Here is a 71,461-nt window from a genome sequence, read left to right as displayed (position 1 = left end):
TTGTCGTCTATGCCATTATTTAGACTCACAGTTGCAGCGTTGGAAGATGGGAAGAGCTCACATTTGGTGGCTGGCTCTGATTTACCATGTCTGACTTCAGCATTGTCGGAAGTATAGGCCTCCGTGTCTGGACTGATGTGTTGATCCACCTGCTCGTCTTTGATCTGTGGTTTGACCTCCGGGACGGGAACCCGCTCCACCTTAATGTCACACTGCTGCAGCAGCAGCAGCTCTTTGACCTGCGGTTTGATCTCCGTTTGCTCCAGGACGGGAACCTGCTCCACCTTAATGCCAGACTGCTGCAGTGAGGGAGGCAGTTCTTCAGAGTCCAGCGTTGTGCCTGAAGAACAGAGAGGAAACCTGAAACCTCCAGTGCACACATACTGAAAATTCACTTTTTAGTGAGGTAGGAGACATTGTGTCAAATTTTGAAACTAAAGATATTTGTATTTGCATAGTTCCTGGATTTTTTTTTTTTTTTTTTTAATTATAATAAGGGAGAAGGAACAGATGTACTTTTAAGAATTTTTAACCAGTTAATTAAACTTTCTTTTGTAAAACCATATCAGACACATTTTATTATTCAAAGCAGAGTACTTTACGTCTTAAAAACAGGTCTAGAGGAGATCTAAGTAAATATGTTTCCTGTCTAGACTCTATATTTTTAACTGTCCAATTAAGGAAAAAATGCCAGAAACCAATCTTAAAAAAAAAAAAAAAAATTGCACTGTCTCCATCTCTCTGTCCTTGAGGTGAAAAAAAGCAGCCCCCACCTGTCATGTCTCACCTTCAGAGGAATGAGAATCCAATAATATATGCTTGGTCCTGACGTTTTCTAAATCCTGTTGAAAATAACTTCCTGTCAGTATTATAGAGTGTATGCAAGACAATATAAACACTTCATGAAAAAGGAGCACTTCACTGTTACAGATAATCCTATAAAATGTGGACCATATAGTTTAGGGCTTCAACTAACATTTACTTTAACTCTTGAATAAACTGCAGGTGATTTTCTTGGCTGAAAAAAAAAAAAAAAAAAAAATGCTCTTCAGATGCCTTGTTTTTTTTCCAAAGATCCTCAGTTTACTATCACATAATACAAAGGAAAGCAGCAAATTTTCACAATGTGGAAACTGGAGCTAGGTAATGTTTTCCTTTTTTTTGTCTTGAAAAATAACGTCAATGATTAGTCTCTGAGAAAGTTGCGGATTAGTTTTGTGTCGTCAGACTAACCGATGAATCGTTTTAGCTCTGACATACACACAGCGTCCGGTTTGTCACTAGGTACACACCTGGCTAAAAACTAACAGCTCTCTGTTTAATCCAATGTAATTCAACAGCACCACGAACTACAGCTTCCAAAATGACCACAAAGTTGAATCAACACTTCTCGAAACACCTTCACGAAGGGGGAGATTTATCGCATCGGTTTTAGTTAGGTGTAGCTCATGAACTGGCAACTGAGTGTAGTTTGCACAACAGTTAGCATTTGTCAACCACCTGTTTTCCAGTTCATGGTGGATTTTGAGGTCTGCCTTGGATCAGTGTCCTGCTGCAGAAATCAGCCTCTTTTCACTTTGTGTTTCCAGCTTCCGGTTACTGCTCTTCCTCGTCTTAAATGACAGTAAACTGAATATCTTCGGGTTTCGGACTGTTGCTGGTTAATGTTTTTCTATTTTTTCAAGAGAACGAGATCAAAAGTAGCTGTTCCTTGCCATTTCAAGAAAGGCTCAGTTTTAACGTCCGTTTGCTGCAGGGGTTATATTTACCTCTTTGCACTGTGAAATATGTTGTTTGCCCAGGTGTGCTCAAAGTCGATGTCACCTGGGCTCTGTCGGCTGTTTCCCATTGACACCAAAAGATTTTTTTTACTTGACAACAGAAGCTAGTTGATGTAGTTATATTTAGCTTTCACCTCGTCGTTGTTTTTATAATATAGTCTGTGTAGTGTGCATGCCTTTACAACGTGTATCGTTGTATGAGGGGTGCGTGAAAACTCCTAAATCCAGAATAGCAGGACTCCGAGCCAGCCAAGCCAAGCTGTGAAATCTTCCTTGTGTCGAGTTGGGTTGGGTTACCAAGTACCACTGACTCTGAGAGCTCAAATGATCAGTCGAATGAATCGATTCATCTATCGAAAGAAAAATAATCAGAATCTGTTGAGTTAATCGATTAATTGTTTAAGCCCATTTTTTTACGCTCCACTTTTTTCCCCCCATTCAAATGAAGCAGTAGACTGAATTGCTTCATGTTTTTGACTACTAATACTGCTTGAAGGCAGCACCTCGGGCTCGGTGGAAATTAGTTAAATTGCATGATTAATCGCTAAGTAAAACTTGCTTCTTTTTTTTTTGCACATGCTACAGTTACTGTTTATTTTATTTTTTTCCGCTTGAGGAAAAAAAAGGCTCATTTTTAATTTCTCTTTGGTGCCGTTTGCCCCCACACTCGTGCACACAACCGCATTTCAAATTGTTTTGAAAACCTTTTTTTTGTCGCTGACAACAAAGCTAGTTCACTGATAACGTTTAGCTATCCCCGTGTCATTGTCTTTGCGGTGCAATTTTGGCAATGTGTGAGGTTTCCCTACGAAATGAACGCGAGACAATAACGAAACACGAAGGATGTCATCGGTCACCTCCGTCACGCTCCGATCCGGCGCGCGGGAGGAAACGGCGACGGTCGGCACGGCCGTCGGCGTCAGGAAACGGTGCGTCGCTCCGGTCCTCGGCTGCCCGTTGGCTGTGTAGTCCTCCGGAGCAAAATGCTCCGAGCACACGATATATTTCTTCAGCTCCGGCTGCGGAGTATTTGTATCGATGTCCAGGGCAAACAGCCACAGTCTGAGCCGCTCGGGTTCCCTCACTGGAAGGCGGTGAAACGACAAACAGGAGCCGGTCCTCGCTTTATTTCCGCACGTCTTCACGGCGCAGGAGTGAGGCATTTTATAAGGAATCACCTCATCTAACTCAATGCTATATCTCTGCTAATGTTACTCTTCTAGCTTCGCGCTCCGACTTGGGCTTCTGCTTCTTCTCCTCCTCCTTCTGTTTCCTCCTCCTTCTTCTTCTTCTCCCTCTTGTTTTTTCCCTTTCTTCTTCTTCTCCCTCTTGTTTTTCCCCTTTCTTCTTCTTCTCCCTCTTGTTTTTCCCCTTTCTTCTTCTTCTTCTTCTCCTTCTTGGAGGTCTCGAAGCTGTTGGAATCATTCACGTTGCAATACCGCCCCCTACCGGAAAGGTTCAGTGGTTGATTATTCCCATTTTATGCAGCTACAGCTTCTACTCCATTACAATGACTCCACTACATTTGATGGCAGATACAGTTACTAGTTACTTTCTGGGTTATGATTTTTCAGTGTGGCATTACTACTTATATTCAAGTAAAGGATCTGAATACATCCTCCGCCACTGTTCCAGTTGCTCTAAAAAAAAACAAAAAAAACAAAAGCAAATACCTATTTGGACACTCGGTAAACTTTCTCTCTACTCCACTGTCTCTCTTTCATGGTCCTGATCACACTCACCTGTTGTCTGTAGTCGCTTTAGTGACTTTTAACGACGTTGACACGTCAAAATATCTTGGATGCTGCTTTCTTAACATTTTTTCCTGAGCCTGTCGTTCTCGCTCAGGCCTTGTGTGTCATCTCTCCTCATTTTCACGGATACTTTTAAAATGAGCAGAGACAAGAGCTGCTGCCACAGGCCTTATATTTCCATTTTTTTATGCCAAAAAAAAAAAAAAAAGGGCAAGGCATAATAAAAAACAAATCCTACATTTCTACCATGTTTGCGCCTGCGACACTTCGGTACAGTTACCTTTCAGAGGAGACCAGGGTTATGACTGTAACCAAAAGGGGTGAAGAACTAACCTTTTTTTGACCTTTTTTTGCACAGTAGCCCTGCCCCCCCCCCCGCACGAACCCTTCAGCTGTTTACTGCGTTAGCTCTATGAAATCTCAGCCGCTGACTTGCTGCAGACGCTGCGACGATACGGTTTCTCTCCCGCATGGATTCTCTCATGAACACACAGGTAGGCGCTGTGGCTGAGAGATTTGCCACGGACCGGACACACTTGTAAGGTTTCTCTCCAGGGCGGGCTCTCGGGTGAGCCACCGGGTAGTGTCTGCGCAGGAAGGCCGTGCCACGTTCACTGCAGTTAAATGGTTTCTCTCCAGTGTGACTCTCACCCAGGTGTCTTACCTGGTCAAGGTCCTTTTTAAAGCAGGCGCAGCAAATGTGACGGAACTCGACATCAGCGAGAGACTGTAAATGACCAGATAAACTGTCTTTGGCTTTGAATGCGTTTCCACGAATGCTGCAAGTACTGTCACCGTTCGGTCCCTGTGAGCTTGAGGAGCATCCGCTCTTCTTCCTCCTCCTCCTCCTCTTTCCTTCCGCACAGCAGCAGATGAAGGGACTTGACAGTTGGCAGTTCCGTCTGTCTCATTATGAAGTTGTCTCACACAGTCGGAGCGAGCGGCCTCCACCGACGCTGTGAACTCCATTTCTCCCTCTTTAATCTGACGGAATAATTGATCTTGGCTCTGAGGCTTCAGTGGCATCTGTTAAACATGAAAGAAGATTCACCGACTCTGAGATTTTGTGATTTAATTACACATTGGAATTAAACGTTGAATGCTGTGTTTTTCTTTAAGGTTTTGAAGATATGTCCAGTTTGAAGGACTTGGACTTGGACTTGTTATTTTCCCTCTCCTATCATCATATGAACTTGGTTGAAGTCATTTATGCTGCATGGCCCACTGCCCCTTTTTTTCTTTTTCTATTTTTCCAATTGTATTCTACTGATCCTGACATTGGTTGGTCTCATTTTAAGGTGTTTTTTTTTAATCCATGAATTGTCCTGTAACTGTCTCAGGTGTCTGCAATTTGGCTCTTTGCCCCTTTTGATTGCTGCGTGTGGTTCTAGTGTAAAGATGTTTTTTCTTATTGTGAATTTAAAGCCCGACGAAAAGGTCCATGACCTCGACTTTTTACCTCTAATAAACTCGGTGCTGACGCTCCGGGAATTCAGTTTTTTCTTTAGCACGATTTCATTTTCCTGATAAAAGTACAGTATTTCCCTTGGAAGTGTCGTGGAGTAGAAGCATAAAGTAGCAGAAAATAGAAATACTAAGTACTTCAAAATTAGTACAGTACTTGAGTAAATGTACTTAGTTATGTTCCACCACAGTGTTATAAAGTCACATTTAATAATTTGTAGCACGTTAAATGCATCAATGCTGATGCATCGCTGTCCCCCACAGGTCAAATATTAAAATAGACGATTAAATATGAAATAATTATCAGAAAGCATTTAAAACTATTCAGAATATACGCCTGAAATTAGGTAGGGATGTCTGTAATAGAATATATGCTGACATTTATAGACCCATCACTGGTTACAAAGACGACACAGGCTGTGGATAAAAATAGTGTACTTGTACTGAGTGATTTAACACTTCATAGTGTACGAATCTTTTATATATGCTAACTCTAAATATATTCAGAAATAAAATATGACGGGAGCAGCCGTCCACTTTTCCCCCCCACAGTGATTTCCTCTCCTGAGGAATAAACCTATCGAGTTAGTTCCATTAGTTAAGAACTTAGTTTAAAACCTTTCCCGTTTGTCCTCCGGGCAAACATTTTGTGTTGAGCATCTGAGCGTTTTTCCAGACAGGGACACCGAACACAAGCAAGTTTCCAAGATGAGAAGTTTAATGGTTTGCAAAGTAGCCGTTTTTCCAAAAGCACGAGGGAGGAAGGACAGAGAGACACATGGGGAGGGCCAACACAGTGGCAGAACGTGCTGTCTTCATCTAAACGGTGGTCCAGTGCACTCTCTCAATGAGACGCACAATTTACGCTCATCTAAGGTTTTTTTGGGAATTACAATCGCATCTTGTAAGTACAAGCACTCCTGTTTTTTTTTTTGTTTTTTTAAATGGTGGACAGGAAGCTGCTCGGCTGAAAAAACAAACAGCAGCAGTTGAAGCAGCCAACAGCGAGGGCCAACATGACGCTTGGTGGCACGGGAAGCCTTTCCGAAGATCGGGGATCGGAAGAAGCCGACACCCTGGCGATCCTCAGACTCGCTGGAAAACAACCATGTCAAAAATCACAGTCAACCTTGTTCGCTCCTGTGCTTGCTTCACACATTTCCTCGTGTCATACGGGAAAGTGGGAATGTAACATTTTGTACACGGCAGGGCCCAAAACACTTTCATCCTTATCACACAAAAAAAACGTTCAAGATGCCTTCATATAAAAAAAACAGACAAAATTAGCACGTTACCAATACATTAGGAATGACGTTACCACACACACACAACCGTCGCGGTTACACCGTAATAAACAGAAACGATCACATGATTGTACAACCACACAAAACATTAGCAACGGAGCAGCCTACTTCTACTCAGAGGACGCTTCATAGCCGGACGTCTGCGTGTAGCCGTTCTCGCTACAGCTACGTGGGTTTTCGCACTTCTTAGGAAGTCACTTTGTTGTTGTTGTTTCGTTTGTTAAAAACTCACGTGGGAAAAGTTCGATTCAGGTACCTCAGTCCACACTTGTGTCCTGATCGTTTATGCCAGCAGTGTTTAAATCCCATAAAGTTCGTTGTCATGGTGTCTTCGTAAATACTGCACTAGGCCGTAAAGAGGAGCAGGCCAAAGGGAAATCTGACCTTGAAACACGTGGTAGAGATGGTTAAGAAAAAAAAAAAGAAAACTAGCCAGGTACTAGCTTACATGCACGACAAAATGCTTCCTGCTCGCAACTCAGCTCGGTATTCGTCAGGTGAAACAGAAGCTCGTCAGGCCATGTTCACAAATGACCCATATTCCAAAGTCCAAAAGCAGGGCAGTACAGACCTGGGTCAGATAAACGGTTCCTCTCACATCAGTCGCCCTCGATCTTCAGCTGGGCACAGGGAGGGTGCGAGCATCTATTATATGAACCTCATTTCCACCTGGGTGTTTATCATCAGGTTACAAATCAGGAAGAGAATGACATTCTGCGTTTCTGTTGCAGGTTAAAACATGAGCCAAGAGTAAGAATTAATATTTCCCAAGATGGTTCTTCAAAAGATATGGGAACGTTAGGAGATCAGGGAACTGGGACCATTGAGGTTTTTCAAAACACATGTACCGAAAATGTTTGCTTTTTGTTTTTAAAACTGGAATAATAAGCAGTTGTGAGTCCCTTAAGGTGACAGCAATACGGTTTTTTTTTTTTTTTTGTAGTGCAACAGCACCAAACAAGCCAGCTCCAGTACCCTGCCAGCTTGTCACGTACCTGCAGCACACTCTGCTGTGCAGAGGGGGGGGGGCGCACACACACACTGTGCTCGTACACAGCTGGGAAACACACAACAGCCCGAAAAACAGTTCGCTGACGCAGAGTTAAACTGTGCTTTGTTGAGGGGAAGGAAGAAAAAAAAGCCCTTTAATTCAGGGAAATCTTGAACCGCTCATCTCCCTCCCCCATTATTCCCAGCAACAGCGCTGCAGCTGTTGGAAGTTAACTGCTGCCAGCTCAGCTCCATGTGACAACTGAGCAGCCAAAAAAAAAACAAACTAAAAAAACTAAAACAAAACCTGAACCTGAACCGCACTTAAACACACATCTCGTTTCTACATCCATGAAACGCGCTGCTGAGTTATGGCCCTATTCTTCACACGGTGTATATGTTCAACACAAACGAATGGTCACCAGTTAATAGAAGAACACACACTAAAAATAAAATAAAATAAAACAGTCTCCAAAAACACAGCCTGTCCCTGGAGGAAGGATGCGTCGCACCGACTCGCGCCCCCTCACGCTGAACTCCGCGGAGCTCGGGGAAGACCCGGTCTGACCCGGTCTGACCGAGCAGGCGAGAACAAGCTCCGCTCCGGGGCAGTCAGCGGCCTCGTTGCCACGCGAGGGGGAACCGACGGGATTGCTCTCCGCGTTCTGACGAGTGCCGCGCGCAGCCGCGTCCGACCGAGCTCGCTCGAGGTAACGGGATGGCAAACGGAGAGGCCCCCGCCCAGAAGTCCAAAAGGGGCGTCGTGACCCGTCGGTTGCCGAGGGCCCCGCGGTGAGGACGGGCCGACTCCTCCGCGCAGGTGTCACGGCGTGCTCCGCATGCACAGCAGCAAAGGGTGATGGGAAAATCCTCCATTAGCTGCGTTAAGCTCAGCGGTGAACACCGAGGCGTCCTCGCGGTACGCCCGCTCCTCGCCTCTTCGCGGCCTCGAGCTGCTCCACAGGTTCGAGCACAGTCCAGGCCACGGCGTCGGGAGCGCGCGGGAGCCGACGTCTCGGTTTGATGCGAACTCTTTACGTCTCGTCTCATCTCTCACGTGATTCAGGTCTTACTGTCACCCAATCCGAACCAGCAGAAACCAGTACCGCTTTCTCGTAAGTCAGCTTTTATTAAGGGAGTTTATGAGTTGGAAATAATTACTTTGTTAATGGCTCATAAATAACTTATGTTTTATAGATCATGTAGTTATAAGCCATTATTAAAAACACCCCAACCACTTTTTGGGTTGCCAGGTTGTGAAAAATCCCCTGGCCCATTCTCCTCATGCACCTGTCTTTGTAGCTCTAGGCCCAAATCCACTTATTAACCAATAACATCTCATAGTGTAACAAAACATTTACTATTTCAGCCTTGATGCGTTATTACGAACGTTACTTACGACTCACCAACACCTGTAACTGGAAAAACTGACGGTTTGCCAACATTAAGAACTACACTACCACCAAATGCAAGATAAACCCAAAAGGGATTTTTGCAACCTGGCAGCCCCGAGGTTTTTAATAAAAATCTTCTGACCGATCTATAAACCATTAGTGAATGATTTATTAATAAAGCCACGAGTTACATCTTATCAACACTTTATTAGAAAGTGGTATCCAGAAATCTACGCAGTGAAACTCCTACCTAGTTCAATGTGTTACACTTTACAGAGCATGGTGAATGTTGATGCTTCAAGACGTGTAAACTCAGCTCCTTAAGACATAATACTTTTAATTCTTATGAGCTCTGCTTTGCAGGTAACCTCTGCTTTCTTGTGTATTTATCATAACTTCCCTTCTGCCTCAGTGACGGAGGCAGGCGTCCTGCGTCCACGGTGACAGAGGCAAAACCCCGCGGTGCATAACGGACGCAACGGTGTTTGTACCTGCACCCGGCGAGGATGCAACTGCTTTATCGCATCCATCTGCTTCGGCGCGGACGAGGCGCTGGCGTGGAATGTTTCGGGGGAACGCTTGACAGAACAACGCCATAGAGCACGCGAGACGCACTTGTCAGCCTGAAAAATGGACCAGAACGGCACCAGCCATACCACCGAAAAAACCGTGACATTAAGTAATACATTTGCGCACCACTATATCTTCTATGCTACTATAGAAACATGACTACTGTACATTCAAAATACCACCAGGGTCGGAATCTGCTCCCAAGAACAACCAGCTGACCGTCGAATGTGAATGATGGGTTTCGGATTTTAGTTTGACCACCCGCGCGCTTTGACGGCACGGTCTCCTCTGAACGCGCGCGAGCGAGTGTACTTTCGTGAGAGTTAGGTTGCATATTGCATTAGTCTACAATTCAGGTGAGGTTTGGGTGAAAAAAAACAAAACAAAACAAAACAAAACAAAAAACAAGTTGTTCTATGAGTTCAACAGCAGAGAGCAGAGTTCAGTTTTCTAAATCATTTGAAAGCCATTTCTCCGCTCTCCTCGCCCACCAGAGTAAACACTAGTAGCTCTCCTTCCTGTTCACCACACAGGACCCCCACTCACCCACCCACCCACCCACAGGAGAACAGCTGCGGTGATCGCCAAAATGAGTGCAAACTACCCACAAACGCAGCGTGCAGCACGGGACGATTTCTGCTACGTCTCGATCGTGATATAATCCCCGTTTTCGGGTATGTAGGTCGGTGAGACTGCAGCGCGTTACCATGGCAACTGGAACAAACCCAAGGGAGTGCAGGGGAGAGCGCCTACGGGGTTGGAGATGCCTCAGCGCGGGGAGAGGGTGTTACGCTGCTCTCTGTTGTGATCAGAGAACTGACTGTTAGTAGATTACTGCCGCAGTTGATACACACCTAGCTGGGCCGAGTGAAGTCAAATCCGAAGGTGTCAGACAACCTGCCACATTTTGCTTTAAACCAGTTCGTTCTGATGTAAAAAAAAAATCATGTCTCTGCCCTTGTGGGATTTGGTCAAGGCTCAGACTAAACATCTAGAAACACTGCTCAGGTTCAGTACCGCAGAGATTTACAGCGCATCTGTCTCCGTTCTTGGTTGGAAAAGAAAGCTTGACCAACATTCATTTTCCAGTTTATCCACAAAATTTTGGAATCTTTTTCTTTTGGCGCCCACAGGTTGGAAAATTTCCCTCAATTTAAGTTAAAACATTCAATCAGTCAGGAAATTTGGAGATTTTCCACTCGTAGGCCAGGGTTTGCCTCCATCTTAGCTGCTAAGTTTCCAGATATATTTTCCTGAGTAACATGTTCCCTGTAACATCTGACCTATCCTTCCGTCCTTGGGAAAGTATTCCACACCTGCCTCTATATCTCAGTATCCCCAAAAGGTTTCAACGTAAAAAATGAATTCACTATTAATAAGCTGTGAGATCCCTGATCAGACAGAACCGAGGCTACAAAGAAAAAAAAAAAAAAAAAAAAGTACCTGAAAATGGAGCAAACACATTCACCCACAAAGCATCATCATATCGGATTCTCTTTGAATGGGAAGAGGTGAATGAAATTAAGCAGAGGATCTCTAACTTGTCACTGCCGGAGCCTTTTTCGAGTTGCTATGTTGCTGCAGTGTTGCATGACGGGTTACGGATGATGACATAACAGGCGCGCACGCGTGTGTGTGTGTTTGTGCATGTGTGTGTGTGTGTGTGCGTGTGTGGTCATCTGTGATCAAGTCCCTCCTTCACACATGACTCGCAGAGCAGGAAGGAGTGGGGTCAGTTAACCGAGCTTGGTGATCTGTAGATCTCCTTGTATCCGTACTGTGTCGATAGAGGGCAAAGATTTTACTTTGTGATAAAAGTCAAACAGCTGGTGTCCGTCCACGAATATCCGGAACCTCTGGTGCTCGCAGTGGATCTCAACCTGCAGGGTGGGGAGAGGCAAAAGACGGAGAGAAGGACGGCAGAGAGATAACACAGATCACTTACGTCGCACTTACAACTTGGAATCAGTTTTATAATACAGAAGCAACGACACTGTTATTGGGGCATCAAACTGCAATAAAAGGGCAATAAAGATAAGCACTAGTATAGAGCTTCAAGGAATAGTTGCACATTTTGGGAAATATGCTTACGTGCTTTCTTGTTGAGAGTTTAAAGAGAAGATACCGCTCTCGCGTCTGTATGGTAAATATGAAGCTACGGCCATCAGTTAGCTTAGCTTAGCATAAAGACTGGAAACAGCTAGCCTGGCTCTCTCCAAAAGGTTAAAAAAAAAAAAAAAAAAACATATCACCTACTAGCACATCTAAAGCTCACCAATTAATACCTCATATCTCGAATGTTTGAGCCATACAAAAACCACAGTGTGTTTCCAGTCTTTATGCTAAGCTAAGCTAACTGGCTGCAGCTTCATATTGTACAATCGGATATGAAAGCGATACAAACCTTATCTAAATCTCAGCAGGAAATCAAATAAGCGTAATTCCCTAAATAAGAGTACTGTGCGTCTGACCCTTACAGCCCTTTGCATCGACTCCTCTGAGACGGTGCAGACCAACTCTGCTGTTACATTTATGGCGACTCTGCAACAGTCACACGGCGGGACGGAGAGAGCAAACTGCGCTTCTACTTCTAGCTGAGGAACTGTTATTTGACCAAACCCACGTAGACACAGGATCACTTTTCCCCCCTCAGCACAAGTACTCAAGCAACTTGTTTGAGGACCAGTTACTTAGCTATATATAGTCTCTATGAGATTACCATTGCTGCATCCCGCCCATGTCCAATTTATATGAATATGCCCATCCATCCCCCGAAAGCAGATTTGCTGTTTTTAAGAGAATTCTTTAAAAAAAAAAAAAAAAAAAGTACATGAAAAAGCTACTCAATTGTGGTAATGAAAGGACTTCTATATATTATCTTGTAAAGCTGGTGGTAAACGTGTTAGCAAACAGTTTTATTTACATTAAGCAACATTATCATTCACTTGGACTCGTGTTGCTCTCCACCTGATGAATGCAAGTCCAATAATCTCTCCCCGTTTTTAGCAAAAAAAAAACGTATCTGGCTCTTTAGCTGCTAAATGCTCCGCTATGTCCACCAGCTAGTCTGTAACTTTGTCTGTCTACGGTTTTGCGGGTTGAGCAGGTAGCGGCTTTTTCACTGAAAAACGGCTGCAGTTGCGGGCCCTAAAACCGAAACAATGAGCCGAAAGACGCTAAAAACACTTCGCAGAGCAAAGGGGAGCCGCAGAGTCGGTGACAGTTCTCGGTGGGTTTGTTACTATGAGCGACCTTTCTACATAGTACTTTTTTCATTGTTAATATAAAAGTATTGATTGGTTCAGCTTTAACTAAAAACAGGAATGACTCCTAAACACAAAGTTTTATGGATTTTAATGAGGGGTGGGGGGGGGTGAAGAGAGTAACACAAAACGAGCCGTCCCGCTCTCTGAAACCACAGCACATCATGAGTCTGTCCACATGCCTTCCGAATTCATGAGGCAGTTTGTTGGGAAACAATCTGCAAGACGTGCCTTAATCTCCAGCCCCCAGCTTTTGACAGAGTCATGACTGTGCTGACCTGCTCGGTCACACTCTGACCACAAACAATGACAGTTTATCAGGGAGCTGACATTCCACGACCAGAGGCAGGGATCACCTCTAAAAATAAGTTAAATGTGGTTGTGTCTTCAGTAGTTTTAGTATCTTGTGCATTCTCTTAAACGAAATTTAGGACTGAACCTTCTTTCTTTTGGTAGAAATGATAGGTTTTCATGTATCAGTCTACGAATACATTTCTCTGGTCAAATGCCGGTTAGTTGAGAACCCTCATCGTATAGTTTTTGTTGATCGCCGTTTGCGTTATTCCGAGTGATCAGAGCGGGTCACAAACAGCCGATGCTACACAGGACGCAGGCTGCGTCAATGCTGGATAGATATGATTCAGCATGGAAAAACATTTCCTGTTTGTCTCTTATTTCTATACTGCAAGGACATTCGCAACACTACTGCTGTAACACGTGACTGTCCCACTTAAGCTTTGATAACGCTACAAGGAAGCAACTTGGAAAAAACAAAAGTGCTCTAACTCTTTGCATGTTTTAGCGCATTTACTGTGTCGTTCCTGCTAGGGGTGCACCCGACGATTGTCGATAATCGATTGATTGATTGATTAAATCGCAACAGCCTAAAACCCGAAGATATTTATTTCACAGTGATATTTCTTTAAAAAGCATGTCGGCGGGGTAGTGATATAGGATGTTTGCACGTTTTGACTCGGTTTTTGAAGAGAACGTATGTAGGTATTTAATTATATAGTGAATATTTTCTGGAGATTTTCCAACATTATTCCCAATTTGAATGATTATCACGTCTCGCCCTGCGTTGTGAAAGCTCTACATTCTTGTCCCGACTCCTCACACTAATGTCCATGAAATTTTGAAGAGCTCTTTCCAGGTTCAACACTGATCCACTTTCCTAACTGTCGCTGCGCATGCAAGCAGTTTCGCAATGCAGAGATTGAACGTAAACGCAAATTCTGCGTAGCTTCGCCTGTGCCTGTAGATTCACCACATCCCCAGTCAAGAAATTATGGAGTACGATGTTTTCATAACCTATAGGAAGAGCTGGCAGACCTATTGAAAAAAAAAAAAAAGGATCCAGGTTGTCAAAGATTCGGTTTGTTCATATTAATACCTAAACTTGGACCATCACAATAAAGAACGGGATTTAAATTCTTAGAGCCATCAGGTCAGAGGAGAAGGACGCCCCAGTAAATGAGAGCATCCCGCAATCTCCAGAACAGCACACGTGTTCATCAAGACCCAAGAAAGTCTCTCGGCCTGCAAACAGGGAGTACCCAGCACCGTCTGACATGGGAGTTAGTGATGAATGCAGAAAAGAAGTCTTTACCCTAAAAGGCTGATCGGGGATGAAGGGAAAGTAGGCGGTGGACGCCTCCTCCTCAGTCCATTTCCCAGACACGCGGGCACTGCGCAGAAACTGGCGGTCGCTGAAGCGGGCGGTGAGTTTCAGGGCCACGTCGTGCGGCGCCTCCTCCTTCTCCGAGTCACGGCCGCAGGTCAGGCTCATGTTGAAGCTGGGGGGGGGAAGAGAAGGGACCAGAGGATTGAGGGGTCAGACAGGCAGCACGTGAGGGGGTGGCAAACAGGACGTCAGATACATGATGCGAGTCCAGTAGCTAATCTGGGATCAATCAGATGCATAATTCTGCCACTGCTGTGTAAGAGCAAACCAACTGCGTGTAAATTATAAATAATCCCTGCTGCTAGCGTCGCCTTACCCCCCCAAACCCCAGCTCCCACTGCCTCCGTGGTGTGTGAACGCACGGACACGATGACAGTAACAAACGTCCTCAGTGCTGAGATGCAACAAAAGGAAAAAAAAACAGTCGGCCGAGACATTCACATGAACTTTGGCTTGAATACCGTGCCAGCAGCCGTGAGCGAACAGGATGAGGTCATGGGGAGTTTGTTCCACGTTTGACACAAGTTTCCATCTAGGGTAAGGACACACCCAAGCAAGTCTGCTTCACTGGGGCCTCTTTCTCTTTTTTACCCCCTTTTCTCCACGCTGGTGAGGGAACGCCCTGTCTCTGCATACTTAACAAGCCTCCCTTCTCTCTCTGGCTGCCCACGCATTACTCAGTGTGTCCTGGACTGGCAGTGCAGGCCTGACAGGCCTCAGAACAAAAAGCTTATCTCAAAAAAAAAGAAAAAAAATCCCTCATTATGCATATGGATGACACAAAACAGGATGTTTGACATATGGTGAGCTGAAGCCGAGCTCCAGATAAGGTCTCTGCGTGTGTGTGTGTGTTATCTTACCTGTCTGGCTCCAGGTCGACAATGCCCATCACTATGATCTTCTTCCCTGGCCGCATGCCGCCCCGGATGCGCCCGCTGAACGGCACCGTCTATGCAAAGCACATTTGATTCGTTAAGGCACAGCCCGGAGCGAGCGTCAGACAGGGAAACCAATGAGACGGCTAAGGCGTCTTTTCATACCAGGAGACGTGACAGATCCTCCTTGTCAGGTGAGATGAGGCCGGGGTTCCCCAGCGAGTCGTTCAGGTGCTCGTCCTCCACGTTCTTCAACGCCGGTGACAAAAGACACAGGGTGCAAACTGTCATTTTTAATCGCTCTGTCAGGTAGGACGCAGCCTGGCCTGGCGGGGCTGAGACAGCCAACACGAGGCTGCAGGCCTGTTATTTGATAATAAAAAACACACACACACACACACACACACGGTGTGGGGCCTCGCATGCGGCTCCCGACAACGACGAGGTGGCAGCGGAGCTGTCACGCTCCTGTCAGGGCTCCTGCTGCGGGCGACGGGAGATTATAAAATTGACCCCGTAAACTGCCAAACTGGCCGCATATTGTACCGCGATGTTGATGCGCACATTCAGAGAACCGGCTGGACCGCCGACACATCTCCACACACACACACACACACATTCTCACACACACCTATTGGATTTCCCATTTCCTCCCCGGCCGCGGGTGAAAAGAGTCGCCGCCTTGCGCTCTGAAGGCGCCGCGCACGGCGCTCCGCACTCACACATTAAGCGCCCGATAATCCACATAACGGTGCGCTTCGATCAAACCCACAGGCCCCTTTATGCACGGAACTCAAATTCCCCGAACCGTCGAACCCCCGCCCCGGTTCCCGGTTTCCCCCACGCAGCTCCAAAATACTCACTATTCCGTCCTTTTCCGCTGCCTGCACCGCCATCTTGAGCAGAATAGCATAGGATGCTTATGATCGGAGCAGAGGCGGCCCTGCCGGGGCGTGCGGCGTGCGGCGTGTCGGCGTCGTGGCACTGACTCGGGAGGGTATTCCTGTTTTCCTGCTCCGGTCCCTGCTCCTATTCCTGGGTCCTCCGCGTCTCACCGGGTCTCACGGAGAGTCGCTCAGTCACCTCGCAGGGCATCCCCCCCCCCCGCCCCCCCGTCGCTCCTCTGTCCCGTCTGAAATGGGTGGATATCTGCTGACGTATGCTTTATAATAATTACAGCCGAAAAGCTTAATCCCCGTCTGTTGGAGAAGGCTAATCAGGCAGATTTTCCCTCAACCCTTCACCCAATTAGGCAACCGCGCTCTCCGGGCTCGTTTGGGTTTTTTATTTCTGGACTGGAACTATGATCCAGGAACCAATTTTGACCGGATAACCGGTCGGTCCGCGGGCAGCCGGACTGCCGCCCGCTCGGCTCGCATGTGACACGCGCGGGGCTTTGGCCTAATTGACCAAAGTGCGCACACTCGCTCGATACCTTCGAGCGACTCAACAGCACCGCGGGGCCCGCGAGGCGGCAGCCGGCTAAAAATAGTGCGGCGTCTGCCCAGCTGTGCGCCGGGAGCATTAATTGCCTTTCAGCGGGCGAAGTGGACGATCTCACCGTCTCCCGTTCGTCGACTTTAGCACAGACACCCCCTCCCTTTGTCTTTCTACCTCTGCAGACCTCCCCCCGCCCTCTCTCCCTCGCTCCCTCTGTCTATCCAGGTTGTTATCTTCTCATGTTTAAACTGATCCAGCCTGCCCCTCTGTGGACAGTCAGCGGCACTACAAGCTGAGCCAAGCCCGTCAGGCGTCAGCTTGAGCTTTGATGGGTTGACCGTCCAATTGGGGAGTGTCGATTCTGCCCCTCAAGACTCACTTAACATCTGACATCTGCAGAATTATTTATCCAAAGTGCTTTGAAGCAAGACAATGCATCCATTTTTACTTTTTTTATTTTATTTTTTTTACTGCCAGACCTGCCAGAAGTTGTGCCATAAGCTTTTACTCACTGGGTAAAACACACTTTTTCATGTGCAAAGCTGAGCACTGACACTGTCCGGACCAGTGCCTTAGAGCAGGTGGGGGTTTTGTGTCTTGCTTAAGGGCACATAGCAAGGCAGGCGCATCCATACGTCACCTTTCAGTTTTACTGCTAAAGAAATATCCATCAAGAATAGTTTGGGGTTTTTTTTATGTTTTAATACCAAATTTGATTGAAAGCCCCGTTCACACAACCCAAGGAGAACAAGCAAAACACTAAATTAGAATAAAACAAAAACTTTATTGGCCAAATATATGTCCAGTTTAAATTTCCCCCAGCAGTGAGCAAATTGTTTTGCAGCAAGAGACAATGAGGATTAAAAAAAAAAACAACCTTAAAAAAGAATAACAGCCAGACGTGCAGTACGGTACACAAGGACTCAATAAGCAGCAATGAAAACACCGTAAACAGTTGTGTCGCATACTCCCTCACATTGACCTTTCTGGGTGCATCCTGCTCATCTCTGACCGCACCACCCGAGATGTGGTGCCTGTTTGTCCTGATCATTGTCAAGCAGGAAACACTTAAACCGAAACACCTGATTGTATCTCCAAACGGGAAGGCTGTAAAATCGGTGTTCTACCACCTGTGGCTCCGATCACACGCCCCAGCCATCTCGGGCCAGTGTCTCTCTGTATTTCCTCCCCACGTAGGTGTCTCCCACTTTTAAACAAAACTCGAATTGTCACAGCCCGCGTGGTAGAGGGAGCAGAGGTTTTTCTCTCACGGTTGGTCCTGGCTGGTCTGGATCTCTGAGCCTACCTGTGGCGTTTACCTGCGTTGAGCGTTTCTGCATCTGGTTTACAAAGGGTTTTCTGAGCCGTCGAGGCCTCTTGGAGCAGAGGGAAGAATCCTGGTGAAACCGGAGACAAAGTTATTCAGTTCAGATTGATTTCGGGTCCGGCACTGATCTGGTTTTATGTGACTGCTCCGAGCCGAACGGCTTTCAGCCACGTGCTGTTTGTCAGCAGCGTTTTGTGGCTTTGAATTACCTGTAGAAACGGCTGGGACAGAAAAGGGGACTCAACTCAGCACCATTCATTCGTTCGTTTATTTTTTTGTTTTGGTTTTTTGACAGCTGTGCCATACCAGGCGTATGATGGGCCTCAGATGCATCTCATCTGGATCCACCACGAAGTTGTTTCTACTAGTCAGAGATGCATTTTTGTACCAATCCAGCCTTAACTAAAGAATGTATTTGCCAAAAGCAGTAACTACAGCAGCTACACCAGTAAGCGAGTTGCTTTCCTCCTTCAGTCCTCATGCAGTCTTGTCTGTTATGCAGTGATGGGTCTCTTGTTTTGGTATCTTGTGGCTCATTTGGGTCCCACACTATGACGGTCTCGCAACAAAAGTTTGAAAACAGTTTCCACATAATTTGCTCTTAAATCCTATTTCGAGACCCGCTGACAAAGAAGACCAGGAGAGATGCCTGGGATGGAGGGGCGGGGAAGATTTCTCGGGATGGTCCTGCCTGACACATCTTCATACCTTGAGGAGAGACCCCTGATACCTTTGCATGAATGAGAATCACTCCTCCGGTCGGGTCGGTGGCACAGCAAAACACTATCCAGCAGCTCAGGATGTTTGGTGTTTTCTGGGCTCACAATAGGGAATGAAGACCACTCGCCTTGTTTCCAGGCCAGTCTCGCTTCCTTCCCCTAGCAGGTCAAATTACATGTCGAAAATGATCTTTTTTTTTTTTAGCAGTGGAGCACCAGCCCCTACAGCAACAGGTTGGCTCAGGGGGTCTGCAGCCCCCTATAGGGGCACTCTGTGGCCCGAGGTTGGTTTATACGGGTGAACAAATCCACTAAAATCCACTATGTTCTAAGTAAGTCGTCGCTGTGGACAGTCGGTTTTTAATAGGAAAGAAAAGCAAACAGACCGTCCGACTTTCCAGCCCACCCTCTCTCCCCTCCTCTCTCGCCGTCTCTCTTCGCAGAGACCCAGCCGGCCTCCCGATCCGCCCCCCCACCCCCTCCTCCTCTGCTGCCATGGCTGCGGAGGCTGCCGGTCGGGATGATGCGACGGCCGGACCTTCAGAATGCACCGAGATGGAGGAGCGGGTAAGATGCTTTTCATTTCGGATGCTTTCCCTGCAGAAAACGCCCAGGACCGAGTCTTCCCCTGACCAGCAGGCCTTCCCAGTGCCTGCAGCTGCCTGCTGCAGCAAGATGGAGAAAAAAACTCTGCAGGATGCACGTCGCCGCAGCGATCGCGGCGGTGTCCGGTTTTTGCTCTACGGCACAATGTTCCGCTAGAAATTAAAGTTTAGAGGGAAGGAATATAAGCTTCGTCGTCTGAGCAAATGGGGAAGGAGGAGGGGGGAAACGGGCGCCGTGCACCTCGCACTGCACCGGTGCTGCAATGCCCACATCCTGTGCAACACGCCGATGTGAGAGAGAGAAGCGAAAGTGCAGCAGCCGCTCGGCCGGTGGATGTAGGCTACCGAGGCTCGGCTTATAAATAGCCCGGCGGCGGCCACGATTTAACAGCGTGTGCTCGGGGAACGAGTCGCGCTCGCCTCGTCGGCTGCCGAGATCCGGAGAGATCCGAACGCGCCCGTCAAGCCCGCCCCCCCCCCCACCTGGCGGCGACAACTTGGCAGGGCAAGGTGGGAATTCTTCCAGACCGGCGGAGCGGAGCGGAGCGCGGATGAAAAGAGCGGCTTTGTTGGGCAGTTTGAAAATCGTTATCAGGGGAAGGAACCCGCACAGGCACAACGTGCTGTTTTCTTCCCTCGGGGGTCCTGCTCATCCACCGGATTTGGGTTGGCAGAGTGGGACCGCGACTAAAGACCTTTTCCATTGTGGACTCTCTAACAATTGGGTGTTTTGGACTAAACAACCAAGCACTTGAAATGTAAGAGCAGCAGGCTCCCGGAGCCCAAAGTCACGTCTTCAGACGGGTTCCTTTATCTCGAGGTGTTAATCTTGTGACATAAAACAGGGAAAGTCAAGTTACCATCGAGTACGTGCGAAGCTGCAGCCACCAAACCTTGTTGGTCTTTTTTTTCCAAAATGGCTTCAAAAATCAAGCGATTAAAGAGAAACTATCGTTTTGTTTGGTTTTTTTCTTTTTCGGTAACGTGGGGTTCTCTCTCTCTCTCTCTCTCTGTGGGTGTGTGTGTCTGTGTGTATGTATGTGTGTGTGTGTGTGTGTGTGTGTGTGTGTCTGTGTGAGTAAGTGAGGTGCGTATTCTTCAGAGCGAAGCATCCGTTCTCCTCCTGCCCCCCGGATGAAACGAAACCCGTTCTTCCACTTTCGCGTTTACTGAGATGTTTGTGTCTTCCGACGTTCACATGCTCTCACGCCGTTCAGTCTCCAGTCCGCGGAGACGCTCATCGGCCGCTCCTCATCCTCTCCCCTTCTCCCTCTCTTTTTGTTTTGTTTGTCTTCTGCTCCTCTCAGGGTGAGTGTTTGCTTCCGCTGCTGTCTTATCCGCCATCAAGTTGACATTCCCTCTGTCAGGGTGTTTTGCTCGTAGATGAGGCGGCGCGATCTCAGATGGGACTGATGGATCTTTAACTGGGCTCCGGATCAGCTGCTCGTCTAAACTGACCGCCACCTCCGCAGGTTGATTCGTGTCGACTGGAGGCCGATGTCTGTCTGGGTGTGCGTTTTTCTCAGATGCAGGCTGCGGTGCCAAAAGTGAGGCCAACCCCGATGCATCAGATTATGCAATGCAATCGCCCTAATCTCCTCGCTAGAAAAATGAGAGAGGCCGGATTAAAGCGGGGAGTTAGTCAGAGACCGTGGGGGGGCCGTGAAAGGAGGCCGTTCTTAGAGATTACTGGGCAAAGGATTGTCTTACGACCCAAATAATGTGTCTGCTGGGCCTCGACGGGATGCACAGGAACCGCCAGGCATAATCACAGTATGAGTGAGATGCTTCTCTGTGTCGTTGTGTCAGAGGAGAGACCCAGGAGTCTCGGACCCCCGGGTCAAAGGGGAAACCAGATTCTCTCCCCCACTCGCATTCTTGAAAAACAAAACAAAACAAAGGAGAACTAATCTGGCCACCTCCCTTAGTGGCTTGGTGACTGCCTTCTCTCTCAGCCGCTTGGGGTTAAGCCTTTTAAAAAGCCTTTTAGATAGGCCGGTTCCCATCGCTGCCCCCCCCCCCCCCGGGGGTGAACCGTCCAGCGCTGCTCGAACACGCGTCCCGTTTACAGTCCGAGTCCTACATGCAACGCGTGTGGAGTCGTATGAATGGTTGGACTGAGGTTGGAGATGCTGCTCCGTTACATCACCCTGTGATACCGTTTCAGTGCAACGGGAATAACGGCTGCTCGAGAGTGAGCCTGAAATTTCAACTTTTTATTTTTTTATTCATGACGGCGTTAAATTGTTTTTTTCCCAAAAGTGTAATATTTAGCAATTTGTAATGGAAAATAGGCTTTTTTTTTAACCCATTCCGGTTTGGGGTCTTTTGATGCCAGTGTAACACAAATCCTTTACAGTACGACCAAAACCGGCTGGATGTGGCGACGACAAGAACAGGAGATGTCACCTGAACTCGGCCAAGTGTTTCTGGAATGGACGGGATGTGCAATAAATCACGCGCTGAGTTGAGGGGCCTCGTGGTGACCCACGCGATACGATGCGATATTATACAGCGCGTTTGTCCTGTGTTTTGCCGATGATCACAGCGACACAGGAGGAAAAAAGCTACACACTTGTCTAAGAGTTTGATTGTTTGATTGATTGTTTGTATGGTGGCTCGTCCCGGCAGACGGGCCGCAAAATAGGGAAGGAATGGAAATGTCCTCCTCCCCAGATTCCTTGTGTGCGTAAAAACATACTTTGGCCCCTAAGGCTGATTCTGGCCGCTGACACCGGGTCGTCACGGGCGGAGGCTGAGGCCAGTGCCTCGGCGATTTGACGTCTGGGGGGAAAAACAGGTGTCAAATCTAAGTCATTCGAGAAATAAACAAAGAGGGGGACTAGACAAGTCTGGCCCCTTCTTATCGTTGATACTGTAGAAATGGTGGCACGACAGTGGAGCCGCATCAGGGAGTGAGACAAACTGCGGCCAGTTAAAAGACGCGTTTCTGGTACGGTTCGGTGAAGCTCTCTGTCCGGCCCCCGCAAAGCCACATCACAAAGATGAGACGATGCAGTGACAGTGTTATCTCACCACTGTCCAATGTCCGTTGCCCGTTTGGTTTAAAGTTGCATATTTAGTGGATCACAACAGGCCAGTTTGGGCATCTAGCACATTATGAATGCGAAAAGCCGGTCGCACAGCATTTCGAGTGACACTTTTGCCAGGTCGATAACCTTATTTAACTCGCTGTTTCCTCCCCACACGTTCATTCGGTCCCGCAAACCGTATTTCACCCTCAGTGGCAAGGAAACATACGCTTTCCTTTTGCCCTCCTCATCACGAGCCCTCAGGTAACGCACATGCAGTAAATAACGGGGGCCCGGTGGGTCCTCTTGTCATGCGATTTTTTATTTTTTTTTTTTTATTTTTTCTCGCGTTTTCGGTGAAATCCGAAAAGACGGCCTCGGGGATTGCGGCTGACGTCCAACCGAGTGTGTTCTCTCTCTCTCTCTCTCTTCCAGCTGAAGGAGGAGAGCATGAAGGCGGACTTGGAGGCTCCTCCGCCCGCTGGACAGGGGGATTTCGCGATCCAGTGCCGGGACGTGTGCCGGTCATACGGCAAACTCAAGGTGCTCAGCAATCTCAACCTGACTGTACCACAAGGACACATGTGAGTGGCGCGTGCACCGCCATGGCTGCGATCTCAGGCCGTTTGTTTTGACTCTGTCTCTCTATCTGTTTGTCAAAACCCAACCCAGCTTCAAAGGAGAGTTTCGCTTCACCCATTCCCGTGCTTGATATTCAGTGACAGTTGCTTTCGGGGACTAAAACTGCGTTGAGAGATCGTGTAAGAGGTTTTAAAGCCTCCCGCCTCCACTTTCACTCCTCGAAGGCACGAGCAAGTCAGCAGTCGGTGTTCTCGACGTGCAAAGGAGGCCAGCATTCCTGGGCGAGGGGTCCGGGACCTGGCTGGAACCACCCCTACTACCCCGGCCTTCTCCTTTGTCACGTATCGGCTGGCTGATCAGTTGCCAAGATCTCATTGTCCCGCAGGACAGTCAGGTTTAACCCCCCCCCCAAAAAAAAAATCCCTTTGTTTAGCTCCTTAAAGCAGAAACAGGAAAATTCAGTCACCTTAATGGTTTTTTTTTTTAGAATTGAGACGTCGTTACAAAGAAATTTAAAGTATGCCATCCCAATGACAGTCCAGCTGCTGGGAGGGGGGGGGGCTCACCTTCTGTTTTTCAGGTAGTTGTCTGTCATCCGCCCCCGCCGTCTCTCTGCCCTAGAGCTTCATTAGAGAGGGTCTATGTGGGTAAACAACGGACAGGATCTCCTATCTCACACGTACCTGCGCTCCTGGGAGAAACGGGCAATAACAGAAGCGCGAGTCGGGAAACAGTTTTTCGCCCGTCCGACCGTTTGTTTTTTCCCGCACAAACTTCAGGGAAACGATGCATCTGAACAAGCTCTCCCAGCACAGTTCAGATATGTGCTGGGCGACAATAGTGATTGCACCCGGAATGCATGAAGTGCTACTAAGAAGTATGTCACATGTGGATCTGCTTTCTTTTTTTTCATTTAGTTTGATATGTACTTGAGAATTTTTTACCTCACTGCCACCAATGGTGGTTTTCTGCCACGACTGAACAGAGGAATCTACTTTAAAGAAGAACAAAAGGAAAGGAAAAGGCCATTAAATAGCTGTAAAAAAAAAAAAAAAAAAGAAAGAAAGAAAGAAAAAACTACGTCTCACATTGAATTCTCCCATTTTGTTGTTTTTTATATTTTTCCCATTCATGTGGATAGGCGGAAACATTTTGACAACATGATTTCATGTCATGATACAGCCGGGTAAAATGTAAGCTTTCAAAGCCATTAAAAAATAAACATAAAAAATCCAGTCAGTGCCTCGGACTCAATGAGGAAAGGTTTCCTCTTGAAGCTGACATTTCTTTAATCTGCCGGTTTTGACAAGAAGCAACTATTGTGGAGGCAATGCAAGACAACAGTCAAGGGATTGTTTAAAGGAATGGTCTGGCATTTTATGAAATACACTTATTCACTGTGTTGCTGAGAGTTAGATAAGAAGATCGATGCCACTCTCATGTTTGCGTGTAATGAACAAGAGCTGCAGGCAGGAGACAGTTAGCTTAGCTTAGCATAAACTGGCTCTAGACTGGCTCTCTCCAGAGTTAAAAAAGTACCACTACCAGCACCTCTTATGCTCACCACAACTAACACGTTGTATCTTATATGTTTAATCTGTACAGAAACAGACATGTAAAAACCACGAGGTTTGGCTTTAACCGGGGGTAACGTGCCGTAACGACTTCTCGGTGAGCAAATCCGGGGCACGTGAGAATGGCTGGGTGTGAAGAAACAACGCTACTTAACTCTCTCTGAAACCACAACATTTAGTTTTTTCAATTTCAGTTTGTGTAGCCCTGCAGAAACGTGATATGTAAAGAAGAGGTGCCGGTAGGTGGCTTTTTGAACTTTGGACAGTGACAGGCTAGCTGTTTCCCTTCCTTCCAGTCTTTATGCTAAGCTAAGCTAAGCTAAGCTAAGCTAAGATGATCGCCTGCCAGATCAAGCTCCATAGTTAAACCTTTGATAAAAGATTTTTTTGGCCACTAGGGTCAATGGAAACAAGGTGTAAAAAAACACCGAGATGATATGACTTTGTAAAGTTGTTATGGCGAAAGCGTTAGCAAACAGTCGCTTACGTACACATCTAATAGTTACAGGCCAACATTAGCAACAATTTAGAGATGTGTTTCTGACCACCTAACGAATCTAAGTACAATATTCCCTCCCCTTTTATTTCTGTTTTTGACTCCACTAACTCCTGAGGGAAGCAGCTGGCTCTTTTGCTGCTAAATGCTTCATCGTGTTCACCAGCTAACCGCTAACGTTGTCCGTCCGCCGTTTGTTGCCGAGCAGGTAGCGAACAGTGGATTTTTAGAGTCGTAAAAAGTTGGTGGAAATAGAGAGAAAAAGTAGAAAAGGTTTTGTTTTCCAACAGATTTTCATGAATGTAGCACATGGTGGCATAGTGTAAACTTCTGCTGTTTTGTTTTGTTTTGTTTGACACTAGCTTACGCAATCTAACTGCAGTTCCTCTGAAAAAGCACCGGTACGCACTGTGACTCTGTTACACTGCCTGCGCTCACTGTTGGGTTTTATCTAATGTAGTCATCTGGTTATCTTTAGGTGCTTACATAGACATCATCTCTCCCTCTGAAGTCCTTCCATGCCTGACTATTATGTGTACAGAAGCTGCAGTTTCTCGGACACGGTCCACTAATCTTCATTCAGTTCACTTACTCAACGACTGAACTGATCCAGTCAGAGCTGTGACGGCGCGTTCATGTGCCAGAGGGGAGAGTGCGCCAGCCGCCATCACAGCAAAATCACTGCATTTAAACGCTTCGTGCTGACATGCTGCCAGATGTAGAATCTAACAGAGATGCTTGGAGTTTTACCTGAAACACCCTGTGACTCTGTGTTGCAGTTATGGTCTTTTGGGCCCCAGCGGATGCGGGAAGACCACGCTGCTGAAGTGCATCGTGGGCACTCTGAAAATCTCGCGGGGTCACATCACCGTGTTGGGGAAGCCGCCCGCATTTCCTGGTCATGACGTGCCGGGGAAGATGGTCGGATACATGCCACAGGTAAACAACACATCTTAAAATCGTAACACATCTTAAAGGTGTGTGTGAATGTGTATGTATTGCATGGACACAAACCATGTAATTATACCTGCATAAAAGCATTCCAGCTCTTGTTGGTATATATGAACCCATTGCAACATACTTATGTACTCATGTGCCTTTAACCTGACAGGAGGACATTATTTCCTGTAAACAGGATTCATGTTGTTGTTTTTCTTGGCTCTATGTTCTGTCAGAAATCTTTCTCTCTCTATTTTGTTGCTTAACTGATCTCACATTCAATTTACGTTTAAGTAGAGTTGAAAAGGTCCTAAATAGTCTTAAATTTTTCTTTTTTAAAAACTTGCAGCTTCCCAGTCCGGTTCTTCACAGCGCTTTGTCAGCATTAAGTCCAGCTACACAGTCACTCAGCTCTACGATTAAACCTTTAGTTTGTCCGGGGGAAGGTTTTTTAAGCACGTGTGTTTTGCGAGGAAAATTCTCCCCCCTGACATTCACATCAGGGACCGACCGGCAGATCACGTGGCTGGCTCGAAGGCCCATCTAATTTAGCCTCAGTTGCAGTCAGTGACCCGCACCTGAGTGCGTCTCATTACTGTCAGAATGGATATCTGATGAGGCTGATAAGACACATGGCATGTGTCCTCCTGTGTGTAACCCTGAGCGTCACATTCGTCCCTGTAGGGAGTGATCTGTGACCCGGAGAGGGAGAAATGTGACACCTCACCTTTTCCCCAGTTTGCAGCCGTCTGATCTTGCAGTTCTTTGACTCGAACAGAAAGGCGAGCAGTCTATAATACGTCCTAGTTATTTTTTATTATGGAAAAAAATCTAAATATGGAGTATTATTTAAGCACTCAATCCTTCAAGATTAAATATGTTTTACTCCGGAAATCCAGACAGTAAATCTTTTCAGCTATAGCAGTGCTAAAAGAGTGCAAAGTCAAAGGTCTCTGAATAAGTGCTCAGAAAGCAGCAGTGCGGATGCAGATATGCATAATTAACAGCCAAGTAAAACAGATACTAACTTAGTAAGTTCACTGTGTTTATCTTCAGTTGAAATATCATAGTTGTATTTGAGCTGTGCTGTGCTGTGCTTAATGAAAATGTTGTTATTGTGAGTTTTTGTTATGTACCAGTATTGCGCTGTGGGTTAAACCAAGAATTCATTGATTTCTTATTAGACCTTTTTGATTTTTTTTTTGACAATGGATATTTTACCAATCCATTTATCACCAAAGGAAGGACGGGAATTATAACAAAAGACTAGGGCTGGGTAGCAAACCTCGAAATGTGTTAGAAAGCTGAAAGCTGGGATCAAACACTTACAGATTCTTTTCTGATCGATTTTTTTATGGAGATTTAAACATAAATATAGAGATGGGGTTGCAAGTTTGTTAAGCCATAAAGAGACCAAACGAATAGTACACGACATTAACGGAAAAAAAACAATCATAAGCAGACAGAAAACAAGAAATGAGAGTTTCTATTCTGTTGCTTGTGCAAATGAGAAGTTTGTGTTCTTGTCTCATCTGAAAAAAGGGGGGTTGTAGAGAAACGTGTTTTTATTCCTTAGAGTGAGGTATCAAACAAAAGTATCGTTCTGGTATTGGTAAGGAAATTAGGTATTGCGTTGGTACAAGTGTGGACGGAGATGTCTTATAATTGTAGGGATCTGAACAATGGAAGCCAAACATGTATCAGCGAGGTGAGGAAGGCTTTGCAAGTTATTTGATTTTTCTATCTGTTAGTTACTGGCATCTTCGTGGCTTAAGGTCAGATACACGGTGGAGATCCATGTGGGGACCGAAAAGCTGCAGTAACTTAAGAAATGAGAGCATCAAATACGAGTTTCAAGCTAAAGAATATAACATCCGCTCCCACGCACAGTCTTTTGAAACACGGTTGCCTTCATGTTGCGCAGGACCTGGCGTTGTACAACGAGTTCACCATCAGCGACACCCTGACCTTCTTTGGCCGAATCCACGGTCTGAGGTCGAAGGAAACCCAGGCACGCATGGACTTCCTCATCGACTTCCTGGATCTACCTCAGAAGCACAGCCTGGTCCGAAATCTCAGGTAAAACCAGGTGTGATGTGACGGACAGGATGAGTTTAAAACGCGTCGAGTTTGAGCTTCCCCAGAAAGACGTGTCGTCAGAGACCATAGCAGACTGAATGGGAGTCTGTTTCATTGTGCATCATATCGCCAAATTCATGCCGCAAGCAACCGCTCACCTTAAGTTCCGCTATTTTTTAATGACTGTGTCCGTGCGGCGCGGCGCAAATTTCGCTGCAGGTGATCTTTGCGCAGCATTCGATAAAACAGCCAGCTGGGCATCAGCACCTAGCTAACCTTTGTGACGTAAGGATGTAATCGTCTTCAGAAGCCAGACCTCTCCCTCTAAATTCAGCCCCACCTCTTTTGCGGCTCAGTTTACAATATTCAATGTGTTTATCGTCCCATTGAACAAATGATGATTTCTGCAGAGCCTCGTTGAGCACCTCTCTGTAGACTTCCTGTTGATTTGATCTCTGGCAGCTTGCAGCTGCTCTGTTTTGGAGGAAAAACTTTCCATCCAGATGAACCTCCACCTCCATCTGCTACTCCCATTTTCATTATTCCCACAGAGCCCTGTTCGGCCCTGTTCTCAAGCCATAAAAGGAAACAAGCAATACAAATTATAAATAGTATTTGGTATTTCACCAAATATTTCTGGTGGATCCCTGCTTTAACCATTAAGTTATTTTTGTAATTTTTACTTTATCCTTTATGTCAGTGGAGAGGAAACTGACAATGTTGTTTGCAACCTCCCAGGCAGAGAGATCATAGAGAGTGGCAGCATCTCTTGTTACAAATCATGATTCACATCCCTGATTCATTACAAAGACCCCTCTGTTCCCAAAGAGGATCTTCAAACCAGTTTTCAATGGCAGCTCATGCAATATTTACATCATCTGTGGTGTAACAGCCTGTCGTGTTACTTAGCTGCAACCCCTGGATAAAACTCTCTTGTAGGTAATATCATCAAAATAGGATCAGACTGTCAAAATGACCCTTTCTCCCGACATCCCCCAAGCTCAGGTCTTGCTATTTTCCTCCGTGTTGTCAGGCAGGTTCGTCTTGCAGGTTTTGTCTCTGCTACTTTCGGCGGATTATCAGTTACACAACAATCAGGAACGTCTTTTTGTTTTCACGCTTGTCTTCTCGCGTGTTTCTGGCAGTGGGGGCCAGAAGCGCAGGGTGTCTCTCGGCGCAGCTCTGCTTCAGAATCCAGGGCTGCTCATCCTGGACGAGCCAACCGTCGGAGTGGACCCTGTGCTCAGGGCTAAGTATGTACTATAACACACACACAGACGCACACACACACACACACACACACACACACACACACACACTTATGTCACCCTTGGAAAAGTAAAGCCCTGTTGTTTACCAAGATCATACAAAACTTTTATTATTTCACACGTCCCCTAATAAAACAGTAGACCCGAGGCAGACACTAGATTTACATTCATTTAAAGGGATATAGTAAAATCTGATATCAAAATCTGGCAAAATCAGTATCGCTATTAATTAGTTAACTAGTTTTCCCTTTCATGCCTCACATGAAGTCTTGTACATGGTTTTTCATAAATCTATATACTTAGCAACATAAATAAAGGGCCTCATAATCAACCACGATAAATATGACCTCTTGGCATTCATTGTTGCCCCCATGTAAAGAGAGATATGCAAATTGAATATCGGAAATGTATAGGCCTGGGTATTTTTCATGGCATTTTTTTGCTTATGAATTTGTAGTTCACAGTAAAGAGTGACGGAAAACGTGATGAAGGTGCTCGTTAGTGTTTGAAGCAGTGACACTGCTCTTACATTTTTTTATTTATTCTAAACTAGGCCAGAGTGATTGGATGTCTTGTAAAAACCCATTAGCCAGACATTACGAAGACATTTGTCAAGCGCAGAAAAGTGCATCACTGAAGTGTAGATAAAATCTTTTATATCAAAATATTGATATTATATCAACATGTTGCCTGGCTGTACTAGCAAGGAGCCACGATTACTCTCTCTGTAATTCCCTCGAGTGTAAATGCTCTCTGTTGTATTTGGCAAAAGTTCAAAATGGCTGGCGTGAGAAAAGGGAATTAAAACCACTCGGTTTAAAAATGGCAGATATTCACCAGCGCTCTCCAACGTCATTGGATTAGAGTTTCCGCGTGAACGTCTCGTCAAACGGTCGAAGAACAGCAATGTCCACGAAGGAAAATTTGATGCTGACCTTTCAATCCTTTATCACGGCAGAATGACCATTTACATACAAGTAATCAAAAGTTTTCAATTGATAAACACCCTGTTTCCATTCATTACTCACTATGTGTATTTCTTTCAAGCTTTATTGGTTGGGTAACACTTTACAATGAGTCCCCCTATTAAGCATTAAATAGCAGTATATAAACATAAATCATTTCTAACACACTATAATGTAGTTGTAAGCAGATATAAGGACGATTTAAACAAGTGTTTATTAATGTACTTTGTCTTTGTCAACAATTATAACGTCTTCCTTGAAAAGATGTTTTACACTACGTTGTCATTCAGTAACTGTTTGTGCGGCAGTGTCGACAGGAGGTGTTATAGCTAAATACATTAATAAACATTTATATCTGCTTACAGCTACATTATAGTGTGTTATACCTTATTTTTTACCATTCTTTTGCTAAAGATATAATAATTTTAAATTACATTTATCCATCTAACATGCTCCATGTCAGCAGCTTGGAAACACAGTGGCTTCAACACGTCCAATTGTCAACCGGGAAAGGTTTTGTAGGGACGAACTCCACATGAACATTTATGCACGTTGTTATAGAAAAGCAAGTCAGAAGCCTTTTTTCGAAAGCACACTGCACTCCCCCAGTGTGTCGCTCCAATGTCATTGTGTAATTGCACCACAAAGCCTCGTCAGATCACACGGCTGGCGAGCAAAACGGCTGCTGGCAAAGCTGTGAGCTTTTTTCAGACTGAGATTTTAGGAAAAACTCTATTAGCGAGTGGGTCAAGTGTTATGCAATTTGTTTTGTTTCTTCTCATTTCTAGGATCTGGCAGCATCTCGTGGAGATTGTGAAGACGGGGAAGGTGTCTGTCATTATCACCACGCACTACATAGAGGAGGCCAGGCAAGCCAATGTGGTGAGATAATGCGTACACGCATGGAGGCGCGCACACAGAACCCGCAGCCGTGCACATGAACACGCGAGGGAAAATTTAAGCGTAAATACGCACGCACACTCAAAGACATTCAGGAATACAGCCGCAAAATCCATGGCGCTGCATGCTCACTAGTCCTCAAAAACAATGGGTCCATTGATATTTATTCTGTGTCAACATGTTAGATGAAGTTCATGCTTTGTTAGCTTTGACAGGAGGGACAAAAGCTCAGATTGAATTGAACCTCCTATAGAGGTTGTATAGAAGCTCCCTTGTGTAACAAAACCAAAAGGTTTTCTCACATTTTTACGCCCCAGTGGAAGGTTCGGAATTTGTTCTTTTGCTTCATGAAGCACCTGAAAGGATAAGTTTGGTGATATTCTATCTATCACTAAAACCCAATGAAAATCCAATGACCAAAACACCAGATCCGACAACGAATTGATCCAAGTATCCAAAGCCTAGTTTATTGCGCCATGCCATAGAACTCCAAATACTTGAAATAGCCACACTGTTGCACTGGTTTGACATTTTTCCTGCATTATGTTGACCAAGGGCACTGTAGTTTATTTTGAGTCAATCCCACATACACCGTCCAGCTGCTGTAAATATTCACCACAGTACCAAAAGTGTATTAATCCCCTGCTGAAAATAGTCCCCGGCACATACAGTCTTTGCCCCTGTTGACTAACATTGGCTAAAAGCTACAGCGCACAGCTGTTTTTGTTCTGGTTTTCTCGTGGGATTTGTTTACAGTAAGAAAAAAATATTGAATAATGCCAGCCTTGTCCTTAAAGTGAAGTCTGGGTAAAAGGATATGTCTCGGTGACATTAATACATATGGTTTGTTTAGTTTGGTCTGGATAATGGACCTTTGCAGTCTGTGATTGAAATCTGCGCTCAAAACTTTGCATAGTTTGTACAGACACCGTGAAGAAAAACAGAGAGAGAAAAGGAAGCAAGTCAGATACACGATTGAAAACAAACTCACCAGAGAGACATTACAGGCATTTTCTGGTTTCATAAGTGGACCTAACAGTCAAAGATTTCAGTAAGAGTCGTGTCAAACCACCACTGACAACCAGCAGATTTATGGAAAATGGTCGCACACAAGCACAACAGGACCAAAGTAAGCCTATAGCCCTACGCATTTACACTGCATTCAACACCTATGTCACCTTCACTGCTGGACAGACTAATGTTTGGCTCCAGCATAAGTCCAGTCATTCCATGAGTCCGTTCACTGTTTCACCAGTAATCTTCTTTGTATATAAAGTCCATAAAGCCGAGGGCTTTACAGTTGTAAGTTTGTAAGGTAGATTAGGCTACCATGAGCCGCAATAGTTTTTTTTTTTGTGTAAAGGTTTAGTTTATAGTGTTGGGAAATGTGCTTTTTTTTACTTTCTTTGGGAGAGTCAGATGAGAAGATACCGCTCGGGGGACGGTTATCTTAGGTAAAACCTGGAAGCGGGTGGGAAGTCAGCTAGCCTTGCTCCCTCCAAAGTTAAAAGCCAGAGCTCACTAATTGACACGTTGTATCTGGTTTGGTCCATCCGCACACAAATAGAAATATTAAAGATGACAGGCTGTCAGGAGCCAGCCTTTACGCTTGCCAGGCACATCGGTTGGTCCTCATCCTCACAGCATTTTCTCTTGAAACATTAAAAGTGGAATGGTTTGAAAATACGATCAAGTAACAGGGTTAGAGTGAAATAATAGTCTGATCTTTTTCCTTATCAAGCAATAACACTAGGATTCATTTGCTCTACGCTGCGATACGAGAACAGCGCTGTTTCTTTATTTCTATGTATTCTGATTTTAAAAAAGGAAAAAAGGTGGGACCCTACTCTCTAGGACCCTCTTGGCTCGGTCGCCTCCTCAGGCTCCGCACTTTGCAAAAAGACACGAGAGGTGCATCGACCTTCTTGGCGAGAAAGCTGATATGCATATTTCCCAAAATGTTGAACTGTTCCTATAAGATGACAGGGACTTTTTTTTGTTTCTGTGTGTTTGTGATGAATTTAAGGGAACATCCAGAGACGAAACAGAGTTAACAAATAAAGTGATCTGAAATTTTCAGAGGCCAAAATTTCACTTCTCTGTTTTTGTGCAACACCTTCCACACCGCGTATCACAAGGGTGAAAGACAAAAGCAGAATGTTTTTCAAAGAACCCATGTCTGGTTGTTTCAGTCAGGAAAGCTCAACTGTTGGTATTTGTTGTGTAGCTGAAAAAACACCCCCCCCCCGCCTGCTCTGTGTACTTGTGAAGCTACTGAATGTGTGAGTGTGGGTGTATGAGAGTTAGACTGATACTTCTGATACTAAAGATATCAGTGTTGAAAAGTGTTCTCTAAATTAACATTAAGGTCTAATAAATGTACTGTTTTATTTCCTGTACCGTTTACCAGATGTAATGTGTCTCTGCCTCAGGGCGCTGCTGACTGAAAGAGTTCCTTCAGTCTGGTTTTCAGTGCAGAATATTTCGTCCCATGATGGTTTAAATGCTGTTTAAGAAGCTTTTCCACCCTGCTAAGAGTCAGGAGGAAAAAAGACTAAATACTTTTAATTTTTGTTTTCATGTAACGACAAAACATTTGCTATTGGTGAATGAAATTATCCCCATGTGAAGGTGCTGATCTGTCCATGTGGTTTCTAGATTTCACTTCAACGGGTCACAGTTAATCAGCTTGTTAGTACAAGTATTTATGTGTGTGTGTGTGTTGTCATATTCAAACTGAAACTCTGGCTGCTGAGACGGCATAGCTCAAGCTGGTTCTCAAACTGTGCAAAACGAGGTCAAAGGTCATTTTGGCCCCTCACTGAAGCAGCCACGTGTAAACATGGAACCAGAAATTCTCCACTAAAACCAGTCTGACCGCTCAGCTAGCTCCGCGGTGTCTCCGCCCAGGATTAAATGACAGCTGGGGGGAAGAAGAGGACACTGTCTGAGGGAGAACAAGGTGGATTTGCCTATTTATCTCTCTCCTTGTGACTGTTACACCTTGACAGAACTATGTCAGGTGAAGGAGCACACGGTACAACAATGCATCCCTCCCCTGCCAAGGAATGAGCTTTCCTGGGTCGTGAAAAACCCGCCCTGTTGTTGTTTCGTCAGTCTTAATCTGTCAGGTACAATAGGTAGAAGCTGATCAGATAGCAACTGCAAATTTTGCATTTGGCCTGTTTGACCCACTAAAAAGAGGGATGGGATGAGTTTCCCGCTGATTTTGACAACCAGTTCCTCTGCTGTTCTGTAACTGGCTACTTACTTATGTCCGAAAAGCGTTAACACAAGGAGTAAGAAAAACTCTCAATTAATTCTCTTCTATTTCGGGAAGTAGTCTGAGTGTTGCCGTACTGTTCGGGAACTTTGTCGAAATGCTGGCGTAGATGTAGGTAGGCCTCTCTGAGTCTTAGACTTGAGAACTGTGGTAGCCTTTTGTGTGTGGTCAGGAGGGATAGATAGAAGTTTTGATTTATTTATCCATGCATCATGATCTATTTTGTTTGTTTTTTTTTATCTCTAGACATCTGGAGGATGAAAAATGTCCTGTCCAGAAATAACAAACCAAAATAATGTCTTATAAATAACACTTTAATAAATCTGCTCTCCATTCTCTAGGTCGGTCTCATGCGGAACGGCCATTTGCTGGCTGAAGGTCCTCCGGATGCAGTCATGAAGCAGCACAGTGCCACAGTGAGTGCCGTTTGAACCCCCCAGTGGACTGCGTGGACACCCAGGGGCACTGGTAGTCAGGGCAGGGAGGTTTTTCATAGTGTGGGGTTGTTCATTTCCTTTTACAGTTGTTGTAATACGAAGTGAACATCAAATGAAATGATTTGAAACTGTAATTGAGGGCACGTTTATATAATTTTGAAAATCCTGCACTGTAGGGATGAGAAATTTCTTCTCCCCAACTTTTGTCGATATCCAAGGTTCATTTGTTAAGGACAAAATAATATATACACAGGTACACAGGTGATGAAAAAAAAAGGAAACAAAGGAAACGAATAAAACACTTGTAAAGTAAAAAGAAGTGAAGCCGCAAGCCTAAAATAATACAGTTCACTGGCAGTCTGGTCCCTGCTCACCTGCATTATCTTCTCCTGCAGACCCTGGAGCACGCCTTCCTGCAGCTGTGTGAGACATCGGATCAGAACGGCTCCAAACAGGGATCCAGTCCCCAGGGTGGGCCGTTAGAGAACAGCCAGTCTTTCGAGAGCGGGCGAGACGAGAGTCAGCCGATTCTCAGGACCCGACCGGGAGCTGCAGAGGAAGTTCCCAAATATTCAGGTACTTTTTTTTTAAACATGTATCCCCCAGTTTATTTTAAGTTAGATTTAAAGTTTCAAATGCAACCATTATCTGAAATCATTATTGCAGACTTTAAAATATAGATATATAATACTTAATAAAATACATAAGATAAGATATAAATCTCTTCAAAAGGAGTGTTTATGCTGGTTGAGATTTTCTCTCTCTCTGTCTCCCTCTGTCTTCGCATTTCCTGAGAAATGCAGGCAAAAAGCTCCCTAAAAAAGTTGCTAGACCGGCGCCCAATGCGCAACTTCAGGGCCGAGAGATAAATGCTGCTCTGCTGTCCGCCCACTTTTTAAAAATCCCGTTTACAACACCTCAGGGGGGCGTAGGTTGGCATTGACTGAACAGTTGGGTCTCCATCTTGACATCGGTGTTATTGCAGTCATTATTTGTTTTCTCTCCCTTACATCAGTGTTGAAATAAAAGCCAACACGCCGTCTTACAATATGCCTGTTTTGCAGGGTGGTAGATGCGGTGTGTTCATTGTGAAATATCGAAATATTGATGTGTGACATACCTTTTGGCTGCTGTTTGTTTGGAAACGCACCTTTTTAAAGTGTGCGTTCTCATTGTGTGTTTTGTTTGGTGGTACAGTGGACTGGAAGGTGCGGGCCAGACACGTGCTGCCAAAGTGGAGAAACATCGCTGCCCTGATGATCAAAACAATGGTGCGGATGAAGAGAATGCCGGGGTATGGCAACGTCAACAGTATTTAATAGTAATACCTAGTAATTAATATCAGGAGTTATGATTTAACGATATCTGTAAGGGACAGGTTGGTGCAGCGTTTCTTAGTGTAACTGTCTCCTCTGCGTCCGCAGCTCGTTGTGCTTCCAGTTCTTGCTGCCCGTCATCCAGGTCTCTCTCATCTGCTTGTGTATCGGAGGAGATCCAAAGGGGATCCAGGTTGCCGTAGTGAACAACGAGACCTCCCCCTCCTCTTACAGCCAGTCGCTGCTCTCCTTCCTGGACAACTCCAGTGTGCACCAGGTATTTATTCGGCCTTGTGAGACGCTGATATTAATACACATCATACACAAACGCAGCCTTGGGGACCATATTTATGTGCCACAACCAAAGAGGAACCGGGTAGTTTCTGTATATGTTCACTATTTAGTTTTCGTCTCTGTAGCAGATACATGTGCTGTAGATCTGTTGGTAAATTCGGATTTATTTTCTGTTGTTATCACGTTACTCAATCACATTGCTATATTTAATTTGACTTTAAGCAAATAAGTTTCACTTCAGTTCACAGCAGAACAGAAGAAGACTTTCTTCTTCTAGGAAGCGGTGAGAATGAAAAGTTGTTTCCCGAGAAAACATTTCAGTTTACTATATAATACAAATACTGTAAAGTGGAGTTCAATTATCTAAACTGGCTGGTAGCTCAGTAAATGAAAAATATTGCCCTTGAGCGAAGCATCCAACTCCCAGCAGCCCTAGTGAAGCTGCTCAATAATAATAAATGGTGAAAGATTTTCATGTATTTCACTGGATACACATGTGAAGCGCCACAGCGCTCGAGCAAAATGTGGTCAGTCAGCATTCACGTGGTCTCAAAAGATTAAAATATAATGTATAATATATAAATTATGTCTGTTGTTCTGTTTATTTCATCCACAGGTGCCCTTGTCCCATGCAGACGCTTTCGATGGGATTTATAACGGAGAGTACTGGGGCGTCATTGGCTTTGGCAAGAACTTCACCAGCTACCTGACAAAAAGGTGAGAGGAACAGCATCATCAGTAGGGATCCAACAATCTCAAACGCTGGGTCAAGTGAATCCAGCATCAGCCGCGATGCCACCAGCGGTAAAAATGATAAAATTCTGTCCTTCCACATCCAGTCACATTCATTCAGCCTCAGTTCTTATTTAATGATGCAAATGAGCTCATACTACAACACCAGGAGGTGATGAGCTGTTTAGCCCCTTTACAAGTAAGTAGACATACTGTAGACGTGTCTTAACATTAAAAGTTTTCAAATGAAGGATGCAGCAAGAGAGTAATCAAACCGGGAGCCATTATGACAGCGGCTAAACGCTGGTCAACGTGGTGTAAATAGGAATAAAGTCGCCAACGTGTCTGAATGAGCACCCTGGTCGCTTTTACGTAAAAGTCACGACGGCAGTCCGACCAAGTCGGACCTGGTAACATTTTTCTGTATCCCTTTCAACACGGCACAGGTCCGAACTGAATGCAGCCGAATCAACCTAAACGCTGCAGCGGCGCAAGGTTTAACGTGCAGAGAAGAGAGATTAACTGCCCGTCTTATTCCAACCTCTAAAATCACTGTCATAAATGAAGGATCTTTCTCGATGCGCCAATCACGCGAATAAACTGGGAGACACTTGGAAAGGGACCGTTTGAAATCTTTTTACGGGAGATTCCTCTCAGATCAGATCAACTAAAAAATTGTTTCTCCCTTTTGACGCGACTGGGGTAAAAAGAGGTTCATCAAACCCGGCTACTGTGATGTGAGCCCTGAAAGTCTGAGCGCACACTTATTTTAGTTGACACAGAGCCGCCCACCGCCTGAAAGCGCTTGTGTTCGCAGACTAACATATGGTGCGTCTTTTGGCTAAACGTTAGTCAGCGTGACATGAAGTGGACACCGTGTGTCACACGTTGCTCCTGAGGGTTGACGTCGCCAAAGCGGTGGTTGATAAAGCGGTAGAGAAAATTCTGCGAAAAACTCTGCAAAATTGCAGTTATTGCATCAGACTGGCAACAGGGTTCAGTGAATACACGCTATTAAAGCAGCGATGTAAAGAGACACTCGAGGTGTGTGACGTCGAAAAAAAGAAAAAAAAAAGGAACTGCGAGCAGAGATTTGAGTAAACGCTCCCACAGGACATGTAAGCCAGGCATCCTCAGCCTGGATGTAAAGCACTCCTTATGAGGAGGTTTCAGAAGTTTAGTGTCAGGAGCTACAGTCTGACCTGGCCTGTTACTCGACGTGTCTCAACTTGTCCGGACACGGTTTGACCTCCTTGATCATGAGCTTCACCGTGATCATGTGGCTCTGCCCCCCCCCACACACACACACACCGACACTCTTTCTTCCTCAGTTGTCTTACGTCTGACAACCTCTTTTCATACATGGCCATAGCACAGACCTGTGTTTACAATGTTACACACCCGCAATGCGACACTGATTACACCGCGCCGCGTCTGAGTGCGTCACAAGCGTTGTCAGTAGTCATTCAAAACCCTCAGTGAAGCACGCCGGCTCCACCAAAATGCCAGAGTGATGCACTGACGGCATTCCAGCTGCAGAGCAGAGCCAAACTCATCGCACAAAGAAACACAAAGAGCAGACGCACACTCTTAATCTCACTGCATACCTTAACAAGCACTTCACACGTCACGGACGTTAAACCTTTTTGCATTCCACCTCCAGGGGTCTTCCTCAAGGAGACTTTGATACGGTATTTAGGCGAGAGGAGCCGAGGGATCAAACCATCACCTCCCTTTGGATTACAAGCATTTTGCCGACATGCCTTTAGGATGTATCTTACACGGCGTGTTCTGTGCAGATGGTGTAGATGAATTTGCTGGTGGCGACGACTGCAAGAAGCACCTTTTACAATAATGGACCCACCTACTCTAACTCCAGCCTTTTTAGCACTCAAGCCGTGTACGAACACTTAATGGACAGTTATGATATAACACTCTACAATGTAATTGTGAATTGAAATAAAGACATTTTTAAATTTGAATTGACATATTGGTCAAAGACTGTAGCTCCTCATATGAAGCATTCATAACTGGTGTGTGAACAGACAAATCTTGATAAAACTGAACTATCAAAGTTGTAATCGTTTGTCTTCGTTGGTTTTGCATACATCGGTTAACAGTTTTAAAACCAGCCCGTGAATGATTTGTTCAAGTGCGTAAACAGAGTTGTTTATGTAAGGTCATATATCATTAATAATTACAGCTATGTTATACTGCGTTATCAATCATTTAAGCGCTGTTTATGCACCAGGGATGGATTCCTCACACGAGGAGTAATAGTTGTTGACAAAGGAATTCGCTAACACTTGAAAAATGTGACTTCCATAGATCTGCTTACAACAACATTAAACACACACACACACACAAATCAAACCACACCAACTCACACCTCAGAAACCGCCATCATGTGAGGATGAGTCAATGGAGGGTAATGGGCACGAGTTGTTGTTTAGGTGTGAATCACAGTTTTGTGTATGCCTGTGTGTATTTTTGTGTGTGTGTGTGTGTGTGTGTGTGTGTGTGCGCGCGTGTGTGTTTGTGTGATACCAGGGTAGACAGTCTGGTCCTTCCTGTCCTCAATGCACCTGGGCAGGTCAAAACTTAGCCCCAGCCAATCAAACGCTCCGTCTCGCTGAATCATGTGTCGCTCATGTGACACACCTGCCTCGGGAAAAACAAAAGGCGTCGTCTCTTCCAGCTCCGAGTCATGTGAAAGTAATCTGAGCTGTGCAATTACAGCACATTTGACAGGATACTCTAATAGACCGGCTGTGATTTCATCAAGTGAAAAGTTAGCATCTATTCATTGTCTATTCGTTATTGTGTGGACAGTGCATGATGGGTAAGGAGTTATTGAAAACGCACTGTACCTTGTGATTGTATGGAGGAAAAAAAAGAGCACTGTAAAATAATACAGTATAATAATGTAATGTAAAAACATGTGTAACATGGCACAACTGTTTATTTGAGGTATTCAAACAGTTTGTTATTGTTTGTCATCAGTGTGCTGTGAAAGGCTAAAACATGTAATGTGCTCCTAGCTCACCATCAGTGTTAAGGGACAATATCTCTCAAAAATATAAAATAGATCTCTGTCAATAATGGTAAATAAACACGCAGTATGGAGCTTGCCCGAGTGGCAACTTCTGATGCGTTAAAAAAAAAGTGTAGAATTACAGCAATCAGTCCGTTTTATTTGATTGATTTCATTCGTGCGGCCAGACAGGTTAGTGCCGTTCAAAGTGCTCTACAGGTGACAGACAAAATAATGAAGCAACTCAAATATAAACAATAAAAGAAATGGACACTGATGCAGGAAATAGAAACTGTGAAAATGAATGTGAAATAATACAACCAAAAAAAAAGCCAATAAAAACATTTCAAAATAAAAATATGGAAATAAAACGTTCTAATCGAGAGGTAGCGTATAAAAGAAACGACACCGTCGTCGCTCTCAGATCCTCAGGCAGACTGATCCAACCGCTCAGAGCACAGAAACCAAAAGCTGCCTCAGCAAAAGGAGATTTGTCCCGCACTTTGGGACAACTAAAAGACCCGTCTCTGGCCACCCGAGGGGCCGTCCTGTTCATATAGTGTACTGCAAGCGAGTCAGACCGATGGACTTTGTGAACCAGCAAAAAGAAAACTGACGGTAAAGTCTTTAAAATGTGGTCACAGTTGATCGGCACCTGACGGTGACTGTTCCTTAAAAAATTGCCCCTTGTTGTTTACAAAACGCTTCTCAGAGGCAGAGCTTTTCCCTGCACGTACGCAGGTCTGCTTGTGGACGTGCTACACACACAAACAGTGTGAGATATTTAACGGTTTGCTACAAAATAGGGGGAGCGAGGCCAGAGCCAATAAAAAATCCATGTCCGCTAAAGCCCTGAAGAAACTTGAGGCAGGGCTTTTAGTATTTCAGGTCGGATCATGCATAACATACAGCACAAGGATAATAAAAAAAGCGTACCTCCTGAACAAAGTTAAATTGAATACATTGCTTGCGTTATAATACCCTCAGTGACTCAACAAGACCACGGGCGTTGCTTCATTTGTGTCAGAGAAATAACTATGTGTTGACCAGAGTTTTCAGGTTACATTACATCCTTTCAAAGAAAGAACGGAGGATTTCCCGGCTCCAGCATCCAGGGTTTCTGCAGACTTAACATTCCAGTTTGACTGATTGCCGCTGAGCGTTTGAACAGATCTCTGAAACTCTTGTGAGTTTTTTCAGATCGTGACTCTGCTCCTTGACTTTGACAGGATGATCAAGCGGCAGGTCTCTAGAGAGGTGGTCGACGGAGGATCGGTACACGTCTGGCTGGACCTGACAAGTGAGATGCAAACCCTTCTCATGGTTTTTGCTGAAAAACTGCAGTCTCGTTACAATCGCACCGAAAAAAAAATCCTGGGTGCAGGTTAAAGTGGTTTCTAACTGAAGTAATAATCTAGCATGAGTTTTGAGATTTCCTGCCAGAAATCGTATTGTACTGGCACATTTTGGAAAATGTATGTATGTCACCCATAATGTTTGGGAGTTAAATTCTTCACATGTGCCTTATATTACGTAAAATTGAAAGGAGTAACTAACGTGTACTGTACATGTACTAAAATATAGAAAAAAAATTAGAAAAAAATACAGAATCCTCTGGGAAAAGTATTCATTAACATACCACTTTACATACATCTACGTTATCATCGACTGCGCATCTGAGAAGCTGAAGTTGCTCGTTTTTGCTGTGTGTGTTTTTCCTAGATCGACAAATTGCCTTCATGCTGCAGAAGAAGCTTCATGAGGCCTTTCAGGTATAAATGAGTTTCCTGCTGTTCGTTTCGTCAGCTGGAGTCTCGTGCAAATGTTTCATCTGTTTTCATGTTTCTGGGAGAGATGCAGTCGGAGATCAGTCGACACATCCAGTAAATACACAGACGTCTGACAACCTACAAGACGTTACAGTGTAAAAACTGACACACGGGGGCTCGGTGCGATCGATACACACTGAAACTTTAGGGCACTACAGCAGCCTTATCCTTCCAACACCAATATCAATGACACTTAACTGGCTTTCTACTATTGTGCATGACACAAGACCAAACTCTGTATATGTGTAAAACACCTCAGTGACTCATTGTGGCGGTTTTTAATTATAGTTTTGTATGAATTAATCACCAAGCCATAATTGTTGTGGAAGATTTTCTACAAATGACTCTGAGCACAATTGAACACACAAAACATTGAGAGGGTTGAAGTGAAATATATTGTAAGTTACAATATAGGAGACAAACACACCTTACCACCAGAAGCCAAAGGAGAGTGTCTCAATGGAAAAGGTCTTACAGTCATGTTTTATAGTGTTTCTTGAGACAAAGAACTTTAATGGGTTATCTTCACTTGAACCTAGACACATCATCCAATGGGAGAGAAACGTGTACAACGATCAAGCGCTGTCCATGCACTGGTCATAAGGCATAGCTGGGCTTATTTCCATTTATTATAAAGGCTAGAGGGTGCTCCATATGTAGCCCCCCGAAGACACAAAACATCCAAGGCCCCTTAGATTGACTTGATACGTCTATAGGAGCATCACCGAAAGCCAATAAATGATGAACCAACTTTTCCTTCGCAGAACACATTATAAGTTACACCCTGCCTTGCAACATAAATACGTTAAATATGTTTGTCTGTCACCTGTTTGCATTGGTTTGTTGTTAAAGCGCTGTCGTCTCTCTGCAGGCTTTTGTGGAGAACCATTTGGGCAGCATGTCATACCTGGCCACCCTGCCAATAAAGGTAGGAAAGGAGCTTACGGAATAATTAACAGAATAAACAATGAGTGTAATAAGGACATAGAAATGCATCAAACCTGTGTATTGAAATGTCAAAAGAGACACTACTTTACAAGTAGGTTGACAGCAATACCTGAGGCATCATCAGAGATGCTGTGTATATGCAGCTGTGTTTCTGCCGATGCTACACACTGGGTGAGAAAGTAAAAACAAATCTTTTGCGGCTGTCACCTTCCAGTTTGAGGAGCCCATCTATGGCAGCCAAAACACCGACTTCACCACGTTTGTGACACCCGGAGCTGTGCTCAGGTCAGTGTGACGTGGGCTGGTGGGCTGGATATGTGCGACGGCTTTTTCGTTGACTCGCCGCACCTGTCTCAGTGAACGCATCATTTGTTTTTGAGAGGAAAAGTTTAAGAACCTATTTGTTCTATTGTTCTATTGCTGGCTGGAAAAATACGCGATGATCATGCGTCTGTGCTCACAAGTCTTTCTGGGATCGAACCGGAAACACCTCCCAGCGAGACGGTTTTCTGTAACAACACGCCAAAATGTCGCTTAACTTCTGACGTATTTCTCTCCTCTTCCTCTCCGGCCCTCCAGTATCACCTTCTACCTGGCCGTGGGTCTGACGGCTCTCTCCTTTGTCCTGGAGAGGAAGGAGGGGCTCTTGGACAGATGCTGGGTCGCAGGTGAGTGGTCAAAGTTCACACTGCTCCTACGGTGCCACGCAAACAGAAAAGCCGTGTCCTTCCATTAAACATGTGTATATATACACATATATACAGTTTTACTTTACCTTGCCTTTGCATGTAATCTTTGAACCTGGTTAAAAAGCAACCAGACCTGCCATCACTTTGTCTGTGCCTTCTGGTTTTGCCGCTCGCCTTACTCCTCAAAGTGTCATATCCGCGCTGTACAGCCCTTGAATTTGAACAAATCTTACCAAATAAATGGCAGACGTCCTTTTAAAGAGCATATTCCATAACACTGTTCTGGTTGGACAGTTTTCTGGGCTCATTTTTTTTTTCTTGAAGAAGAAATGTTAGATATCTTATCTTGAGGTATCTGTAGATTTATTCAAATTTTTCTTCTGTAGGTAATAAAGCGTTGGCTCTGGCCCTGAATACTGAACTGAATCCAATGGGTAAATCATTTAAGTGTAATTCGAGACACCGCCGCTAGAGGGAGTGCCGTGATCGCAGCAGAATGCGACGGCGTCTACCCGCGAGAAAGCAGACAGCCGTTTGGATGAATTGGCAATTTTACAGCTTTAAAATGATTAATTACTGTGTAGGAATCTGCAAAGCACAATTTCTGCACGGGCTGATGGTTCATTTAAACTCGGTGAGGCCATGTAGATCCAGGCGGGACTGAGTGATGCCGGGGTTTGTGATGACCTGTACTGCCCGACGAGGAGTTTTGACCGGAGCTTATGCACAAGCTCTTCACTGAACAGTGCCTAAGTGCTCCTGTGTCTGCGTCGGTGTCTCCCCCTCTCTCTCTCTACCAGGTGTGAGCTCGCTGGAGACGATGCTGGCGCACCTCTTCTCCCAGCTGTTTGTCATCAGCGTTCAGATCACCCTGCTGCTCCTCTTCATCCTGCTCGTCTTCAAGGTTCGCCCCCCCCCCCCACACACACCACACACACACACACACACCCCACCCACCCACAGCCTGATGCTGGCGGTGACACGGCCGAGGAAACGCAGAGGAGATGAAGGCGTTTTGACCGGAGAGTGGCTCTTTGCAGCTTCAAATAATAATAATAATAATAATAATAATAAGATTTCAGGGGAAGAGAGTAACAGCAAGAATATATAGGATAAGTCATAAAAAGGCCAATTGATCGATAAAAATAAGTAAAGAAGTGTTAGATTATATAAACATATCTGACTGTTTAAATCATTTTTAACCATTTATTTTTCAGTTTAAAGTATCAGAGAACATGCGGTTTGTTTCTCTAGTAGTTGGTGTTTTGTGTTTGGATGAAAGCACCCCGAAAGGGCAGATCCGGCGTGACCTTTCCTTGGGACCCCGACGCTGCCGGTTCGTGTGGAAGCGAGGCCTGGATTTTTTGAAGGAAGGCGGGGGAATACCGGTCAAGGGAGGCTTCTCGAGGCCGACGGAGCCAGGAAGCCTCCCAGAGTGCACCGCATTCCTGATTCGATGTGGTTTGTGGAGGGTTTGAGGTTTTGATGGTTGGAGGTTTAAGGTTGCGCAAACGCAGCGGGCCCATTACCCGGCTCATTTGCATTTTTATTACATCATTAAAAAAACCCGGTCTTTACCCACAGCGCACGGGAGCCATAATAATTCATTTCAACCATCAAACGGACCTTTTCTTATCCAAGATTGTGATGTATCGGGTTTTCTGATTTGTTTTTTGTTTTTTGGTCTGTAAAGTGTACGTGTGACAGCAAAACTGCGGAGGAAATGTGGCGTAAATCTTCTCGCGCGTGTGTACGGCAGAAAACTGAGGGTCAGCAGGTTCGTGGATTTCCGTAGATTCTGTACGGAATCAGTACAGGGAGGAGGCTCTCTGACAAATACCGGGATAGATAGCATTTGTGTGTGTGTGTGTGTGCGCATTAATTAAGACTCTGAAGTCCAGGGAGACCCCCAACTCCATAAATCACTTCCTGCGCCGGCCGTATCCAGGGATGACTGCGGGATCGCCACGACAACAACCCCCTGATTGCTGTGGCAACCGAGTGGTCACGTGGCCTCTCGGTGCCGGTCTATTTTTTGCACGTTGTCAGGGGAGACGGATAGTGTCTTAACACGCCGAGGACAAGTGCGCGCACACACACGTACGCAAATGTCTGCAGATTCCTGTCAAGTACAGAGAGTTACCGCCTTTTATCCGCCGAGCTGAGACTTTCAGACTTTTCTCACTCTTCCTACTGGCGTTTGAACAGTTTCACGCCTCTGCTCGGTTTTCACCCCCCTCTGTGTGACTTGCAACCGAACTTAATCAGCGGTAACATCTCTTCTCATGTCTTGTAGTATATTTGGATTAGAAATCACTGAGCACCATTCTGTCTCTGTGGGTCTCTCCCTCCCTTCCCTCTGCATCTCCGTCTCCCTTTCTCTCTCTCTCTTTGTCTCATCTGTTCCCATGTTCCTTTAAAGAGTCCTCCTCTTCTATACCGTTGTCGGACTCACAGTGGACAGTTGTTTGATCTAAATAAATCTAAACAGCACTGATCTAAATCAGTGCAGCAGAACCAGAGATATACCTTTTTTTCTTTTTTTTTTTTAAATTCCGCACGCTCCGCTCCTTTGTCGAAACCTTCCGCCTACATTTCCCACAATGCAACAAGTGCCAGCGATTCCGGGTGCGTTATGCTCGTAGCGGCCAGCGTAGTCTCGAGCTGCTGACCTCGAGCAGAGGCGCTGAGGAGTTGGCTGCAGGGTTTTGTTGAGCTCGCTTCTTTCTAACTCCACGACCCCAGATTTAAAATTTTTTTTTTTTTTTTTTTTAATTTTCAGATTTGTAGTCTTCAACCCCCAACCAACGCTGACTCAAGTGACATCACTTGAGGCAGTTTATCAGATTTCACGCCGCTCCCTCCGGAGCAAAATAGGACTTTATACGACCTTATAAAAGCAAAAGCCAGTGTTTTCTGTAGCGTTGTCATACACCCGGCATTCTTAAAAGCCTGCAACTGCAAACACGCTGTTTTTCTTGTAGTTTGTGGCTGACAGTGATCAGGACGGAGCAGCCCAAGAGACGTCACAACCGATGGGCCGACGACGAAGTCCGGGCTTTGTTGTCCACACTATTTTGCTTAATCTTTGTAAGGGGTTTTGGCCTCGAAGTGCAAATCACAGTGTGCTGGAGGAAGTTTTACCACTTCCACCCCTGGGACTACACTTTTAACTGGGAACGTTCTTGGCCATCAGTGCTTGGGAATTCAACCTTCCTGGGACTTTTGGTGGAAAAAGCATATTTTGAGAACACACACACGCGGCGAGGCGCAGAGCAGTGTGAGCGTCGGTACAAGTCAAGCAACATTAAAGAACCTCGTGCAACCCTGCTCTATTACACCGTGATTTACCGAGGGCTTTTGTCTACCTTGCCTTTGTCAGGTTTCCTTATCGATGGAAATAATAATAATAAATAATAATATCGGCAGACATGCGACGTGCAGTATATGTAGATCACCACAGATGCTAAGTGAGGAAGACCGCAAGGGATTTGAGTATGCTGTGTTTTGAAAAATAGGTTTGAAAAATGTGTTTGCGAGGGTAAAGGATTTGATGCTTTTTATTGGATTTAAAAGTGGAGATTTAACCTTTTTATCCACTAATAGATTAAGATAAAAGATTCTGAGAAGTTGATGTAATATTGTATGTTTTCTGCATGTAAACATAATGAATGTGACTCCAGAATTCTATTTAGTTCTGGCTTTAACTCTCCTCACTCCCTCTCTCACTCTTTTTTTTTTTTTTTTAACCCCTTTATTCCACCTTTTAGTCAACCGCATACCCTGGAATTTTACGAGCCCGTTAATCTTTTCTCAGCCCTCTGCGCCTGTCTCTCACTCTCTCTGCAGATGCCTAATGAAGGCTCCTTGGCGCTGGTCATAATTCTGATCGTGCTGCAGGGCGTCACCGGCATCTCGTTCGGCCTTGTCATCTCCGCTGCAATCGATGACGAGCAGAGCGCCAACCAGGCCGCCCTTGGCATCTTCTACCCCAACCTCATCATCAGCGGTAGGCCACTGTCTGTGTGTGTGTGTGTGTGTGTGTGTGCAGTGGTAGAGTTTGAAGCTGTCTGCGTGAGTGTAAACGGTCTTTAAAGTCCTGCAGCTGTCTGATTATTGGACCGTTATTTAACCAGAAAAAGCTGATTATAAACCTCTTTGATGTTGGAATCAGGGTGTACTTCTGTTTGGAGGTTGTTGGTTGAATATTTGTTTGGATTGGGTTAGAACATCAAAACTTGACTGGCTTTAGGGGGATATATGGGTCTAATCCTCCTCTAACTCTTTAGCTAAATAAAGAGAGTAAAGGGAATTGCAGTAGTTGGTCTTGGCATTTTCTAACCTTCAGTATTACAGAGTTAATACACAGATTATGGCTAAAAAGAATAGAGTAAAATCACTTTCTTCCCAACTTATTGGTTGTACATGTTTAGTGATGAAGTTTAGGGCAAAGTTTCTGTAATTTCAAGTGCTTACGACACTGTCTCACATACAGTAGGGCTGGGTGGTAATTCATTGTTATCATATGATCTTACTCTCATTCAGATCCCACATCACATTGATTCAATGACACGAGAAAAAAAGGCAGAACATGCCCAACATAGTGGACAGGAAACAAGAGGGGAAAAAAAAAATCCAAAAAGTTTCCCACAGCACAAACTAAAGCAAAAACCACGTCTCTGTGAGATTTTGGGTTCAGTAAATATTTTATGGAGGTAGAAGAGATACTTGGGGCAGGCGAAGCTCAGAGTACGGAGAACACTTTTCATTATGCAGTTTTTTTTGTTGACACTACAAGATAAAGGGCTCACTTGACAAATATGACATGGATATGATCATTTAGCAACTAAAGAGTTGCTAAAGAAACTGACGAAAGTATTTGTCGAATTTTAGTTTGCTTATGTTTTGCATAACGGTGTTACAGTTTATTGCATTGGACATCAGTCTCGGCATCTTACTCTGTATGTATTTATGCACACATTTGGCATTTCATGATATACTGCATATCGATAAGAATAAACATACCTCGAGCCTCTGTTTTACATTGCGGATCAGGACATAGAAACGTTATCTGCTCAAGTGGCAATGGCTCAGTCAAGTGCTCCATCACTTCCACTGCTCCTTCCAGCAATCCTTCCACGAGGTCCATTACGTACGGGGAGTTTACCCAGTTGTCATGGAGTCAGATTTCCCCTTCACTGAGCAATTCAATGATTCTTTTGTCCACGTTGAGTTAAAAGCTGAGATTCATTGAGAAGTTCATCCTCGCCACGAGGTCAGTTTAGTGGCAGGTCTCGAGCTTTCGTTCATGTCGCACAATCCTCATCTCTGAACCTCAGCTTTTAAGGCGACGTGTCAAAAAAAGAAGTCCTTAAAATGCTTGGGAAAAAAATGGAAATTTCATGGTAACCAGACCAAAACGGTAACCAGGCAAATTCCATCTGCTGTTGAGCATCATGTGATATGATTGAATTCTCTGGAACCGCTGTTAAATGGGCCGTGTGCTGAGACTGTTTTCTCAAGTGCTGTTTCCAGGCAGTTGTTGTCAGGTTTCAGGACTGAACTTTAAAAACATCACATCATGCCATTTTTTTTTTTTTTTTTTTTTTTTAAATTTCTTTTCACTTCCTTGCCTCGCTTTGGATGGCCCAAATAAAATAAAAGTTCACACCACAGCTGGGTAAAAACAAGAGAAACCGGAGCTTGTTTAAATGCTTTATGGAGTTCATTACACGCTGTATTTCAGCAGGTGTAAATGAGGTCTTACGCCGTATCCTCTCTGTCCTGCCCCGCAGGTATCATCTGGCCTGTGGAGTGTATCCCATATCCCCTCCGCTACATCAGCCTGGCTCTTCCTCAGACCTACGCCTCTGAGGCCCTTCGCTGTATCATGTACAGAGGTAACGTATACGCACGGTACACGACACGCATCGGTCTCGTACTTTTATACGGCGCTGCGGCTCGTCTGGCATGCGCTTCGTTGTGCGTTAGAGTCAGATTGTCACGTCATGCACAACACAGCCAGCCCACCAGCCGGTCGTCTAAATCATTAATCAGCCCTGGATCCCGCGCAACTCGGCTTCCCTGGAGTGGAAGGTATAGTGGTCTCTGAACAACAAGACGCGACAACAGCCCGAGCTCCCTCCGTGTCACGCGACACACGCCAAGCACAGGAAGTCAGAGGAACGCGGTTTCCTGTTTAAAAAACCTTATTGTAGAGGTGAGAAGTCAGTGGCGTCAGCATTCAGTTTGGGGGAAGAACTGAAACTTTTTTTAAATTTTAAAACTTCACCCTGCAACATTCACTGTTTGGACTCACTTGCACTTTAGAGTCCCACCCCATATGTCACGTCCATGTTTTTCCTCAGTAAGCTTCCAGATAACCAGATAATACGATGTCCAGATAGTAATAAACCTGGACTTCGTGTGCTTGAGCTATAGCGGCTCAGCTTAATGAGAAATTGTTGGCTTTTTGCCGTTTTGATTATACAGAAGACGCCGCTCGTGTAGAGTACATGTACATGAATTAGGAAAACAGTCCCACCGCAGGGTCCATTTATTGGCTGTTCTGGAGCTCTTGATCATGTCACTTGACCTTGGTCAGGAAATTATGTTCCAGGAGACTTTAAGGACTTTTTCGTCCATATTGGCTTAAAAGCTGAGGTTCAGAGTTAATTTTGTGGGGCTCTGCTCTTGAAACGCGCTATTCATCTCAAGTTACTTACATTTACTGGCTGTTCTAGAGCTTCCACTCACAGGGCGGTCAGATTGTTTTTCTCGTCCGCTGTTTCCAAGGTCAAGTCCGGACTTTGGGCTTTTGTGAATGATCTATTACTGCGTAATACTTTACATTTGTGCATAAAATGTCAAGATGCCAAAACAGGGCTTGCATTAACAATAGAGCAAAGCAAGTCACAGTAAAATGTAAATAGAGACAGTAAAAGTACACAAACACAATAATTTAATTAAATATTAATATTAATTAAACAGCATAATGAAGTCGGAGGTTCTTCAGCCAAAAATTAAATAGAGTTACTCTGCTTGCCATAATACTATGTTACTATCTTTATTATTAATGATCTAACCCTACTTAAAAGCATGTTTAGTTTGATTGACAGATAAATGATGTTGCATCTCTACCTCAGTCTAACAATAAAGAGCACTGCGGTGTCTTTTACTGGCGTATTTATGATGCTTGTTTTTAAGAGTAGATGAGCTGTAAGTAAAAACACTGACCGCATTCATTTTGTTTACTTAAGTTTTTGAAGGCCTGAGTGCTGCCTGTAGTCGTCCTATCCGGCTGCCCACAGCCCCAACAACCTCCATAAGCACAGTGAGATAGAGCAGCCTTTATTTTGCCTGTGAGGTAAAAACCAGGGGGGGGGCTCCTTGACCCTCACTGCTTCCATTGCTGTGAGCGCACAGTGAAACACTCGGTATAAATATGTAAAATGTCAATGTACACTGGGCTAATTTCTGCCATGCATTGTGTCCACGTTTCTCCTTTATGTTTCCGTTGTGTATTTAAACGTGTGACGCTCCGCCAGGCTGGGGTCTGTCTAAGATGATGGTGTGGCGAGGCTTCGCGGTCACCCTGGGCTGGAACACTTTCTTCCTCATCCTGGCCACGGTCATCTTAAAGCTGAGGATGTGACAGCCACGTCCCGGAGAACATCCTTCAGTGCGGGTGGATGGAGCCGTCCGGTGAAGCCCAGGAGACAAAGACTCACCCGGGCCTCTTGTATGTGGATGTACTGCGGGGGGGAGGGGAGGGGAGGGGCACACTCACAGACACACTTATGTGGTCCTCAGCCAGCTGCCTGATCCTGCAACAGTTGCTTTGGCCTGTTCTAATGTGGGTGAAACTGCTGCATGTAGAAGTACACAAGACAGACTATGCACATGCACAATATGAGAATATTTGTCAAATAGCAAATGTTAATGAGGGTCGTGTCTAGTCTTACAGTCTGTTTCACTTCTATTTGCAGCTCGTTGAAACTTTTCACTCCCAGAATTGGCCATGTACCAACTCAGGGTCACTTTTTTTTGTTTGTGTTTTTGCCCTTAGTCTTAATGCTTAGAGAGATACTCTGATACGTTTTATTTCAAAATAGGTGAGGCCTGAGCAGTCCATTTTGGAAAAGGAAAGAGGAAAAAATAGTGGTGAATATACTGTAGGACATTGGTTTTTGTCTGAACAGTGTTTGTTTGTTTACCTTACATTTACATTATAGTGACAATGTGTGTAAACTATATGTAAACTTAAAAAAAAGTGTGAAGCACAAGAGAATGTGAACACTTTTTTTTTTTTCTTGTTGCTTTACACGCAGAGAAAGTGAGAGGAGGATTCTTGTTGCAATATGTCGTGGGAACCCAGAATAGGTTTTTTAAAGTGCTAATGTCTTCATGTTGTCCAGGAAATTCTAACCTCTGCGGCTACAATATCTTTCTCTATTTTCTTGCTTATTGTATCTTTGTTCGTGTCCTGCGACAGGAAGTGGTAAACGCGTCTCATCTCGGTGCTCGAGAGGTGCTCAAATGCAAACTGTCGTGAAGGGGGGCGCAGCCATCGCCGTCCTCACTTCAGGTTGATGGTGTTCTCCATAACTTGCGTTCTGTGCCTGCATCTCCCGTGGGAGAAAAAAAAAAAGTGGGGTTTGAGGTTGGTGGAGGGAAAGTATTGGTACTGTATCATTTTTTTTTTTTTTTTGAGATTATTCTCCACTTTGCTGGACAGAGTGGAGGCAGTTGGATAGATTCGTCTCACATCAACGTCATGTCATGGAGATGTGCCTTTGGGTTGTTGCGTTGTCTGCACTGCGGGGAAAGGGAAGGAAAAAATTCCAAGCGAAATCCAGAAATGAGGATGAAGCAGTAGTTAGATCGTCGCTGATGATTGGAGTCACTGTCAGTTTAGACCCGGTGGGAAGCGAAGAACTGAGCTCGATTTTCCCTCCTTTCGTGTGCAAGTAAACAGAAATGAGGAAGGCTACATTTAAAAATAACTCTATAGGGCACTGTGACATTGTATTAATGGATTTTTTTTTAATACAACACAAAAACATTCTTTTGTTTTCAAAAGAGTAGGCCAATCTTTGGGTTGTGGGGTATTTTTCCTGTCAGAAGTGAGATTTTTAATTTTTCTGTTTTTTCATTTTGTATAAACGAACATAAAACAACATGTTAACATAATAATTATAAGACTGGAGAGGATAAGAAGAAGAAGAAAGTATACCTAATTAGCAGAAAAGAAGTATGACTGTATTACGTTGATTATAAATAATTTAATTTCTTTTCATTCTGCTCTTCTCCATGATAACAACACACTTTGATTTCTAAAAACCAGTGAGTTCTCTGACTCGACCGCATACATCCTGCCTTTTAAAGAAATGGTTCCACATTTCAGAAAATGCGCCTATAAAGAAGATCGATATCATTTTCATGTCTGTACACTAAATATGAAAGTTTGTACAAAGACTGGAAACATGGGTTAACGGCTAGTCTGCCAAAAGGTAACAAAATCTGTGTATCAGCACGTTTTAACGTGAATTGCTGGCTTTAGCTTCATATTTATCGTAAAGACATGAGAGTGGTATTGATCTTCTCATCTAACTCTCTGCTGGAAAGCGAATTTCCCAAAACGTCAAAACTATCTCTCCAAAACTGAGAACCCCTCAGTGTTGAAAAGGCCACGGTACACAGACACAGTCCAGCATCACATGTTGTTCCAATCTAATAAAGATTTAGAAATGTTTACATTCCTGTGGACGCATGCTTAATAACTCTGAATATTTTTATATTGGCAGATGTTTGACCCAGTTCAGTTGTAGACCTAAACACATATACCAGCATGTGTTGCGTTTAGATGTGTTATGAATGTTCCCTCTCTCTTGTAACCATGATGCTATGTGTTGCAGTGCTGCTAATGGATCGTTTATGTGTCCAGTAAAAAGGATAGATGAATTTAAATGACGTTAAACCCCTCGGATTGGCTTTTGCGTCATGGTCTAATGGTACAGATGTATGTACAGTGTGCCGTGTGTAAGGTTAGATGTTGAATCTTTAGGAGAGCGTTTCGTGTACTGTAAATCTGCTCCTGTTGCTCCGCTGTACATTCATCGGTGTTACTATCGCACATTTTAAGGGACATTGTGTTCTTGCTTGGTAGAAATAGGGGAGCGGTGGGCTCTCTGTCTTTCTTTCATGTTCAGATGACATCAACATGCTCTTAAATGGGCTCAGCTGTAGCCCAAACTGTGAGGTGAGATATATATATATTTATATGTATATATATATATACATACATACACACACACAAACACACACACACACACACACACACACACACACACACACTACAGCTCTGTTCATATTCTTACCTTGACAGAAAGTTGAAGATGAATCACACATAATGACGGCACTAACCTCTGTGTCTCGCGGTCTCGTGGGTGATATCTCAAACAAGCTGATTACATGGGTTCTTAGGAAACCACCCCAATCCTGTATAGCTTCTATAATGCTACATACGGTAGCATTGTCTCACGACACACCGAGGATGACCTCGGTGTGTCGCATCGCAACATGCTGTCTTTTTAGCCATGCTAGCTGCGTCCTTTCCTACGTGGTTGGTCAGTCGGTCCACCAATTTGATCCGGACAGTAATAACTCAAAAACCATTGGATGCACTGCAATGAAAGTGTGCACGGACATTCATGGTTCCCAGATGATGAATCCCAATGACTCTTGCCTCTGGCGCCACCATGAGGTTGACGTTTGTGGTTCAGAGTGAAGTATCTTGACAACTATTGGGTGGATTGTTGTGAGGTTTTGTGTAGACATTCATGGTCCCCAGGGGGACCCCTGACCTTTCATTTAGCGCCATCATCCGGTCAAAAATGTCAATTATCCAGGCAAAGAGCTCAAGTTAGCATCAATGCCCTGAAAACCAATTTTCGGTTTCTTACTCTCAGCAAATGGTCCTACATAAACAGAAGATTATTTCACAGGATGGATCCATTTGGAGTATTTAGTATATATTTGAAGCATTACTCAGTTAGAAAAAAAAAGGTGATGACATGCATTTCTGTGCACCAGGTACGGCATCAGACTTTTAGCAGTATTTGAATGTAAGTCTGATGCCAGCTGTGGGGTTGTTTGCTTATATTTTCCAGGGCTCTGTCGGTCAAATCCGATCAAACACACATCCGCATAGTCGTGATAAAGCGGATTAGCTGAGTGTTAAACCTTCAATAAATAATAAGTAAGCATGTTTTTTTTTTTTCCTCCAAATGCAAACAAATATTTAATCTGATCGAGAAATACTTTCAGACCAGGTTTTCAGGAGCTTTAAGGTAGAAGAGGTATCAAATGAAGCAGTCCATAATGAAGCAGTTAAAATTGGAATACTTAATATGGCCATTAATATTTTCTTCAGCTATCTCCTCACTTATATCATCAGAAAGGGCTTTAATTTACCATTATTACCCAGTTCTTATTCAGAGTTTTTTTCTTCTTATGGTTAATATTGGAATATTGCAGTTCATGTCAACATGCATAATGTTATGAAAGTTTGTGTGGCCAGGATGCGCCATGTCTACTCTGCTCTGAACTCCAGTCGACTACCTCTGCTGTCTCTCCCCAAAGGGCACGTAAAAGGGCATGTAAAACACCGATCAGCCACGGTGGCCGAGTTACAGGTTTTAATGTTGTGGCTGAAAAAATATACACATATAAATATATACACGAATCAGCCACAACGTTAAAACTGGTAACTGGTTTTCATGTTGTGGCTAATCGGTGTACACTCCTTTGTTGTGACATGTATGCACTGTGAAAGCAGACATGCTTCAATGAAGTTCTATTCGTGTATTTTCAAACAATAAACCTTTTGGAGAAATCCTTCCCTTTGTCTCGATGTTCAGCATTTCAGAGCGGCACCAGATTTCTACTCAATACCAAAGCACAAAAATCCCCCACAATTCCCGTGGGTACAGAAACACCTGGAGGCCGTGGACGACAGATTTATTTAATGACATCATGCTCGGTTGCATCAGTGTGTTGCGTGTTACCATGGTGATGATGATGATGACCCCTGCTGGCGGCTCTTCCTCACCTGACTGGCTGAGTGTTTGATCTTTGTGTGTGTGTGTGTGTGTGAGCACATACAGTATTTGTATTGGTGAAATGTAGTTAAACACGTTTGTGTGTGTGCTATCGCTGCGTCACTTTGCTCGCATGTTTGTGTTGGTGTCTGTGCTTTGGCGTGTCTGCAGTAAAGTATGCAGTTGTATTGGGGTAACCTTTGGCCTTCCAGTCACACACTATATCCTCCAAAGCAATAATGATTTAGAGGTGAATTCTTATGTGGCTGGAGCAAAACTTATTTACTAAAAGCAATTAGAATTGCAGGCCAAACATTTTGAGGTTAAATATGCACATATTGAAATTAATCTTTTCTAGAGGGAAGAAAAACATCTATTTTACAATCTTAGGCCAATTTAAGACATTAATATAAGCCAACATGGACAACGAGTCCCTAACGAAATACTTATGTCAACCCAAGCCATGGTCTTTTCCACGATCTATCCCTAACCGAGTGTTTTTTTTTTTTTGTACCCAAACCTACACCAGACCATGGCATTGTCACAACATAAAGGGGTGAGTTATTTATTTTTCAGCAGGGATTTTTTGAACATTTTATCTGTGGCATATCTCCTGCCGCCCTAGGGGCGCTAATTCAGGAAAAACGCTCCTATGGGTCGTATCAGAGGGTAGGGACAAACAGCCTATGTGGTTTAGGACTTACTCCTTTCATTTGCTTACACCTTGTGTAAATGGTGGCTAAAATATCCTGTATTTAAATTCACCATTTTTTCACTGCGCTTAAAAGGATAAGGCTGTCATTGTTGTATTTTTTTTTTTTTTTTTTTTTTTTTTAAGTCAACAAGTCTCATGAAAAGACCAAAACCAACAATGCGTCAGTCAGTCTGTCAATATTTTCCAACTTCCCTACACGGCTTCTGGAATTCAGCACTTAAACCTACTTACCACTGACGGTGTTCATGGTAATGGAGGATCATGTCACCGATGCAACAGTGTGACTCACAGACATGTTTTTAGTAGATTTTGGACAGCGGTGGGAGCGACGTAGCACAGAGGAATAAGCCATATCAGACGTTAGATACACAAGCAAGACTTGTCAATCGGGATCAGTTCCTTTCTGTTTTTGGTATTTTCATAGCACTTGTTAGAAACATAAGAATTTCATTAAAAGTTAAAATGATGCATAGAAATTTCATCAGTCTTAACCTGTAAAGACACAATATTACCCCATTACTTGCATGTGAATCCTGGAATATCTGTGCAGAGTATTGGTGTGTGCACAGGAGACTATGCATGAATGTGGATATTATCCATATATTTCTTTGTGTGTGTGTGGGTGTGTGTGTGTGTGTCTGTGTGTGTGTGCGGACCTCCCCTATAGACGGCAAAGCTTGAACAGATCTCACGTGGCTGCCAGCGAGTTTCCAGCAGGTATCTAAACTCCTCCCAGACCTGTTCTCCATGTGCCCTCCCGCCTTGTCATCTCCCTTCCAATCAAACCCACTTGTACCATTTTAAACAGGACACTAGACAGAGCGTGGTTATGCTTCCTGGAGTCCCCTGACCTGAAATATATACGCATCAAGACAAACTCTACAAGAGACGACCTATTTCCCACAGGCAATGTCTCTGGGTACTGTTTGAAATGCGCATGTGTCTTTAGCCTCATGCGAGTGCTGTCTGTGAAAATCCCAGGCAATTTTTCTTTTGTGTGAGCAACCGTTGATAAGCTTCTGCACGCTGCCTCGCTGCTCAGGGACTAACATTTCATCACGGCCATGGTACACAGGCTGCCATTAAAATGCTCCTTTTAAGTTCGGTGTGAAATGAGAGCCCGGTTGCCTATCCGCAACCAATTATAGTGCTCGGAGAGCTTAGTGATGTCACCGCACGTAATTGCAGTCAAATGACTCTGTAATTACACGCGATGACACCCAAAGTCTCATAGGACTACAGCCAACTGTATGTTCTTGGCACCTATATAAGTAACACGATAGGGACAGGATGCGCAAGATGCTCCTTTTAACTGTAATGATGGCAATCGAACATGGTAGGAGAGCACGGCAGGTAACTGATGAAACTGATCCTGATGTTGCAAAGTTTCTCAAACCTTATTTAAAAGAATATTCCGGTAACATTTAGATTTTAAACCAACTTTACTACTGTCTACATTTGGTTCACATTACCCGTGATCGTTTTGCAACACGTCATGTAATTACATTTACCAAATTTCCCGTTTTTTTTATTCTTCTTGAAAGCATTATGCAGGAGTGTATCATAGCTTGAAATTAAACCTGGCGGCATATAACTGCTTCCCCAGCTAACAAAGGGTCACTGAACAAGAAGAGTAGTATACACATTACACTGGGATATATGGCAATAAAGCTTATGATGTGCAGTGTTTGGGGGATGATTTCATCCCCTCAACTGGGACACGATCAGAAAACCCTGAGCAAAAGAACCAAATTAATGCATCACACCTACTATGTTGGATTAAATCTTTAGGAGTTTTTTTTGTGCAGTGAACAGATATTAAGAGTCAGCAAGTTACTTCTGCTGAAGGAGGAAATTCCCATGTGCAGATACACGAGCTATAAATGAAGAGCAGCATAGAGATAAGATAAGGTGAGCTTTATTGATCCCAAGCAGGGCACTTGAAATGTTGTAGCAGAAAAAGTACAAGAACAGATGTGTAGTATAGATGAGTAACTATAAAGAAAGTCCCAGCTATTATAATTTAATATACTGTACGGTGTTCAGTATATTGGTTTAGAGTGGCTTTGTTATGGGTGATTATCTGGGGATCGACACTGGTACCTGTCCTCCGCTTGATTTAAAAAAAAAAATAATAATACAATAGGCAACCGATATTCAGTAAATTCTGCCATGAGACAGATGTCAGGGAAATGAAACAAAGAGTTGTCTCGTTGTTTACACTCGCCCACGTATGAACACCAGGGAGCCGCTCAGGACAGTCGCTCCTCTCTTGCTGTTAATCGGCAGCTACACTGGGGGCATTTCTATTGGGGATACAAAAATGAACACGGAAGTGTAGATTTACAATCATGTCCCATTTATGCTATGGCAGGAGCATCCTCAGGGGCTTCAAAGATGGCCTCGACGACAGGAACACAAGAACAATTATAGCGTGTTTGAGTATTTCAAGTGTATAAAACATTAACAAAGATTACAAAGTGGAAAATTAAATAAATAACATTAAAAATACAAAAAAATAAGAGATTTTTCATGGAAGCGAAATACGCCGTCTTGCCAAAAGGGAAGTAAAGTCTAATACATCTGACTGTGAAAAATTAATTTGGGCGGAATCAACAGAGACCCAAACGTTTCGCTATAGAGGGGCCCATCTCCCTATCGAGTCCCAGACCCTTTGTCAAGATCGTAAGATAATCGCTCCAGAATTGATGGGGTCTGGGACAGAAGACACAACTGTCCAAATAGTGCAGACCAATGTGACATGCATGTGACAGGAGTCACGTTGGTCTGTAATATTTGGACAGATTTCAGATGGCTGAGATTTTGAAAAGTGAACCCTGTGTAATACCCTGAACTGTATAAGTTTGCAGCCTTGCACAAGGTCCACTTGAACGCATGCAGTAACGCAGCTTCACCCCACCACCGATCTGTGAAATCTACCCCAGCCTCCTGCTCACAAGCAGTTCCAGTTCTGGCAACAGAATGACCGTCAAACGCCGCGAGTTGTTCACATATCTTGGATATGAGTGATTTCTGCTGGGATTTTAGGGGCCAGAAGGTCATCCTATGGCTGGTCAGCGGGGGGGGGTAGCACGGAAAATAGCCTGGGGGCAATTTGCCAAAACCGAGGCTTTCACTTTCCTTGCCAATATTAAACAAGAACGCCTCAGGATTTTAATCAGCACCTTGTCCAACCCCAGAGCTGCAGCAGATCCCACTGTATCCTCTTCGTTTTGGTCCTCAGCTGCAGTGTATTATAGTTGACCTGCCTTCCTCTATTTCCCACTACATCACCGTTGTAATTACGGAGACAGCCACCTCACGATGCTGTGATGGGCGTTTGATCTCTGGGCGGCCAGCGGGGATGCAGGATCTAAAATGTCATCACCGCTGTGCTGTAGGGGAGACCGAGCTGCCGATGCTGATTATCGGCGCGCATGTTCCCATCTGTTTGAATTACCACAGGGATTTAGAGAAATCAGAGTAATTCAGTGCGTAAAATGCGGTGCAGATATTGCAAGTAACAAAGTGAAACCATGTCACCAGCTTACAGGGAAGTGTGACAGTACGGTCGTATAGCACATGGGCGGAATTGCATCATACTGTATATACAGGATGAAATACAAAAATAGTAAAAGACAGAACTGCACTGGAGGCTTGAGCGTACAAACCAGGAACCTTGTGCAAGTCTGTAACCTTCCTCAAATTAATAAACATAAATGACAATTTTTCCATCATGTTTTCAATATTGTTTTTCGCCTTTGAGGTTTGACCGCTGCTCTTTTCATTACGTCCTCTCGTTGCATCCTCTTCTTCTGTGCTCGTTTTAATGACACTCAGCCGGAGAATTACTGCCACTAACGGAACCCCTGATATTCGTATACGGGTAGTGGATGTTAAAAGTTCAACTTGAACCTCATGGACCGCACGAAAGGACAACTCGGTAGCGTACGTCATCTGGAAACTATATGTGTCTACCAATTGCAATACTAGTCCATCGAGTAGATGTTGAAAAATTTAGCTGAAAGTATAAAAATTTTGACCTGCTGGTGGCACTCGAGTCAAGTCACAAATTCATCCCCCGGGGACCATGAATGTCTGCGCATTTATGTCTGTCCATCCAATAGCAACAGACAAACCGACCAACCACCCAACAGCCAGATACTGTGATCTAAAAAAACTACAAATTTATGTTTTGCAAGTAAGATTTCAACCAACTTTTCATCCTCTAATTTTGCAAAAGCACCGTATAAATGACTTTAATCAGGGGTTTTGGGACGATTTTGGACGCACACGGTCTCATCTCAACCACACAGCTAGCCAACGCACCGGCAGCTGAGTTGTTTGCCTCCTGAGTTTGCTGGTTTATCTTCACAAACTGCTCGTAACCCCTCTACAACCTAGATGCATTCAGGGTGGCCAAATATCAGTCGTAGCCTGCATTTGTACGTGTTATAATGCGTGCAGGCAGGTGCTGGTATTTTGAAATCTTATCGGGAAAGAAGTCAGTCCACTTCAGCCGTGTTCAGTGTGATTAGGTTACGCTGTTACCAAGTGAGGAGTTGCCTTGTGTTTGGTTTATACAAAACAACATCTGGAGCTTATTACAGCACGTAATGTTACTGTAATGTAATGTAGTTATAATAATGTGTATTTCAGTAGGAAATGCGGCATTGTTAGACAGTGCTAATTCCACCGTACACATTTTCCCAATTAGAGCAACTGACAACTAAAAAATACCAAACTCTGTCAGCTAAGAATGTATTCAGTCTTGCAATGCCAACACACACACACACACACACACACACACACACACACACACACACACACACACACACTTGATTCATCTGGCCCAGTCACCCTATGTGCCTGCTTTGTGATATGCTAAACATTCTGTAAACATTTCCCTGTGCATGGTTACTGTCACCATGGCAGCACGACAACAGCGCTCAGCTCGGCCCCTCAAACATGGGACAGTAGTGTTATTTAATATTTGGCTACGCATGAGCACAGCATGTTTCTATCACATAATCCTGTCACACCAGAGAAGACTTCTCCGTGCCGCCCTCTTGACCCCCTTTGCGGCTGAACGCAGCCCAGCTGTTGCTATGTTTTGGTCTTATCGCACAACAACAACACGGAATAAAATGCTCGCTGAGAACACTCTGCCCTTAGTGCAATCCCACATACTTTGTCCACTGTCAGCATCACATGGGACAGGAGCAGATGCTTTTGCCGAGATTCGGGCCGTTCACATCATATTAAGGAGATGTATTGACTTAAATGAGTCAGGACAAAAACAGATCTGTTTGTGTGGCTGTAACTGAGGAGCTTGATGCCAAGATGACTTCAACTGGCAAAATAATGAGAGTATAAGCTATTTTCGATCCCCATTTCAAAATGGCAGCATTTTGGGGCTTGAAAACTCTTTAATCAGTGGGTGTTGGAGTTGCTAAACTGTCTGTTTCATAAACCTGAGGTCATAGTTCAGTCTCTGCCAAAACCTCCTGTGGCAGTCCTGCGTCCTGTCAAATACAGACGCCGCAGTTACCTGCTCACTCAGCGAAATTGGGACTAGATTATCGTCGTTAATACTGAGCCGTAAAAATCCATTAAAATCGTTTGGGGGATGAAACTCTGCTGCATCTCTCCGGCGGACAGACAAAGCAGACGGAAGCAACTTTTCGTCTCAAGAAGTTTTAACTTAAACACAGGCCGAGGGACTACTTCTGTACCTCCGGTCACAACAAAGAGTGAGAGCTGATTTAAACATTGTCATGACCATATTTGGCTTCATTGCAGACTTCTTCAACTAGCTGCACTGCAGCCTAAAATCCCCTTCTGGCTTTTTAGATTGTCTTGCAGTCTAGTTCAAGAATCAAAAATTATGACACCAAGTCCAGATAGCTTACACTTCACTTTTTAAAACTTTGTTGAATGTAATCTAAAAATTCCCCCACTTTTAATACTGTGTTAACTACTATTATCCACTTTTGTTGTAATGTATCTTTGCATTTCATGTTTTATTTATTTATCAATTCTTGTTTTTAACCTTTTTCTATGAAGCACTTTAAAAAAAACAAACATTTTATAACGATTTCAAGATTCACAAAAATGTTCTTAATTTTTTTTAGTACATTCATGACCAACAGTTTTTTGCAGGCATATAAAATTAAAGTTCACATTTACCTTTGCTGCAAAGCAGCATTTTGGGAATTATCGGGTGCACATGAAAAAAAAATCATACCCATACAGATAAAAAGCATGAAAATGAGCAAAGAGGAAAGAATCTCATGTTTTAAAATGCATTTTGTATTGCTTCTTTGAAAGGTTTCTTTACTTTCCTCATTTGTAATCTTGTATTTTATGTTTCGCAAATGTGTTTCTAATTTATTTTAATTCATGTAGGCCTGTTTTATATTCTTAGTTATCTCCAACTGTACTTATGTATTTTACTATTTTTTGTTTAATGTCTTCTTTATACACTTTATAAATATAGAAATATAATGATATAATGAATGTGGAATTATTTTAATTGCAAGCTAAAAAGTCCCCCTGTAACAGATAATATGCAGTAAACTTCACAAAATAAAATGGGTTTGCACCCAAGCAACGTGTGAAAACACAAGTACAGGCGTGTTCCACCGTCTACCTGAGGGCTGTAATCAGGCCACATGCACCATGCGCCATTTTTCATGATTTCCTGACGTTTCACACAGAAGTGCAGCCCATTGGCTCTTGGAAAGAGAAGAACTTGTCAAAACATCCATCAGGAGTGAGGTGAACTGGCTGCAGCGCCTTCACCCGCGGAATCAAAGGAAGGTGTGTCCGCTGCTTCCAGCCCTTCCAACGTCCAGGAGAGGTGTTGGTCTTGTAACCATGGCAACGTAAACAGGAGGGTTCAAACACAGATTAAGATGTGTGCAAAGATTATGTAAGGTGTGTACATGAAAGCGCGTGTGTGTGTGTGTGTGCGTACAGCACGTACAGACACACGTGGTTCCTTATGTTTCTTGAGGCAAAGCCTTAAAGGCAGTTTTTTTTCTCTCAGGCTCTGCAGCTTGTTGAAAAACACTTCAGCCTCTGACGCCCACTACTCACTTCTGGCGTTCAGTGTGGCAGCGGGAGCGTATTTTATTAGCAAACGTAAGTGTGTGTTTTACAGCGTCTCAGCAGTATAAAAAAAAAGCCTTTCTCTGTGTACATATGTGTGTGTGTGTGTCTGAATGTTCTTGATTACCATGAGGGAAGTTAAGTTCTATTTAATTTGTTCTTGGCTTCCCCCGATTTTTCCACCCATTGTCAAACTAAAGGAGTGGTCTTGCACTTAAACCAAATATATATATATATATATATATATGTACACAGAGAAACCTACACACACACAATCTCAAAAACTGGAGACACAGCTGGGGCAGTATTTGCAGTGATGATGTTTGCTCCACATCTGGAACAGATTCACTTCTCAATTCTTTGGAAGAGAAAGGTCATTTCATACGGAGGATTTAGAGGGTCTTCTGTGTCCACAGCTGTGAAACTTTTGAATGACATCTGACTTTAATCATTTTTAAGGTTTCATTTCACCTGTTTTATTGGTCCCATCTGCCGGTGCATCACTTATGACCAACTTTTTATTTGCAAATTGATCAACTGTACATTTTTTTTTTTTTTTTTTGATTTAGTGGCTATATGGGCTCCTGGGCTACATACACTTTGGAGTATGTTACCACTGTCACTACTGCTGTTGTGGAGGACGTCTTTAATACATAATCCAGAGAGCAATTAAGTTTGTCACCGAAGCAGAACTGGGAAAAAAAAGAACTTCTAACGTATAAACATAATTTCTATTGTCACTGTGCAGGGTTCATCAACCTTATTACTTGAAATTACATGCAGTAGTTTTGAATATATGTAAATCACATTCTTTTTTAATCTTTTTTTTTTTTTTGGTGAGGGTAAGTTTTTTTTGCGCAGTGACAGTGTGAGAGACAGACAGGAAATACAGGACATGCAACAAAGGTCCCAGACTGTAATCAAACCAAGGACGTCAGTGTTATATGGTGTACGCCTTACCCACCAGGCTACCGGGGACGGCGGAAGGCTGTATTTCTTGTAGAAATATGGGTTCAAATTGTTTCTCACGCTTGGTTTGTGTGTCCCACCTTTGCAGCAAACCAGTGCAGGTCGGGAATATGACCGTTGGAATTGAACAGAGAAGCCGTAGCGGTGTATGATGGGCTGTGTGTTGCTACTATCTCAAGGCTGTTTCAATAACTAGTTAAAAAGATTTCAGTGAAATCTGTTGGAACATTAGGGCCATGGCTCGAGAACATGTGATTTGTTTTTTCTTTTGGTTTGGATCTGGATTCAGGACATTTTGAAGCACTTCTTAACACTGAGAAAAAAAAAAAAAAAGTATGTTGATTTAGACTCATTTCTTGATGCAAATTAAATACATTCAAAGAAATTCTATTATTAAAGTCGCAAATTTAGAGGATTGTGCAGCCTACTGTGAATGTATTCTCTGATGGCTTTCTAGTTTTCTAGTTTTACTATTTGATATTAAACAAAGTCCCGGCAGCAACACAGAAAAATGCCCCAAATTTTCCTCATTACGTGAACTACCGAGTTGCTGAAATTTTCAATGAGATTTGACATAAACATGCTCACATCCCTGTGTCTCTTGGATTAAACTATTTGACCGCCGCAGTTTCATCGAAATGTATGTGTATTTCTTAGGTCTGCTGGAGTCCAAGTACATATGCTGCACTATTCAGGATCAAAATTAAACTTTTTGAACCCGACAAAGCAATGGAGGGCAGATACCGTATCGCCTCCAATCGTGGAAAAGTGGTTTCTAGAACAAAACTAATATATCATCTCTATCACGACATCAGAAATCACCCCAGCAACACTCACACACCTGCATATTTACACATGCTCGAACAGGAGGCCGAAGGAGAAAGAAGGCATGCAGCATTCTGGAGATAAAGGTAGCTAAAGCTGGAGGTGATGGCAACAGAGACAGTAACAGCTCCACAAGCCCTGTTTCATTCCAGTCGGGTCCACCCAGGCTGACAACTGAGGCGCTCGCGGTATGTTAGGTGTTTTGGATGAAAGCGTGCATGAAAGTGCATATTGGGGGGGGGGGGTCACGCTTGTCTGCGGAGCCCGAGCCTCGCAGATTCACATCAAAGTTCAACGTGGAGGCAGCGACGCAGAGGAGCCCCTGAAGGTCTCGCTGCTGTTCAAGGTGAGTTCATGCAGCCGCCTGCTGTGTGTCAAATCAGAGCGCTTTGTTTTTCGACAGATGTGATCATCGATTTCACCCTGAGGTGGACTGCAGCAAAGTACTTACTCAGGCACTGCAGTCTGTAAGATTTAAGGCTCTGGCCTTTTAAACGAGGAAAGATATATGAGACTTTATCCTTTAGTCTCTAATTTTCTTTATACTTTTTATTTTACACAGAAATGCTTTATTTGAGTCCACCACATTTATCTTCAGCTCTAGTGACTGGTCACTTTGCAGACTGAGATTTTAAACAATATCCAAAATCTTCAATAAGATCATAAACTAATCCACGGTGAAGTTCAGCGTGTACTGCCACTGTATTGATTAAGAATAGAATAGTTGAGCTTCTTATTTACATTTGAACATTTGGCAGGATTTTCCCGGCAGTCATCAGGGTTGCAAACAACCAACAGGAATAAATCTGGCACTGATTTTATTTGCAATCGCTGTCTTCATTGCCTGACGTACCTCGTCTACCAACAGTAGAATGTCTTGCAGCAAAATTTTGTCTACAATTCAGCCAATTTCCTTCTATTTCGTCCTTATTTATAGATTTATACATTCTAAATATAGATTGTTGATGAATTATTCCCGGAAATTGAACGATTTCACACAAACAAAATTAACTTTAAAAAAAAAAACATACACACATGCAGAAAAAACATAACACCATGGATTGGTGGCACAGGCCCGAGAGATCAGGGGGCCCTCGGACCAGAGCCTCTGTACGAGGAGCTTGTCGACATTTCTTGTTTGATAGTCACACTGCTCAGTTAAAAGACACACATGACCACGGAGAGATGCAAAATGACCCAAAAGAGAGGCAAAACGAGTACAAAGAGACGTGTCCCTATAGGAGGGGTGGGGGTGCCATTTACCTGTCTGTGCCCTGGGGTCCATTTTCTCATTATCTCTCCACGCATTACACGGAATAAAGTGTCCTTTTTTTTTTTTTTTTTTTTTTCTCTTAAAGAATGCACAAGATGGCAGCTGAAAGCTCAGTCGCTGTATCTCCGAGCACACACATGTGATCCCTTGAGAGCTGCTCACTGCCAACACTTGGCTGGCGAGCAGAAGTGCCAAGTCGGTGGGTAGGACAGGCGCCCCCTCTACGGACGGCAGCGAGTAAAACTACGAGGTCCAGAATCCTTAGCGGCGACCGTGTGCGTGTGTGTGTGTGTGTGTGTGTCTCCTCCTACGGCTACAGTGAACGGGCAGGACGGATTGGCGCTGTGTTTACGCTGAGATGCTCACAACAAAGGACAGCGCACCGAGAGCCCGTCATTTAAAACAGCCCGCCGTGGATATTTAGTCCTGCGGCGACCGTTTGTAACTCCACGAAGAGACGGACACATAACACAGTTCCCTTATTGGCGTCCATTTTTCTCTACCTTTATGTTTTTCGTTTTCTTTCTCTTTTGGTAAACCAGCCTAGAGGGGGAAAAATCAAGACGAAATTTCTTTTTTTATTTATTTATTTTTTGTTTGTTTGTTTTTTTTTGTTTTTTGTGCCGGTGGAGCGTTAGCTAGCTTGCTAGCCTCGGCAAGTTGGGGAAGCCAAGGCAGCACCACACCACAGTCAGCCACACCGACCAGAGACAATAAAAGGGCTTCATCTATTGCATCGCAGTGAGTACATGTTTACAAGCCACCCGACTTTAATTAACGATAACGATAATAACAGCAAAGGTTAAGCACTACCGTTAGTAGGCTAATTCGGCGCTAGCCGTTCTACTCAGTATTCTCTGTTACCAACCGTCACCTGTTTTGTCCTTCGGTGCTGATTATTTATTTACGCTCCTTCACCTCATTTAGTCAGCACTCAGCTGGTAAGTCATCACAGGGGTTTTTATTGTGAGTGCTGCAGCTGCAAAGCACCGATCTTTGTCAAGTGTTGTGCAACGCACAGACACACACGTACACACACAGACACAGACACACACATGCACTCATGCACCTGTTTTGACTCGGTCTTTATTTTATCTCGGTGGAAATTAGAGGCTCTATAAAGTTAAAGCTCCTGGTGGCCAACTACTGTATCCGTGTTTGTGTCTGTGTGTGTGTGTGTGTGTGTGTGTGTGTAGGCAGGCTTCAGAGATGCAGGTATTAGTTTACATCATTTCCAGTCTGCACGCTGAACTGTCACAGTCTGGGTGTGTGTGTGTGTGTGTGTGTGTGTGTGTGTGTGTATCGGTTGGTTGAGTGAGAAAGGGAACATTGCCTGATAAGGAATTAAGCAAATGCATGGACTCTTGCCATTACCGGCGCTTGATTGCCAGTTAATGACCTCCCTCCCCTCCCTTCTTTCCCTACGTCCCGTCTCATTCTGCTTCTGTCTCTCTCACCCCCTTCCTCCCCCTCTCTTTCTTCCCCTCTCCCACTCTCTGCCTCATTCACACTGCACTGGTTGGTAACTGGTGATGTGATAAATTTTGTTGATGATAGGGATCTCACTGACTTCCCTTCCCCTTGTTGGAAATGTCGCGGAAAGACAGACATGTATTAACTCCATCTGCTCCGGCAGGACGCCCCGGGCCTGTTATTTCCATTTTCTGCTTGTCAGTGTGATGATTAATCAGGAAACTTGAGTTTTTTGGAAATGTTGGTCAGTGGTAGTGGCCAGTGCATTTCATTCTTTGAGTTGCTTTACCCATTTACCAACCCAACAGGACTGATTTGAATTAGAATAGGGCTTTCAAATGATAGGTAGTTGCCTGCTGAGATTACCAGCAGTAAGTACACAGTGCTAATGCTAGTGGAAGAGCTACATTAAACACTGAAACTTTGCATCTACATACTTGTTGCATTCGCCTTTTTAAGTTGAACAGCCTCTCCATAAGCTCCATAAAGCAGGTTGAGAGTGAGATAAGACCATACAACGCATTTTTACATGTTTTTTTTTTTTTTAAACTTATATTTGTTGTGCATTCTGAACATGAAATACAGGAGAAAATAGTAAACAAAGAGTGGATGAAGGTATTTATTTGTATGTTCGTTTGAATAGGTTCAAAACATAAAGCTACACAATGATGCATAATTCAGCAAACATGAAGTAGAAGCCATTTGTGTAAAGCAATCTGTTGCAACTTAATCTCTATTTGAAGATCATCAATTTCCTGCTATTATCCCTAGTTTAGCGGACTACATTTAATAGTTTGGGTCCTCCTCAGATCCAACAGTGACCATAAGAGAGCTGAATCTGGTCTCGAGAGCTACCCCGGTGTCATATTGCAACACTGATACCTGCTAAAACAGTGCTGCCCTGTTATAAGGAAGGATGAAGAATGTATATTATATTTTTGCACAGGCTATTTAAAGTCTGCATTCCCAAAATCCTATAAATGGTGATAACCTCTAGTGTGAAGTGCTTGGAACACAGCGTTTGCCGTGTAATGGGGGAGAGTATAAGTGTTGCACATACTGTATATGTTTATGTTTGCACATTTGCATTGGGTGTGTTGCCTGCAGGCCCGATTGCCTGTTCTCCAGCACGGTTTGGAGTCTCAGATTCAGGGAGGAAACTGGAGCCGACAGTGTCAGACGGGAGCGCAGAGAGAGCTCTGATGTCTTAATGTCTCAGTGCTGCCTGTATCCTTAGTAACCCAGTCTGTGGGGACACAGAGAGGCCTCCCAGTCTGAGCCGGGGCTGGATGCTGTATCACTGCTTTCCAGGACCAAAAAGAACCCCTCATCACCCCCGATTTCATCAGTTATTTTAAATGGTTTTTATTTCAATTAAAGATTTTACATGGTCCTTTTATTGGCTCAGCAAGATTTGTCCTCCATTAGAACCCCAAATACTGTAACAAAATGAATAATGTGCTTGCAATCAGTCTAATGAATTAAATTGTTTGAAGAGTTTACTTTTATAAGATTCAGCAGCATTGTTATTGCATTTATGTCCATTTGTGGGATTAAGAAAATGCTAAAATCTATGCTGCAGTCGTCGTAATACAGGATTTTATGCAGGTGCATATATATTAAGTACATTTTTCATAATATGCACATGCTTCTGAAAGTATTTGTGACTTCTGAAGCCCACTTGTGACATAAAATACACAACAATTGATAAACAGGCCAGTTTTCCCATATGTCATTGTTAAAGAGCAACCGGTAAATGTTTAGAAACTTGGATTTACTCATTTAAGAAGGTTTAACAGAACATATTGTCTCTATTTTGTTGCAGAAGAAGTTCTAAAAGAGTTGTGTGCAACTAAGTTTAATAAAATTTTGCAGATTTTACATGGTTTATGTTTTGGGTATGGGTGTATTGAGCTCCTCATCGCCTCAGTTAAAAATGTGTCCAAACTCTGCTATTTTTGAAAAGTATTAGGAGATTTGCTAAAAATTACTTCTACAGTGGAAATGCTAGAATACAACTTTTTAAATCAGCCTAGCATTGCTCTGTGACCTGTTTGCATCTAGCAGCCAAAGTTGGACAGCAAAGAGTGAACAAGGGCTGCAAAAGCAGTCCAATCTGGCTTTAAAGCAGAGAAAGAGATTATTGAGGGTAAATGGGTAAAGTTAAGATTTGGTGTGAATGAATTAAGTAATTTGCTCTTTAGACTGAGGTAAGTGTGAACCGTGTGGAAAGATACTTTTATGGCATATTCGCTCAGTGGAAATAGATGAAAGCTATAACAATCATGCCAGCAGTTAGTGGTTAACATCTTAATGATGAGAGAATGTTTTTGAGATTCAGGCCAACAAATCAAAAACATGCCAAATGGCTGCGTGAGTTTACACACTTTTAAACCTTAATGATGTGTATGTTCGTGTTTGCATTTATCTTTCTGTGCGCATGTGCCTGTGGTGTCTAGTATGATGAGGGAGGGCCGGTGAGCTTGATGGGGATCTCTAGGGGTTGTAATCGTCGACACAGTCGAGCAGCAGCTCCCCCCCCCCCCCACTGTGTGTGAGGAGCTTGGCACCCTCCTCCTGGTCCGGCTTACACTCTGCCTTGCTGGTAAACAGGCTGAAGTTTGTGGATGGAGATTACGTCTGTCATGGAAAGTGGGTCAGACAGTGGGCACGTTTTTATGGCCTTGTTTCTGTGAGGTAGGGAAGAAAAGAGGAGGGGGGGGCCATTAAACCACCAGCGTTTTTCCATAGTGTTGCTTCAGGCAGCTTGTGGTTGGTACAATTCTCTTACACACTCTTATACTCTCCCTCTGTTCAGAATCATTATCAGTCATTTCTCATGCACATTTTCAGCAAATTAGTTGATAGGCTGCTCTGCTGTAGGGCTGCAAGGATACATGTATTCAGCATGGGACATGCGGTATGGTTTGCCCTGAAAACCAAATATTCCAGTCGTATTAGTGTAAAGATGTGTTCAAATTATCACCTTGCTTTGTTAGTCTGAATTGTCTGCTGGAACATTTTTGACCATACTAGCTAGAAACATACACACAACTCTGTGTGTTTATGTGACTGCTCAACCTCTGACTGATGTCAGAACTCACCAGGTACTCCAGGTCTCTCTTTTTTTTATCTTCCTGCAGTCTCTTTCCTTTTTCCTCCTGTCTCCATATATCTATGAATTGGAATTATAAAGCCTTGGGATAAGCGTCAATTTGTTGTTCAAGCTAGTTTTTATTGATTAATCTGCCCGGTATTTTTTTTGATTTATGAGTTAATTGTTTTGTCCACAAAATGCCAGAAAATGAAGAAAAAAAGGCCTGATATAATTTTCCACAGAAGAAGGTGACAACTTCAAATGTCTTTTTTTTTTTTTTTCTGACCAACAATCCTAAGTCCAAAGTCATTCAGTTTACTGAATGATA

The 71,461-nt window shown here is 44.0% G+C and overlaps 4 protein-coding genes across 6 annotated transcripts in view; 2 read left to right on the top strand and 2 right to left on the bottom strand.

Moving 5' to 3' along the window:
- Nucleotides 1-3,105, bottom strand: part of LOC120796376 (zinc finger protein 391-like) — a 5,183-nt gene extending 2,078 nt beyond the window's left edge. Inside the window, exons 1-3 of the mRNA XM_040139161.1 lie at nt 2,639-3,105; nt 788-842; nt 1-340 (exon numbers count right to left, since the gene is read on the bottom strand). The exon at nt 1-340 is cut by the window's left edge and continues 2,078 nt beyond it. Coding sequence (XP_039995095.1) covers nt 1-340; nt 788-842; nt 2,639-2,944 — 701 coding nt within the window. The 5' untranslated portion in view covers nt 2,945-3,105. The remainder of the gene's footprint in view (nt 341-787; nt 843-2,638) is intronic.
- LOC120796377 (galectin-related protein-like) overlaps nt 1-16,048 on the bottom strand; it is a 21,429-nt gene extending 5,381 nt beyond the window's left edge. The window contains exons 1-5 of one of the 3 annotated variants that reach the window (XM_040139166.1): nt 15,943-16,048; nt 15,245-15,328; nt 15,065-15,153; nt 14,130-14,316; nt 11,036-11,137 (exon numbers count right to left, since the gene is read on the bottom strand). In XM_040139166.1, coding sequence (XP_039995100.1) covers nt 11,036-11,137; nt 14,130-14,316; nt 15,065-15,153; nt 15,245-15,328; nt 15,943-15,975 — 495 coding nt within the window. In that variant the 5' untranslated portion in view covers nt 15,976-16,048. Of the gene's footprint in view, nt 1-9,812; nt 11,138-14,129; nt 14,317-15,064; nt 15,154-15,244; nt 15,344-15,942 lie in introns of those variants that run through there. The other 2 variants (XM_040139164.1, XM_040139165.1) reach the window with 2 other exon arrangements.
- A 3,005-nt stretch (nt 16,049-19,053) lies between these two features.
- Nucleotides 19,054-51,313, top strand: abch1 (ATP-binding cassette, sub-family H, member 1). The gene is made up of 20 exons (XM_040139157.1): nt 19,054-19,132; nt 22,638-22,786; nt 25,634-25,793; nt 27,718-27,872; nt 29,018-29,125; nt 30,894-30,987; nt 34,630-34,704; nt 35,121-35,301; nt 35,923-36,019; nt 36,150-36,318; nt 36,952-37,052; nt 41,331-41,401; nt 41,824-41,873; nt 42,802-42,858; nt 43,093-43,163; nt 43,458-43,546; nt 44,368-44,471; nt 47,417-47,576; nt 49,363-49,467; nt 51,115-51,313. The coding sequence occupies exons 1-20, from the start codon at nt 19,061-19,063 to the stop codon at nt 51,219-51,221; spliced, it is 2,175 nt and encodes a 724-aa protein (XP_039995091.1). The 5' UTR covers nt 19,054-19,060; the 3' UTR covers nt 51,222-51,313.
- Nucleotides 51,314-66,787: 15,474 nt separating this feature from the next.
- The window catches only part of peli1b (pellino E3 ubiquitin protein ligase 1b), a 42,052-nt gene continuing 37,378 nt past the window's right edge, over nt 66,788-71,461 (top strand). The window contains exon 1 of the mRNA XM_040139260.1: nt 66,788-67,304. The gene's annotated coding sequence lies outside the window, so the exon portion shown is untranslated. The remainder of the gene's footprint in view (nt 67,305-71,461) is intronic.

Source organism: Xiphias gladius, chromosome 11 (genome assembly GCF_016859285.1).
Source record: "Xiphias gladius isolate SHS-SW01 ecotype Sanya breed wild chromosome 11, ASM1685928v1, whole genome shotgun sequence".
Taxonomy (NCBI): Eukaryota; Metazoa; Chordata; class Actinopteri; order Istiophoriformes; family Xiphiidae; genus Xiphias; species Xiphias gladius.
The sequence above is the reverse complement of the archived record's forward strand: the minus strand, read 5'-3'. Positions and strand labels throughout refer to the sequence as shown.

Bases quoted from the DNA above. Each gene is read 5' to 3' on its own strand.
- abch1 (XM_040139157.1), top strand. From the start codon at position 19,061: ATGGCTGCGGAGGCTGCCGGTCGGGATGATGCGACGGCCGGACCTTCA. The intron at 25,794-27,717 runs GTAAACAACACA...CATGTTGCGCAG, and splicing joins TGGTCGGATACATGCCACAG to GACCTGGCGTTGTACAACGA. The intron at 27,873-29,017 runs GTAAAACCAGGT...TGTTTCTGGCAG, and splicing joins AGCCTGGTCCGAAATCTCAG to TGGGGGCCAGAAGCGCAGGG.